Consider the following 72,089-nt stretch of genomic DNA (forward strand, 5'->3'; position numbering starts at 1 on the left):
AAAGTAATTGGTGCTGCCAGAAACAGAAGTGTCTCACTGTGGAGAAAAGTCTAAGTTCTTAAAATATTTTAAATGCCATATTCCATAGGTATTTGAAATGTTGAAGATTACATGTCTAATTGATATATATATATATATATATATATATATATATATCCTAACTAACATGACTACAAGTTTGACTATTATTATTTTTTATTGATTTTTATTGAGCTCTACATTTTTCTGTGCTCCCCTCCCTGCCTCTCTCCTACTCTCATCAACCTTTCCCCAAGGTCCCCATTCTTCCAATTTACTCAGGAGATCATGTCTTTTTCTACTTTCTACTTACCATGTAGATTAGATGTACTAAGTAAGTCTCTCTTAGTGTACTCATTGTTGTCTAAGTTCTCTGGTATTACGGTTTGTAGGCTGGTTTCTTTGCTTTATGTTTAAAAACCACCTATTAGTGAGTACATGTGATATTTGTCTTTCTGTGCCTGGGTTACCTCACTCAAAATAATGTTTTTTAGCTCCATCAATTTTCCTGCAAAATTCAAGATGTCATTATTTTTTTCAGCTGTGTAGTACTCCATTGTGTAAATGTACCACATTTTCCTTATCCATTCTTTGGTCTAGGGGAATTTGGGTTGTTTCCAGGTCCTGGATATGACAAACAAAGCTGCTATGAACATAGTTGAGCACATGTCCTTGTATGATTGAGCATCCTTTGGATATATACCCGAAGTGGTATTACTGGGTCTTGAGGAAGGTTATTTCCTAATTTTCTGAGAAATCACCACACTGACATCCAAATAGGCTGTACCAGCTTGCATTCCCACCAGCAATGCAAAAAGATGTCCCTTTACCCCACAACCTCTCCAGCATAAGTTGTCCTCAGTGTTTTTGATCTTGGCCATTCTTACAGGTGTAAGATGGAATCTCAGAGTTGTTTTGATTTACATTTCTCTGATGACTAAGGATGTTGAACATTCCCTTAAGTGTCTTTCAGTCATTTTAGATTCCTCTGTTGAAAGTTCTCTGTTTAGGTCTGTACTCTATTTTTTATTGGATTATTCGTTCTTTTGATGACCAATTTCTTGAGTTCTTTGTATATTTTGGAGATCAGACCTCTGTCTGATGTAGGGTTAATGAAGATCTTTTCCCATTCTGTAGGCTGTCATTTTGTCTTGTTGCCTGTGTCCTTTGTTTTGCAGAAGCTTTTCAGTTTCAGGAGGTCCCATTTATTAATCGTTTCTCTCAGTGTCTGTACTACTGGTATTATATTTAAGAAGTAGTCTCTTGTGCCAATGCATTCAAGTGTATTTCCCATTTTCTCTTCTATAAGGTTCAGTGTGGCTGGCTTTATGTTGAGTCTTTGATTCATTTGAACTTGAGTTTTGTGCATGGTGATAGATATGGGTCTATTTTCAGTCTTCTACATGTTGATATCTAGTTATGCCAGCACCACTTGTTAAACATGCTTTCTTTTTTCCATTTGATATTTTTTGCTTCTTTGTCAAAAATCAGTTGTTCAAAGTTGTGTGGATTGATATCTGGGTCTTCTCTTCGGTTTCATTGGTCCTCCTGTCTGTTCCTATGCCAATACCAGGCTGTTTTCAGTACTGTAGTCCTGTAGTAGAGATTCAAGTTAGGGATTGTGATGCCTCCAGAAGTTCTTTTATTGTACAGGATTGTTTTGGCTACCCTGGGATTTTTGCTTTTCCATATGAAGTTGAGTCCCATTCTTTCAAGGTCTGTGAAGAATTTTGCTGGGATTTTGATGGGCATTGTGTTGAATCTGTACGTTCGACTATTATAAATGATTACCTATTAATCTGCAGTTTTTAATTATATATTACATTTTTAAATGAGCTGCCTAAACATAATACCTTAAACAAGAGTAGAAGTATACATATAAGAGAATTGACCTTAAATTTGTATCAATAAGACAATATCTATACAAATGCAAACTATTCATCTGTATATAATATCTCCCTCCCTTTTATTTAGTTTGGGAATTTGGGTGTAGTTGTCCCAAACTGCCTCCTGCTATTTGTTGGGCAAAGTATCTTTAGGGGTTCATGGAGAACTTTTGGGGACTCTTGTTCTATCAAATCACATTAGCCTGGAAGGAATACACAGATTCTCATTCTCTGTGGAAACAAAAGCAGAACCACTTTTCCAAAGTAATATATCCTTAGACTCAATTTCTGAAGTCAAGATACCTTTAAAATATATTTGTTGGTCTAACTTAGCAGCCCAGAATCAAATGTCTCTCAGCGGTCAAAAAATTCAAAGAAAACATAATAATATGCATAATCCAGACTCTCTGTGTATTTTTTATCTTTATGTGGCTTATGTTTTTATTCCTTTAATCTATGACTGTCTCCTTAAAGACATTGCTTTTTTAAAGCTATTTCTTTTTATAACTGTCTATATTCTTTTCTTTTCTCTCCGAAGCCTATTGACATTTATCCAACACTGTGATCCATTCAAGGTCTTTTTTATCTGAATCTGTTTTTATTCGGTATCTGTATTCATTTAGGGGCACTAAATGTTAAAAGGCGTGGCTAGTACTAAGGCTGCTTTGCCTTTTGGCTCTGCCCAGTCCAACATGGTGGAGGTATGTTCACGGCCAGCTCTGCAAGCCATCTCATCGCCCCAGCTCCAGGGACGCAGCAGGTCTATGTCACCATTAAGCAATTTGTAATACACTGATCACAGGCCCCATTTAAGTGCAAGGCCTCCTGAAAGAGCCAGAAGTCATTCTGCTACATGATCCAGGAAGAAACCATTGTTTAATGGAGCTGCACCTCTGCTTGTGGCCTGCAAACAGAACCTATCAGGAAAAAAAAAGTGGCTACCAAGAAGTCATGCTTAACTCTATTTTTTTATGTCTAGAATTCCTTCCCAAGCTCTCTCAGGTTTATGCAGATATAGTTGTCACATGTTGGTCACCATTTTGTAAATGGAGACTGCTCATTCTTTTCCAGCTGCCCAACCGCGAATGATCACACAGAAACTATATTAATTACAACTCTGCTTGGTCAATGACTCAGGCATATTCCTAGCTAACTCTTGCATCCTAAATTAACCCATTTTTATTAATCTGTGTATCACCACAAAGCTGTGGCTTACTGATAAAGGTTCTGGCAGTGTCTGTCTCCCTTTTGGCAACTACATGGTATCTCTTTGACTCCACCTACTCTCACTCCACATCTCTGTTCAGATTTGCTGCCTGGTTTTACTCTGCCAAGCCATTGGCCAAAACAGCTTTATTCATTATCCAATAAAAGCAACAAATATACAGAAGGCTTTCCCACACCAAGGCTGTTTACTGACTAACCTTGTTCAGATAGTATTAATCATACTTAAGAAATCTAAATAGTGCATGTATTCTTTGCCTTTTTCTTAGTTCTCTAAATGTCTTAGTTTTCTTCCTTTGTAACTTATAGTGACCCCTTTTAGAGATAGCCAGTACCTCCTCACAGCAGCAGCTGCAGTTGGCTGCAAACAAGCTAGTTGATAAGTTTTGCTACATATCTTCAAAGAATGCCTGTGTCCATGAGATATGATCTTGTAACTTTTTATATTACTAACAAGATGTTAATAAATGGAGGTAAATATGCTTAGAAGATTGTAATGACAGAAAAAATAAGAATTTAAAATGTAGAGTAAGAAGACTGTAGAATATAGAAGAATAAGAAGGTAGAAGGTAGAGGAACAAGAATGTAGAAGAATAAAGAATGTTAGAATTGGGACAGAAAATAGAGCTAAGAAATTATAGACAATTAAGACAAGAGAATTAGAATTAAAGAGGAAATAAGAAAAATGACCCTCATATACTATGTGAAGTTATTATAGAAATCATTCAATCCCTGCTCCTGAGAAACATTCTCTGAGTTACCCTGGGTAATGGTCAGAAATCTGAACTTCCAGACTGCTAAATGTCTTAGTTAGGGTTTCTACTGCTGTGAGGAACACCATGAACAAAAAGCAAGTTGGGGAGAAAAGGATTTATTCAGCTTATACTCCATATTGCTGCTCATCATCTAAGTAATTCAGCATAGGAATTCACACAGGTCAGAAACCTGAAGGCAGGAGCTGATGCAGAGACCATGGAGGGGTGCTGCTTACTGGCTTGCTCAGCCTGCTTTCTTATAGAACCAAGGATCATCAGTCCAGGAATAGCACTAACCACAATGGGTTACTCCTTCTCCATCAATCACTAATTCAGAAAATGCCTTATAGCCAGGTATTATGGGGAAATTTTGCCGATTAAGGTCTCCTCCTTTCAGATAGCTCAAGTTCATGGGTCAAGTTGATATAAGACTAGCCAGCACAATGTCCCTTCTTGTCTAATTGGGCACTCTACATGCAACTATCACTATGATTCATGACCACACTTCATTACCACAACCACAGCAAAATTAAGAGACCATATCTGTGTGGGGTGTGTGTGTGTGTGTGTGTGTGTGTGTGTGTGTGTGTGTGTGTTAAGGAGGGCCATGAAAAAGGGAGGCAAAATCAAACTAAGAGTCAAGAGAGACCCTAGAACTGGGTCTTTATGAAATGAAGCAAGATTAATAAAAACTCAGAGACAGAAATTGGGGTTCAACCTGAAGGTCAGAAAAGCAAAACAGCCAGCCACTAGTTCTTACCTCTACCTCAGTCCAAAATGGCAATCCTGCTCCCAGGAATTTCAGAATGAGCCTGAGCCTGAGAGCTGTCTCCTCCTGTTTTATAATCCTTTCTAGTCTGGGATTAAAGGCATGTACCACTTGTGCCTGTTTTCTATGGCAAACTAGTATTGCTGCAGAAATTAAAGGTGTATGTTATTACTACCTGGTCTGTAAAGCTGGCCAGTGTGACTGTTTTACTTTTCTGATCCTCAGGAAAGTTTTGTTTATTAAAAAAACAAATGAAATGCCACGACAATGAAAGGCATCTGGAGTGAGAGTTTTGTTTTATTTTTCTTTCTGAGCTTATACAACTTCAGTTAATGCTATGTATCCTAAATCCTCTTATTTCCCTGCCGATTTTATGGTTTCATTTTTCTTTTATATCTGAACAGGATTTTATTTTAGACACACACTAGGTTTTCGTTATCCATTCACCTGTTGATGGGCAGCTACATTAGTTCTATTTCCTGTAGTGAATAGAACAGAAATGAACAGGGAGGTGCAAGTATCTCTATGGTAAAGTGTGGGATGCACCGGGCAAATGCCCAGGAGCAAAGCAGCTGGGTCATATGGCAGTTTGGGTTGTGTGTGTGTGTGTGTGTGTGTGTGTGTGAGAGAGAGAGAGAGAGAGAGAGAGAGAGAGAGAGAGAGAGAGAGAGAGATTTGTTGCTGTTGTTGATAGTTTGTTTTTGAGGAACCTCCAAAATTACTTCTATCATGTATGCATTTATATATGTAAACAAATGTACATACATGTGTGTGGTATAGCATGTAGAAAGGAGATGAAGAAAGGGAAATCTTAGATGATGAGAAAGAGCAGAATGCAGATAAAGGACACATGAGCCGCGAAAGAGGATGGAAAGCTAAATGATTTTGTTGCTTCCCTAGAAAGAAAGGAAGGTCTCCCAACAGCAGACCTAAGACAAAGAAAGTGACACAGTCTGTCTAGAATTCCCACCAGTTCTCCTGGACATGGGACACCTCCGCTAAGCCAGCTAAATCTTCATCGTTCTCCCTGTCCAGTTCTTACCACATAGGCCCAGGCTGGCCCTAAATCCTGATTTTGCGGCTGAGGTTACAAGCGTGGGTACCTGACTCAAGCTCTGTTCTCGGAACCTGTAGGTTAATAAAAGAAACTCGATTTCCAAATGTGAAAACCCAGATATCTGAAGACAGGGCCAGATCTGTGTGGTGGCACCAGGACACAGCGAAAGAGAACAATAGCCTGTGAATGTGTTTGGGGCCAGGAAAGAAGTTTCAGATATTTGGTATGAAAATAGATGGGAACTGTTTACTAGATTCTCAAGGACAGAGAATGCTAGGCAGCATCTCCAAGGGTGAATCCAATCTGTAGGGTGGCGTTCTGAGTGTTCCCTGCATCTTAGACATCACATCATGGAGTTTGGATAAATCAACACAATCTAATCTTTCATCATTGTATCTAGAGTAGACACTAACTTGTATGACATCCTATAAAACATGGTTTACTTCTTTTATAGTACTTTGCTGAATACTTTACACATGAGTATAATGTGTTTGGATCAAATTCATGCCCCTTTCCCTTCCCTCCAATTCCTCTCCTATGTCCCTACAACTTCACCCAACTCCACAAGCAGTATCTCTCTGTTTCTTTCTTACACACACACCCCACATCACACTCACAAACACCACTCACAATCATACAAACACCACACACACACAACACACTCAAGCACACACCACACTCATGCACATGCAGACATACACACACTCTAGTCCTCATTACTTCCACCAGATGTGCTTTAGGATGAAAGAAGTCCCAGGACTGAGTGGGAAACTCTCAGGGGCTGCTTGTATAATGTTCTTGGATGTGCTGAACTAGAGAAGGAAGCATCTTGCCCCTAGCATTCTCTGGACAGGTGGAAGGAGTGCCCAAAGAATTGGTATTCCATGGACCAAAACCAAGGGTCTGAGGGAGGAGAGTTCACATGTCAGGATAATGTAGGAAAGCCTATACTTTGTGCAGATTCCCTGTGAATACATTGCTTCTCAGATGTCACAAAAATATGAAGCTGAAAGACAGTTGGGAAACTTGAAATGGGAAGAAAGGAGATAACCCCTGGTGGATTTTCCTGGGTGAAATCAATATACCTCTGTGCAGGTGAGAGAATACAAATTGTGTAACTTCACACTCACCAAGTGGTCTGCCTCCTGATGGTGTAATACAGGGATAGTTTGACTCCCACAGGGTTCAGATTTCTCTTTAAGCTGATCTTCCAGAAGCTATTTAGGCAGGATCTGGATTCAAGGACACACACACTTGACAGCACCATGGCACTGGGAGGGGCCTTCAGCATCTTTATGGCACTCTGTTTGTCTTGCCTGCTCATCTTGATTGCTTGGAAGAGAACCAGTAAGGGAGGGAAGCTGCCTCCCGGCCCCACACCAATACCATTTTTGGGGAACCTGTTTCAAGTTCGCATTGATGGCATATTTCAATCCTTCCTGAAGGTGAGTGTGTCCATTGCTTATTATAGCAATGAAGTCAACAAACAGCAGAGCTGAGTTCACACCAAGCCCACGATTCCTAAACACAGACTCAGAAAGACACTTTAGTAAACTTAAATTATGGAATCCTAGAATTAAGGGGGAAGAAAGTCTTGGACTGAGTACACTAGAACGGAGCTCCCCTCTTCTCAGGACCCTGGATCACAGTCTAAGGGGTTGTGGAGTCTCATTTCTTTAAGGGCAAATTTGTTCTCAAATTGTCTTAGACTTTTATGACACTAGAAACCTAGCCTTTCAAAGAGAGAAGGTGTAGATCGCAGAGTCCAGCTCTTCCAAGTCCATTGTTTCGCAAACAAAACTAAGATGTACAAAATTTGGAACATGTACTGCCCAAGGTCACGGGAATCGGTATGATGTGTTTTTTCCTAACACCCTTCCAAGCCCAGGACTTTCCTCTAGTCCTGCCTTTCCATCCTCCTAGAATCTCTACCCTTGACTGGAGGTCTCGTCACACTCCATTTTTCTCCTTCCCTCGGTATCTTCCTTCACTCCCAGCTCCAGGAAAAATATGGGACTGTGTTCACTGTATACTTTGGTCCAAGGCCAGTGGTTATCTTATGTGGACACGAGGCTGTGAAGGAGGCCCTGGTTGACCAAGCGGATGACTTCAGTGGCCGTGGTGAAATGCCTACATTAGAGAAGAACTTCCAAGGTCATGGTAAGCGGCAGCAATAAGACAAAAACCACTGCAATGTATTTAGCGTGTTGATGGGTCTCTGGTAGATGATTCATGAATCACGTCCATCGACTCCCTCGAGAAGGGTATGAACGCCCTGCTAATCTTGGAAGTGCAAAAGCTAATGGTGAAAAAGGTAAGGTAATGTCATACAGTATGTGTGAGGGCTACTTTTGAATCCCAGTATCTGGATTCTAAAATGTTTACAGTGTCATTTTTATTCTTACTTTTAATGAATTACAGTGTGGTAACATTTGTGTACCCCATAAAGCCTTTGCAGTCAAGCTTAGTTCTATTTGCCCATACACACACAACACAGGTCCCCAGCACCTGCATTTAGGATTATTCTTGTCTAGTGTTACGTGCGCATTCGACAAATGTAGGCAGGCTCACTTCCCTCGTTTCACCTGTCTGTCTATCTTCTATCCTTCTATCAATACACATTTTCTCAGCTCTGCCCATTGTTCTATGGATCCACGGAAATGTATTCACTACCCTGTGTATGCAGACATCTTTCCATCTTATTATTCAAATTTCTGTCAGTGTTCTATGTATCCATGAATCCACCAATACTTTGATTTGTGCAGTGACCTTTAAGTCACTCACACACATATGAATCTTTCCATCCAACTGCTCTTCTATCCATCCATCCACCTTTTCTTTCAGCCTCTATCTGTTCATCTTAATCCCTCTGTCCACTAACACCTCACTCAGAGTGTTTCATCCTCATATCTGTCCAGACAGACAGACAGACAGACAGACATTCATCTACCTTCCCATATATCATTCCAGTCCAGAGCACAGGCTGCTTATCCAGGGACCTGAGTTTGGTTCCCAGCACTCACATGGGGCTCCCAACCATCCAGTTTCAGGGGGGATCTGATGCCCTCCTCTGGACTCCACCATTACACTCTTCCTGTCGTTTATCAACATATTCTAAACTGATCTTATTAAAATCCCAAGGAATTCACCAATCCACAACTCAGGTGATTTCTTCTACAGTCTTCATGATGTAAGGTAAATCCTTTTCTATAGGTGCACTGATGTACAGTGGTGAGTTTCTGTGCATACACATATATAAGTTTGAAGATTCCAACTGGCACTAAGAAGATAAAAACAGCCTTTCCATTTAAGGAATACTCTATATGTTATGCCATGCTTACCTCCTCCACTTTTCTTGGCTCTGAAACTATCCCAGCCACAGCTTGCTAGCCTAAAAGAAAACTTCCTTGCTCTCTGAGTTATTCCTAGCCTCATTCCCTTTTCCTTCACCCCTGGGCTATTTTGGAGGGAATCTTGATATCCCATTGAGCCTGGAAGGTTGACTTTCATAATTGTGTCTACTACATACTTGAGAGCACAAAGGGGAGGGGGCAGGGGCCTGACCACTGACATTCCGGCAGGTTTGGCTCTGTCCAATGGAGAACGATGGAAGGTTCTTCGGCGTTTTTCCCTGACCATTCTTCGGAACTTTGGGATGGGAAAGCGGAGCATTGAGGAGCGGATCCAGGAGGAGGCTGGTTACCTACTGGAAGAATTCCATAAGACCAAGGGTATGGAGACCACATTGGGTGACTGGGTGTTTACAGAGAGCTAAATTCATGGGGAGACTTGGTGGAAGAAAGACCTGAAATAGGAAAGGTTGGAAAACATTAAGGGTTCACAGAGATTTTCAGTGAAGTTCCGATGTTAAAAATTAACATGGAAGATTCTAAGTGACAGTTTGTCTAGAAATGCCCCTCGGTGGACCTCAGCTGTTTGTAGCTCAAGAAATCATGCAGGATTCTTGTGTTGGCTGAGCCTGCATCTTTTCCTAGAGAAAGGACCAAATGTTGCTCTGTCATACATGCTTTATTGTGATAATGAAAACAACGCAAAGCTCGCCATCTTCACCATTTTTAAGGGTAGGCACAGTTTTTCATGCTGGAGAGATGGCTCGGCTGCTAGAGCACTGGCTGCTCATCTAGGGACCTGAGTTTGATTCCAAGCACTGACATGAGAATCACAAAAGTTCAGAAATCAAGTTTCAGGGGATCCAATGCCCTCACCCAGCTTCCAACAGTACCAGGCATGCCATGCATGTAATATATATGTGTGTGTGTGTGTGTGTGTGTGTATGTGTGTGTGTGTGTGTTCAGGCAAACAATAAAAGTTCAATTAGAACAAAATTTTAAAGAGTATAGTGTAGATATATTCACATCACTGTAAACAAATGCTTAGAAATGTCTCATTTTGAGGTTCTTTTTTCCCACCCATCCCTAGTGTGTGTGGGGAGGGGTATACCCTATGCAACCAGACTGTCTTTGAACTTGCTTCAGTTAACACACACACACACTTCCTTCAGGAAAACTATTCTCTTGAGTATTTTCCTACATTAAATTTTTTTCAAAACTTACAATGTATTTATATCATATCTTCCCCTCCCAGCTCCTCCCAGATCATCCCACCTCCATACCCACTCAACTTCATGTTCTTTCTCTCAAAATAAAATAAAACAACGAAAATCAAAGCACACAAACACCCCTAACCAAGAAGCTATTTGCAATTGGTACCTGCTGGAGAGGGAAAGAACCAGTCTGTCCAATGGAGTGTGAACGGATAATAGCAACTACACTCCAGAGAAGCCCCTATGCCCAGGAGTGGGCCAACACAAATCAGGACCTGAGGGGTTTTTGTTTATGTGTGATTTGTGTTTTACTGATGTTTTTACAGTGTCTAGTTCCCAGCATATAAGAAGCTATGGCACCAATAGAGTCTAGAAAGCAAAGACAGAGATTCAGATACTTAGAAACAAATAGAAGTCCCTTGTTAGGACTCTGTAGAATAAGGAGTTCACACATGGCTTTGAACAGTCTTGTGCTTCTAGAAGTTATCTGCTATGTTGTAGAAGTTATCTGTATGTATGTATTGTAATAAATGTGTGAATAATACTGGAGAAATTGATCCCCACACCGATTACTTGACCAGGATCCCATTTTACAGATAATGTGTCTGAGACCAAGGGAAATAATTTCCCTTTTCATATGAATGAATGTTGGATGTATGCATGTGCATATTCATGTTCACATGTTCTTGTACACAAGTGTACATATGTGTAGAAGTCAGAGACTGACCTCAGAGGTCTTTCTCAGTCCCTCTTACCTCTGTTCCACTCAGGGATTTGTGGATTGTCGCTGCACACAGAGTTCTTCACTACCACAGACCCAGCTAGCCAGCTTCTGCCGAGGAATGCCTGTCTCCACTTCTCAAATGTTAAATCAGAAACAAGCTGCCACACTTTTTTAAGTTGACCAGCCTTAGCCAGGCGGTGGTGGCACATGACTTTAATCCCAGCACTTGGGAGCCATAGGCAAGTGGATCTCAGTGAGTTAAAGGTCAGCCTGGTCTACAAGAGCTAGTTCCAGGAAATATTCCAAAGTTACAGAGAAACTCTGTCTTGAAAAATCAAAAAAAAAAAAAAGGAAGGAAGGAAGGAAGGAAGGAAAAAAGGAAGGAAGGAGAAGGAAGGAAGGAAGGAAGGAAGGAAGGAAGGAAGGAAAAAAGGAAGGAAGGAAAAAAGGAAGGAAAAAAGGAAGGAAAAAAGGAAGGAAGAAAGTAAAAAAGGAAGGAAGGAAGGAAGGAAAGAAGGAAGGAAGGAAAAGAAAGAAAGGAATCGAGGCGCTCATGCATACCACTAAGCAGAGGACCTGGGACCCAGTGCCAACACTGAGAAATCTGTTGCCCTACCTCTCTTGTCACTGATTCCCACATAGTCCCTTTCTACCTGCAGGAGCACCCATAGATCCCACCTTCTACCTGAGCCGCACTGTGTCCAATGTCATCTGCTCCGTTGTCTTCGGGAAACGCTTCGACTATGAGGACAAATGTTTCCAGAACCTAATGAAGCTGATCAATGAGAGCTTTGTGGAGATGAGCAAGCCCTGGGCACAGGTATTTAGTAACCACCAGTCAACTCCCTGCCCACCCTTCATTCTCAAGCAAGCACTTTCCTATGCACCGTCTAACCCTCCTCCCTTCATTCCTGGGAGGTGCTTATCCATTTGTCTAATAGTTCAGAAAACAAAGGGTTACACCCAAATCTCAAACCCAACAGTAGACAATTTAGTGAAATAGGGTGTCTCTCTGTAGCTTAGGTTGGCCTTGAACCACCACTGATCTTTTTCTTCTCAGTGTCCCTGGTGATGGGATTAAGAGTGATCTCTGCTCTGCCCTAGCTCCAGCCACATGAGCCCAACTCTCTGACTTTAGAACTTGGCCCATCTGGTCCCTGATGCCCATGACTGACACACACCCCTTTGCCTCTGCCCACAGTTATATGACATGTTCTGGGGAATCATGCAGTATTTTCCAGGAAGTCACAACCACCTCTATAACTTGATAGAAGAACTTAAGGACTTCATTGCATCCAGGGTCAAGATCAATGAAGCATCCTTTGACCCCTCAAACCCTAGAGACTTTATCGACTGCTTTCTCATCAAGATGTACCAGGTACTTTTCCCTTACGCCATTCTTTCTGTCTTTTGAAACCTTTATCCCTGCCATGTCAAACCCATCTTGCAACTGTTAGAAGAAAAGAGAAAAAACATTATCTCGTACAGTTTACTTCTCTCCCTAGATAAAAATGGAGAAACTGTAGAAATGTGAGCCACTTGCACCTTTCAAATAAACTTCCATAAAATTAATGTAATCAGATATATTTATATTTTATATATATGTAGTCAGGATTGTCTAGAGCCATGGTTCTCAACCTTCCTAATGCTGCAATGCTTTAATACAGTTCCTCATGCTGTGGTGACCCTCCCAATCAAAAAATTCACTGCACTTTATATCTGTAATTTTGCTACTGTTATGGATTATAACGTAAATATCTGATATGCGACACCTGTGGAGGTCATGAAACACAGGGGGACAAAACTTACAGAAGTGTGTGTTTGTGTGTTCAAAATTTATTAGAACGGCTTACAGGTTGTGGTTCAGCTCGTCAACAATGGCTATCTATCAATGGAATGTCCAAAAATCCTGTAGTTTTTCAGTCCATGAGGCTGGCTGTCTCAGCTGGTTTTCAGTATCTGCAAGAACCCTGAAGAAGTTGACTCTGATGGCAGTGAAGAATGGACTTACAAACAAAGATGAGAGCAAACAGGCAAAGAGAGTCAGCTTCCTTCCTCCATGTTCTTTATATAGGTTACCAGCAGATTAAAGGTGGAACTTTCCACCTCAGAAGATCTGGATTGAAGGTGTATCTTCCCACATGAAAGATACAGATGAAACAGGTCTTCCCACTTCAAGTTGACAACTAAGAATAGCTGTCACATATTAGTTGCATGTTAGTGGGCTTTCGTGTGAAACTTCCTTAAAGAATACAGCATGCACTGGTCAACACCAACACCCTTTGTCTTTGTGAACATGGCCTACTTTCAAGTAAACGTCTCCTAGTTTCCGTCTATGACAGAGAATATGCAGTAACTGCCTCTGCGCCTGGTTTGTTTGCATAGCCTTATTCCTCCAGTTCTGTTCATTTTGCTGCAAAGAACTTGCTCTTCATGACACGATGTATATATACTATATTTTTCTAAAATATACTTCAAATCTACAAAGTTTAGCATAAAGAAACTTCTAATCTTACAGTTTTAATATTATCTATACAACAGGCTATATTATTGAAAATCAGAATATGCCTTCAGAGTCTCAGAAGTGAGAACCTTAGCAGTTCACTCTCTAAATTTGAGTTTAAGCTTTAAATTCACAAATTTAAAGTCTTTGAAGTGTAGGGACATAAGTAGTCTGAATGCCTGTGTGGTGGCCATTGGAATTCTAGGCCATAATGGTTTCATTACAGAGCCTGAGTATTTGGTAGTTGAAAGTTACATGTTCTAATGCCCCCCAAACTTTCAAATTGTGCAAAATTCTGCTTCCTCTTCCCTTATCTTCTTGCTCACTACACACACACACTGTCCTTTTCTTGCCATTCCTCTAAAACACCAGCCATGCTCCTGTCTCAGCACCTTTGCTTTCATTGTCTCTTCTGGATTTACTTAACCCATCTTTCTACCTCTCGCTAATAGACCTCCTCTACACAGAAGGGAAGGGAAGATAAACTCTCACATGGGTGATTCTGTGGCAATTCTCTTTGTTTTCAGGATAAAAGTGACCCCAACACAGAATTCAACCTCAGGAACTTGGTCCTCACCACCCTCAACCTCTTCTTTGCTGGCACAGAAACTGTGAGTTCCACCTTGCGCTACGGATTCTTGCTGATGATGAAATATCCCGAAGTAGAGGGTAAGTTTCTAATGAGCAACTAATCTGATACCTCATATACCTCCTCAGAAGGATAGCGAGCTTGAAATTGTACAGTCCCGCAGTCTTAGCCTCTCTTCCCTTGATGACTTCAGAACAGGGTCCATCACCTCTCTGCTTGTCCCTAGATTTGTTCTCTGTGGCTGTTGAGACTTAGAAGCCTGTATTTATCATCTGACCTTCCTAGTCAGGGCTTTTGCTCAGAGTGACTTCCACTAGACTGACATCAAGGAAGAAAGACAATGACATTCTCTCTGCCTTCCCAGAGACCCTTAATTGAGCTCCTGGGCTCAAACATGCATGTAGACAAAATGCAGATGTTTCCTGCATCTGCAAAGTCAGAGCAGACACTTTCTCATCTCTTTGCTTCTGTTACCTCCTTTCCTACCTCTTACCTGCCTTCTTCTCTACAATTCAAATACGTGACTACTCATGGCCATATGCATAATCTGGCTAATCTCTTCGATTCACAGAAACTTAGTGAGACCTATCAAGTCCCCTCTGACCTTATGTCATCTTCACATACATAACATTGATGTCTAGGATTTGAAGGCACACCTCTTCCCTTCCCCTTTCTCTTGGAGATGGGATCTTACTACATAGTCCAGGCTAGCATTGGTCTGATGACCACACTTCTTTAGCCTCCTGGGAAGCTGAGATGACGCGTATGTCATCATACTCAGGCAAGGCTATGTGAGGGCCATTACTCAGCTGACTACACTGTCCATATCAGACAGAATTCATGTCTAAGAAACTAGAATTTGATCTGGTTGGTGAACTCAAGTAATCAAAAGTCACTTCTTTCAAAAAAAAAAAAAAAACAAAAAAACAAACTCTAATTAGGCCTTCCTCTACCCTAGTCAAGTTCAAAATAAGAGTTGGCTTTGCGTAAAAACACCACCTATGTAGGACATTGCATGGGGACCCAGCATGCTGCACTGATCAGTATCCTTCCATGGCTTCTTGGTATTTTTAATTAAAGACCAAATTCCCACATGGCATTCAAGGATCTAAGCTATCTCCCCCCTGATGTCCAGTGACGTCTGTTGCATCACTGCAATGAAGCAAACCAAACACATGTGATCCTCCCATAAGACTCACTGTTTTCCCGGCATGTAGACAAAATCTTCATCTCAAGATCCTTTACTTAACGACATCTGCAAAACTCAGAACTTGACTTGCCCTAGCCTCTCAACACAGACATTCCCTGGCCAGACATGTGGCTCATACTTGTAAGCCAGCACATATGAGACTGAGTAGAGAGAGTGTCTGAGACCTACACAATTTGTATAGTGAGTCCCAGTCCAACATGGACCACCTAGTGAGGCCCCGTTGGCAAACAAACAAGCACACGCTCTCCCAACCACAAACACAAACAAAGACCGAGCAATGAAAACAAACGTCAGCCTTCCCTGCGGCCTTTCCTGGTATATCTTCTTCCGTGTTACAGCCAAGGTTTATGAGGAGATTAACCAGGTGATTGGAAATCACCGGGCCCCAGCAGTGGAGGACCGCGCCAAGATGCCCTACACTGATGCCGTCATCCATGAGATACAGAGACTGACAGACATTGTGCCCCTTGGTGTCCCCCATAATGTCATACGGGACACTCATTTCCGAGGCTACTTTCTGCCCAAGGTGAGGTTGTACCCCATTTTTGTCCTAACACCCTTTCCTAACCCCTTTCTCTTCCTGTTTTGTACCTCTATCCCCCATTGCCCAAAGCAGAGTTCTAAGAGCCTCTGTCTGTCTCCCAGGGCACAGACGTGTATCCCCTGATTGGCTCAGTCCTCAGAGATCCCAAATACTTCCGCTACCCAGATGCTTTTTATCCTCAACACTTCCTGGATGAACAGGGGCGCTTCAAGAAGAATGATGCCTTTGTGGTCTTTTCCTCTGGTAAGTTGTTATATCTAGATTTCCCCAGATACGCACTAGAGTAGTCTCTCCAAGGTCTGTGTTATAGAATTATAAAAAAATCCTAAAATCCCAGACCTGGGAATATTAGACTCATTCACTTGAACGATTGTGGGCATGCGGGCATGGTGCCGGTGCATGTATGCAATCTCAGTATTCAAAAGGCAGGGGTAATAAGACTTAAAGCTGAAGGCTACCATGGGATTACAGCAAGATTCTGACCTTAAAACAATTGGAAATGATGAAAAAAAAATAAAATGTTAGAGCAACAATAACAGTGAAAAGGCATTTAGTAAACTTCATCATACTATGTTAAGAATCAAATTAAAAATATTTCATGTTTTGTCAGCCACATTGTCCTTGTCTGAACCACACGTGCCTATCATGTACGATGGACAAATGTAGCCACTGATAACATTTGACTGAACGGTCACATGCGTGTGAAAATGTAAACATTCTTATTCAAGAGCAATGAAACATGAAACACATTTAATTTACACAAAATATTCTTTTTCCTCTGAATATTTTCAAACATTCTAAGAGATAAAAAGTATTAGTACTCAGTGTGCACACAGACAAAAAACAAAGCCACAGATTGGCCTCCCAGACAGAAGTTTGTCGGCCTGTGAGCAGCCGTGCCATCCTGCGATTTTAAATGGCAGTCAAGGGATGCCTGGACCCTGTGTGAATTATTGCAATTGTCAACCGTGTTCCTGGGATCAGGAAGATATCTTTAAATACAATTCTTAGCTCTTTTTTAATGTCGAGAGTATTTGATACCTAAGACATCTTAAATACCTCTGGGGAATTGAAATGAAGAGTTTTGAATATTTTTTCTGCTCTGGGGATGGAATTCACACACACTGAGTGTGTCACACACCCCAGCCTCTCTCTGGTGGAATCCAGTCCCTGCTCTGCTGTTCAGCCACACTCCAGCCCTCATGGGTCTTTTGGGACCAGTCTGTCTAATTCTAACCCAGGTAGAATCTCAGCAAACAGACAGGAAGTTGCCACCTGCCCTGTCCCTCTAGGTGGCAGCTGGTAGCTGGGCAGTACCAGTGGGACCCAGTAAGTCTTGTTAATGATCATGGAGACAGCTGTGAGTTGAGATGCCAAGGAGTCGGTAGAGGTTGCCATACCCCTCTGTCTCTTGTGTGTCTACAGGAAAGCGCATCTGCGTAGGGGAGGCCCTGGCCCGCATGGAACTCTTCCTCTACTTCACTTCCATCCTTCAGAGGTTCTCCTTGCGTTCTCTGGTGCCTCCTGCTGATATTGACATCAGTCCCAGGATCTCTGGCTTTGGCAACATCCCCCCCACTTACAAGCTCTGCTTCATGGCCCGCTGAGTGCCAGCTGCTAGGCCAGCTGAGCTGAGCTGAGCTGAGCTGAGCTGGAGTTCACCTCTGCAGGCTCTCCCTTCCTTCCTCAATCCTCTCTACACCTGGAGAAGTCATGCTCATGCTCACAGTTGTGCCGAGGTCACAGTTCTAGCTACAGTCACTGTTTGGGGCAAAGCCTGAAGGTTTAATTAAATTCACTGGATTTCTCAACCTTGGTCTCAGTCCCCTCCCCCAGACTCTTACTGCCTTTTGTCTCCCCTGCAAAGTGACCAGAATGTACTCCATAATTCTCTCCTGTTTGCTTGTATTTCTCTTTCTCCAATAAAGAACTCAAGACTGTTGGTCAGAGCAAGTTTACTGTGTATCACATTGAGAGTTCTATTGTTGCAGGAAATAACCAAGGGATTAGACACCCAACCTGAGAGCCAGGAAGCAGGGTATTGTATGCACAACGGGCCCAGGGGACTTCAATTCAAAAACTGATCTCTGAGTTCAGTTAAACAGAGCCTTTTGTTCCCCTCTGTCCCCCCATCACACACACATAGCAACCAAGAGTGACATATACTGTATTAAATTTGCCTAATGTAATATATTAAATATATTAAAACTGCCTCCCCAAACAGAAGTCTATCGTGGGTAGAATTTTATTCAGTGCAGAAGGGAGAGGGAAGAGGTTACAGGGGGACACAGTGAGCTCCCACAGGGTGCTGACCTGGTCTTACTTTCTTTAGTTTCCAGGGTGATGTGCAGAACAGACGTTGAAATGGGCTTTCTGATTGCTTGTTACTGATAGCAATTCCCTGTGCCATCAACAGTTTCCTGACTGATTTTGGTCACTTTGTAGGGCATCAAGCTGTGGCACCAAGCATCTTGCCAGTTCGGTACTTGTCCTCACTATCACTTCTCCTGCTGAACTTGCTCTCCTGGTGGCTCTTGTCTCAACTCCCAGTTCTCCACACCCTGCATTCTGTTTTGAGTATACCTCAGTTATTCACAATTACAGTGAATAAATCACCACACTGAAATACAAACTAAAAAACAAATATATATTTTAAATATTTTTTATTCAATAATTTCATACACATTGTACTGGCTGGTTTTGTGTGTCAACTTAACACAAAATAGAGTTATCAGAGAGGAAGGAGTCGAAGCTGAGAAAATCCCTCCATGAGATCAGCCTACAAGGCATTTTCTTAATTAGTCATCAATGGGAGAGAGCCCTGACCCCGTCCATTGTGGGTGGTGCTATCCCTGGGCTGGTGGTTCTGGATTCTCTAAGAAAGCAGGCTGAGCAAGACATGGGGAGCAAGGCAGTAAGCAGCACCCCTCCATGGCCTCTGCATCAGCTCCTGCCTCCGGGTTCCTGCCCTACTTGACTTCCTTCAGTGATGAACAGCAATGCTGAAGTGTAAGCCTAATAAGCCCTTTCCTCCCCAAGTTGCTTTTTGGATCTGGTGTGTTTCATCACAGCAATAGAAACCCTAACTAATACACACAGATAGAAAGTACTTTAATGATATGTACCTCCATTCCTCTTAGTTATCTCCCTCCCACTGTGTATGGAATGCTTTATCTTCCTGATACCCTAAATCTCGCCTTTCTCCTGCCTTTTTAGAAAATTAACTAGGGTTACTTACATGCACACAATTTTACTGGATAACATAAAGCGGTTACACCCCTGAGGAAAAATGGCTTCTCCTTTCCCAGTTCCCACCACTACCCAGAGGTCTTCAACTAGGAGTGGAACCTCCTATACTCCACCCCCATCTATGTTTGAAAGTCAACAGCATCCATCTTGTGCAGGTAGCCATAAAGACAGTGAGTTTGTGTGTGCCATGGCAATGCCATGTCCGAAGACAGCATTTTTCAGCATTCCTCTCCATCCTATGGTTCTTATGTTCTTACCATCCCCTCCTCCACAATGTCTCCTGAGCCTTGGGGAGGGGTGGATATAAATGTCCCACCAGGTTTGAGTACTCAATAGTCATTTATTCTCAACACTTGAACAAATTCTGAGTCTCTGCATTAACTGCTGACCACTGCAAAAAGAAGTGTATCTGACTGAGGTTGACAACAGCACCAAACTACAGCTATAAACACAAATATTTAGAAGGCAGTTTGATAACACATTCATTTAGCAAAACAACAGTAGTACATCCTCCCCTGGAGCCCATCACCTTCCTAACCTTGGGTTTTTGGTCAGGTTTACAGTACTAGCTATGAATTCCCTCCTGTAAAATGGGCTTCAAATTGAACCAAAAGTGGTTGTTATTACCATAACATGCATGCCACTACTGTCCAGTAGCTTCAATTTGCCTGGCAGATCATTATTGTAGCACACAGCGTCCACAGCAGGGTAAAACACTGATGACTTATCTACCCCAGCAGTCTGCACAGCACCTGGCAAAAACACCCAGCAGGGAGAAAACTCCAAGCCCTGTTCCAAATAGATCTCTCTATGCATCACAACAAATGCATGTGGTATCTTCGGCAACAGGGTCTTCCCATCTAGTTCTGGTGGACAACCAAGAACAAGGGCACTAACTGTGTTATTTAGAGGCTTCTGAGGTCTTCCTGACCAGCAACTCATGGGGGGTAGTCTATGCCTGAGATTTCATTTACCATCCATGGCTTATGTAAACACTATTATCCACCTGTACAGGGTACCTTCATTCAAACTCTTTTTTTCTTTTAAATTGTGATTTTAACTTATAAGATAATAGATTTCTACATGACTTTTTCATAAATCCTTTATTTTTTGATATCCCCTCATCTTTGCTCTTCCCCATCACCTCACCCCACCCTGTTCATACCTTTCCACCCCTAGTGTTCACCCTTTCTTCCTATCACATGTGTTTTACTATCCCCCAAGACCACTTCTTTATCCCTCACCTTTCATGGATCTTTTTCTTATCACTTGGCCTCCTCCTTCTCTACTTAATATACCATTTTCTAGTTCTATTCATTTGATCTGGGAGGTCCTTTAGTCTTGGTTAATGAATAAAGAAACTGCCTTGGCCTGTTGATAGGACATAGCTTAGGTGGGCAAGACAGAACGGAATGCTGGGAGAAAGAAGGGCAGAGTAAGAGAGAGATGGCATGGATCCACCACCAGAGTCAGACACAGAACCTTGCTGGTAAGCCACAACCATGTGGCGATAAACAGATTAGTAGAAACAAGTTAAATTATGATGTAAGAGTCAGCCAATAAGAAGGGCCAAGCAGTGATTTAATTAATACAGTTTTGGTGTGATTATTTCAGGTCTAAGCTAGCCAGGCAGCCAGGACAAACAACATTCATTTTCCTGCATATTTCATATTTTTGTTTTTCTTTATCACTAAATATAATCTCATTGTTGTTTTAACTTCATCACAGATGTTGTGCCTTAATCTACTATTTCAGCTAGCAATCGCAACTCCACAGTTATCTGGCTGCTTCTCTAGAAGCAGCCGAGCCAATCAGGCTGTAGCCTGGTTAGAATTCTGTTCCTGCAGGCACTAGCACTATCACTGCCACTAAAGGTAGTTTTAACTAAATCTGTCTTCTACTTATAAACAAAACTCAAGATTCAAAGGTTGGGGTGAAAACCTGTTAGCTCAGAGAGGCTGAGTCACAATTAGCTAACCTTCTCTCCTACTGGCCTCTCCAGAAAGACCCATGCTTCTGCTTTGCTGATGTGGGATTTCCCTCTGCATGCTGTGCTTACCATTAATGAATAAAGAAACTGTTTTGGACCTATAGCAGGGCAGAACTTAGGTAGGTGGGAAAGATGAAACTGAATGCTGGGAGAAAGGAGGCAGAGTCAGAGAGATGGCATGTGGCCCTACCTGAGACAGATGCCAGAACTTTAACCAGTAAATCACATCCATGTAGCCATATACAGATTAATAGAAATGGATTAAATTAATATATAAGTGTTAACCAATAAGAAGCTAGAGCTAATGGGCCAAGCAGTGATTTAATTAATACAATTTCTGTGTGATTATTTTAGGTCTAAGCTAGCCGGGAGGCTGGAAACCAACTAGCAGCCTCCTCCAAAAAATTGGTGCCCAAAATTGGCATACCAACATGGTAGACTAAATCAATGTAAAACCTGAGAGGGCTTGGAAATGAACTCTAGACACACACACAAAAAAAGTTTAGCCACATTTTTTTTTTCAGCTGGTGGCTTGCCCAAACAGCTCCTTTAAGAGAGGTTTTTCTGATTCGCAGTAGCAGCAAAAAGCTGTGTCATTTTGAAATGCTGGCTTTCTGGGCCATCCTGCCAGTGCAAACTCTGACTCTTTCAGGCAAGAGGTCTGGCTATGGAACATTTGAGTGAGGTTGGTGAGCAGACTGCTACAGCTTGCTTAATAGCGGCATGGACTAGTTGTGTGCTTGAGAATGCTGTCTGTGTGCATGACTCTCAAAGGCAGTAAACAGCTCTGCCATGCTGGACTGTGTGGAGCAAGCATTCAGTACTATATATACTATAGTAATGTCACAGCTTAAGTTTTTAAGAAGCACTTAGCATTTTAAAAAGTGTTTCTGGACAGTAAAGAATTACAGATCCACAATAGGACAGCTTCAGACATAAAAGACCTCTCTCTAAATGGGTCACAGTGTTGGATAAATGTATGTAGACTTAGGAGAGATAAGAAAAAGAGAATAGAGAGTTATAAAAAGAAGTAAATGGTTTTTAAAAAATAAAACAAAGTCTTTAAAGAGACAGAGTACAGACAGCCATAGATTAAAGAAGTAAAGGAAAATAAGTCACATAAAGATGGAAAATTCATGGAGAGTCTGGATTATGTATATTATTGTGTTTTCTTTAAATTTTTTTGACTGTGATGGCGTTAAGTAACCAACATATATACTTTAAAGGTATCCTGACTTCAGAATTTGAGTCTAAGAATATGTTGCTTTGGAAAAGAGGTTCTTCTTTTGTTTCCACAGAGGATGAGAACCTATGGAATTATTCCAGACTAATGTGGTTTGATGGACCAAGAGCTCCTGAAATGTAGTTTTGAACACCCCTCAAAAAATTACTTCACCCAATAAACAGCAAAAAGATGTTTGGGCAGACTACACCCATATTCCCAAATATTGTCTATAAGTGTTTATTTACATTTAAAGGGGGATATGCTATAGAGATTTGCATTGGTATGTATCTTGGTTTATTGATACAAACTTAAGGTCAATTTTGTTATATGTATTTCTGCTCTTGATTGAGGTATTGTATTTGTGAAATTCATTTTAAAAATATGATGTATAATTAAGAAATATAGGTTAATATATAATCAATTATAATAGTCAAGTGTGTAGTCATGTTAGGTTTTCTAGATATATAGAGATATATTTCAGTTAGATAGGTATTCTTCAACTCTTTCAGAGACCTTAAGAATATGACATTTAAAATGTTTAAGAACTTAGGATTTTTCATGACAATGAGACATGTCTGCTTCTGGCAGCAACAATTACTTTGGGAGGAAGATAGGCATCGAAGAGGCTCTTTATGGAGTAGGTTAGCCATTTTGGAAAAGAACTGCTCTTGCCTGGACTGCTTGATTGAACATGCAGGACCCACAGAGAAATGACTGATGAACTTGCCTAAAGGTGAGATGATCCTTCAGGATTTCTGCTACATAAAAGAGTCTGCCAAACATTCTGCAAGACACAAAAAATGTGATGAACAAGCTGCCAATATAGGTTGAACTGTCTTTGAAATTTCCTGTTTCATGGAAAAGTCTACTGGATACTATGGGCCTATGAGCCCCAATGGTACAGAAGAACTTTGGGTGACTATCCAGGCAGCAAGATGTCTCTGTCAATTCCAGAGTTTTGGAAGTTGCTTACAATGAACTTTCTGTTTACTTAGGTAATATTATATCCTTTTGGAGTCTTTGATGGAGTTGAAGAATTTATAGTTATAGTTTTTCTTAGTTATAACAAAAGATAAAGTATATATAAATATTGTAACTGTAATTCTTGCTTGATACCTGTCTTGTTATATGTAATTTTACTATGTTAAAATTAAAACCTTTCTTTTTTATTTAAACAGAAAAGGGACGGTGATGGGGGATTTACCTCTGTATGCTGTGCTTACCATTAATGAATAAAGAAACTGCTTTGGACCTATAGCAAGGCAGAACTTATGTAGGTAGGGAAGATGAAACAGAATGCTGGGAGAAAGGAGGCAGAGTCAGAGAGATGCCATGTGGCCCCACCAGAGACAGATGCCAGAACTTTAGCTGGTAAGCCACAGCCATGTGGCCATATATAGATTAATAGAAATGGGTTAAATTAATTTGTAAGAGTTAGCCAATAAGAAGCTAAAGCTAATAGGCCAAGCAGTGATTTAATTAATACAATTTCTGTGTGATATTTTGGGTCTAAAGTAACAGGGATGCTGGGAACCAACAAGCAGCCTTCTCCAACACTTTGTCAAATCAGAAAAACCTGTGCCATTCCAAAACCCTCCCTACTACTTCCTTATGTCTCTCTATCTCTCCCAGATGCCCTCTCATATCCTAATATTAATTTCTTCAACTAGTTGCTAACTCTACCTCCTGACTCAAGGTTAGTTGAATTTAATTAATGCAAATGCAAAGTCAGGATTCACAGTGTGATTGAATATTGTGTGTATGTACCACATTTTCATTATCACTCATAAGTTGATGGATTTGATGGATCTCAAGAGTGGTTTCCATGTTCTAGCTATTGTGAATAGAGTGAATAGCAATGAGCATGGGTGTATAGGTCTCTCTGCTGTGGGATCTGGAGTCCTTTGAGTGTATGCCCAGGACTGACACAGCTGGATCATATGAAAGCTCTGTTCTTAGTTTTTGAGGAACTCTACCCTGATTTCTAGAGTAAACTCCCACTAGTTATATTAGTGTATTGGGCAGTGAATTGCAACTCTTGGATTTTAGAGGGGACACATGCAAACAATTGCAAACTGTATACCTTGCTCATTTGTTTGCTTATTTGAAATGGCTTTACCATGTGGTTCAATTTGGAATGGAATTCCTAATCCTTCTGCCTCAGTCTCCCATGTGCCAGTATTCCAGGTGTGTGTTACAGTGTCCAGTGCCTTTTTGGCATTTTTACCTTCTTTTTATGTTGTTGATTATTTTGGTTTATAGATAAGGATGTTAGTCCTTATTGGTCTCTTTTTGTTAAAGGGTGGGACAATGAAACAGATTCACGTGTAGTCCAGGCTGGCCTCACACTCCCTATGTAGTTCCTCTTATCTCCACCTCCAAAGTGAAGGGATTAAAGCATGCACCATGACACCTAGGTTCCTTGTGAGTATTATAGGTGTGTGTGTGTGTGTGTGTGTGTTTACTAGGGATTAAACCCAGAACATCATGGGTCAGAGGCAAGGATACTACTAATGAGCTACATTCCCAGCTAAATTCAGTTTCTCTTTTTCCATCTCCAAATGCATGTCAATGTGTATTCAGAGGCCAGAAGAGAATACAGGGTTTTCATCAATGACTCTCCACCTTACTGCATCATCACAGGGCTTCCCACTGAACTGGAAGATCATCATTTCAGACAGACTTGCCGGCAAAGAAGAAAGTTCTTGGGATCAAATTGCCTCTATTACCCAATGAACATACAGTCATTCTTGGCTTTTTATATGATTGATGGGGATTCAAATTCAAAAGTTCATCATGCTTATGAGGCAAATGTTCTTGCCTACTGAACCATTCATTACCCCAGCCACCAGATTCCCTAATGTTTACCTTTCTCTCAACTTCTTAAAACATGAAAGTCTTCTCTGTACCCCAAGCTTTTCTCACTCTGACCTTCACATCTGTCTCTTCATGTTCTTGGGCTTAGCAAAGGATGATGTAAAGACAGAGAGGGACAAAACTCCTCCTAACTCCTGAATTACAGGGAGTGCCAGTTACGTTGTGTGCAGGTCCCCAAGACTTAAGGCCCTGCTCTCTAACTTGTCTTTGAATAAGGCTAGCTCAGAGTTGAAACTATGGCTTAGGATTGACTCACTAAAACTACAAATTAGGAATTGTTGATGTCTCAAATCAGGTGCAGAATCAATGAAGCCAGAAGCAGGGTCAAATTCCCTGAGAAGGTCTGAAGCCACCCTGTCCTCACAAGTCGGCATACAATTTGTTTAATGAATAAAATGAAGTGGATTTATCTTTTCCAACTGAACTTTGTATGAACCCGATTTTCCTCAAACTTGTTCTTACTCATTTGCTGTGAGATATAATGATTGAGGTCGCTAGTGTGGCAAACAGAAAGATCCAGACTCTGATGTTGACTGTGGAGTTTTCCAAGTTGATGACCTCAGCTTCTTCACTTATAAACTATAGATATTTTCACACTTTCAGAAAGGCATCAACAATAATTTTTTAAAAAAGAAAAAACCCACCAAACTTATTTTTTTGAAAGACAAACACACAATCCCACATACATGGAAAGACTTAGAAAGCTGAACTCATAGGAGAAGAAAATGGCCTGGCAGTGGCCCGAGACTGGGAGAGGAGAGTATTGGCCAAAGGATCCGAATATCAGGTTCGCCAGAGACATAAAAAGATCTATTGTACAATACGGAGGCTGTGGTTAATAACAAGGTATCATATTCTAGAAAACTACTAAGATTCGGAGTGTTCTCACATAAAATCCTTTGTGACACAATATGTATCTAATTACCCTGATTTAGCCATTCTACAACATATAATATGTCAAAACATTGTGCTGCACACCTTAAATATATCTGGTTGCTATTTGTCAATTTAAAAAGAGGTCTTACGTAGGAGAGAAAGTAAAATGCATGTTCTATGAACACAGAAGTAGGGCTCCTAGGAGGATGACCAGGGGAATGGGTTGGGGAGAGGGAAAGGCTGGGTAATGACAGAGGAGGAACTAAAACCGAGTGTCTATGAAAGTGCTGTGCAGATCCCTTTATGGTGAGGGCTAATTACATTGATTTTCAGTCTAAACATAAAAAATGTGGCAAATATCATTTTAAAAATACAAGACATCAGAAGATACCATGGTCCTACTTCAAGGGTGGGTTGGCTACAGGGAGGTGCCCACCAAGAGACCAAGTGATATGGTCTCAGCTCCCAGAGAAGACACTGATCACAGTGACAAAAAAGATGAAGAGCCTCAAGTAGTGACATATATAGATGTATGATATATATACATATTATTATACATATACATATATCATATATGTATGTAACAACAATTAATGAGAAAAGAGGACGTGAATTGAAAGAGAGCAAGGGTGCATGGGTGGGTTTGGATGGAGGAAAGGGAATGGGAGGAAGTGACACCATTATATTATCATCTCAAAAAGAAAAGAAAAAATGGGAGTGGGGGGAGGAGCGGACAGCTGAAGGACTCACAGAAATCAAAGCAGAAACAAAGGCCGCCAGAGCTGATGAAGACCCACCTGCAGGTGATGGGAATCGTGTATGGGAAACCAGCTACCCAGTCCTTGGATGAAAGCTGTTCCAGTTAAACAGCAAGTTCAAACACAAAGAAAACAGATGAAGAATGAAGTAAATGAACAGAATTCAGAACTCACGGAGCCAAATAAGGAATTGTCACCTCCTCATTTCTGACATCAAAGGTGAAAATGCAAATACTTTGGATTGGTTTTCTTTGACAGCAATGAGGTCTTTTTTAAAAAATAATAATTCCCTGTGTTTCTAAAAGTAACATTTACCTGCCATGTACAGGTTCCTTACAGGAAACCAAGAAAATGGAAAAACCCATTCATGAAATGAGACCTGTCCCCATCCACCGCTGGTCCACTGGCTGGAAGTACTAGACACGGCTGTTAGTGGTTTGTTATTTCCATGTATGGGTATGTATATATGTAAATTATATACATATATTTTTTAAAAACTTGGATTGTTAGATCAATACAAATCAATTCTTCCAGGCTGTTTCCATGCTGTGTGTTCACCAAACCATCTCTGCATGCATTCTGCCACATATCCTGTGGTTTTCCTGGCCAAGGGTGAACAACCAGACAGAAAGAGCTGGACTCTCTCCCCTGCACACGGTTTCGGCCAACACTCCCCACATTTGTCCCTAATCCTTGTCATAACCATGAAATCTGGAATGCAAACATTTTCCTTCTCTGACCACAGCCTTTTGTTCTCCAGGCTCACTCGCCACCTGGCTACCATCAGCCTGGGGGCCTCGGTGGTGGTGTGCTCTGGATGGCCAGGTCATGGTTGGTTAATGAACCAAGGAATGCAAAGGGAATAAAAGGTGAAATGTCTCTCTTATTGAGGTACACTTGTTCTTGCCTAGTTCTGGAGTTATGGGGTTTAGAATAATAGGGTATGGGTTTAAGAATCATAAGTGTTTAGGGAAAATTTCTGGTGTGTCATAAAAAAAAAACAGAAATAAAAAAATTAAACAATAAAACAAAACCTCAGACAGCAGACATGGCTACAAGAAGCACGGAACTTAGAGACACACAGGCCAGTCAGACACAACTCTCATTAGTATAAACCCCAAAGTAAACTGCCACCACCTTAGGTTTCCTTAAGATCTTCATTGGGAAATGGTTTGATATTTGATAGGAGGAGTGGTTGTATAACACGGTGAACATATTAAATGCCACTGAACTTTCCTTTAGGAACGTTTAGTTCCTATGTTATGTCATCTCAATTTAAAATAAAAGGAGAGACACTGAGGAGACAGCCCAGCTGGTAAAGGGTGCGTTGTGTAAGCATGGGATCCCTGCCCCACATCAAAAGCCAGGCATGGTGGCACACACCTGCACCCCATTCTGTTCTATTCCTCTCCCAGTGTTGGGGTTGGGAGAGATGGATCCAGGAGGGTCCCTGGACCTCATTAGCCACATGGGCTAGCCGAGTTGGTGAGCTCTGGGTTCAGCAAAAATATCTCCGGTCTTAACGTGGGGACGTGGGGAGTAATTGAAGAAGACACATTAACCTCTGTCCTCCACATGTGCACACATGCACACGTACACACTCAACAACAGCAGCAGCAGCAACAACAACAACAACAATAATAATGGAAAGGCTCATTTTGTACAGGATTATAGGTTTCAGTACATTTGAGAGGAGTTTTGTTGTTTTTTTTTTTTTTTCCTGAGAGTTTTGGGTCAGAGGGTGAGGAGCAGACAGGAAGTTAACAGATGAGATTAGAGGTGAGTAGGGGCAGGGTCGGGGAGAGGTAACCGTCAAGCATCCATTCTGTTTCACTCCTCTCATGTCTGAGACCTGGCTTGAGTGTGAAATGAGTCTACTAGAGTTTGTCTTTCCCCTTCTCCCTGGAGAGCCCATTCTCCAAGAAGCATTTCCCACAGGGCTGTCCTGGCGACCCCTTCCCAAGTCTCAGTCCTAAGTGGTCCATTATTACAAGTAATAAGAAAGAATAACAGGAACATCTAAGACCGATTTCTCTGTGTTTGCTCTGCTTCACGATCCCTGGCAGTGACTTAATCTGGTTTGTCAGGCTGTCCCAAGCTAAACCCATCATGCCCTGCCTCAAACCTGACCTTGTTCTGTGTCTTCAATTCTAAATGACGCACTCCCCGCTGTCACCCACATAGGCAGGATGTAAGGAAGTAACGGTGAATTGTCCCTCTTCCGCCTTTCTGCAGGCAGGTTCCATCCCCACGCGCACATCAGGATACCTGAAGCACACACTCCCTCACTTAACAGATTCCACTATTATCCCAGCCCAGATAACTGGAGGATCTTCCGCAACACAAATGTGACCATCTTTTTACTCTCATTGGACATCTCCTTGGCTCCCTGTTGCTTCAAGACGAACCCCTGGCTCCTCACTACGTTACCTAAAGCACCATGTGACCTGGCTTTCACGTGTGGCCCAGGCCTTGACATCAATACAACCTTGTATCTCTAATTTCACTCAGCCAAGCATGTAGGTCCCTCGTAAATGCTGCTGCTTCTGTCTCCTAACTTTGTCTACTCTCCCATAAGACATCCCAACTTCTCCTTCTGGTGGCCTTCCGTAAACACACAAGGTTGAGTTCGTTGCCACTTCTGGCTTCCTACAGACAACTATGTCTTCCCTATTCAGCTGATCCCCTGTGGCTTTCCTCCATGTCACCATCCATTCTAACCTGTCACTGGTGACCAATATGTCTTCTGGATACTTGGTCAAAAGCCTTCAGTGAGGCCGGGTCCAAGGCCTGTGAACACCCCTATATCCCCCAGCACAGAACTGACACCGTTCAGTGAACACTAGTTCAATGACTACTGAAAATGGTGACTGGCTTAAAGATGTTGGAGGTCATATTCCAGGAAGGAATCTTTGAGAGAATTTCTGAATATGTTCAGTGGGAAGTAAAGAGTCTTAGGATCTAGGACACACATGTCCCATGGGAGTGTTTCAACTCTGTCTTGATCATGGTGTCTTATCACAGCAACAGAATAGTAACTAATACACACATGTTGCAACATGCATTCCCACAGAGACCCAAAACATACTCAAAATAATTCACACAGAAAAATGTGTAAACAAAGCTTATCAGGGCAGAACCACCTGTCATAACTTACTAGTCAAAATGATCATAACATGAAGACATCCATAAACACAGAGGACTCTTAGGGATGAGGAGAGAAGACAGACATCAAGGCAAAATCCTGGGCAGGCTCCAGCTCCATCCAGAACAGTCTGAACATCTAATAATAATCTGTGCTTGCTCAAAAATTGCCCAATAGCGCACCAGCCCTCCAGGATAAACTTCCTGTTCAGAGCTTCAGGGGTGGAAGGACAGTAATATTTGACTTCAGTATAGAAGTACTGGGGAGGGAGATTTCTCAGACACCCTCCTCTGGTCCTGGAGGCACTCACAACAAGACAGGCTATTGCCATAGTTCTGCCTTTCCCCCATAACTAGATGTTAGGACCCTGTTGCTGAAGACACCACCAATTTTGGCTGCAGGACATAGAGAGATCAATCTTGAACTGACCAGGAAATTGTCTCCTTGCCAGCTAACTTTCATAGTGCTAGAAGGTGTGGGGCAGAGAATTCTGGGGGAGAACACCTGACAATGGTCTTACACTGCTGGACCCTCTATGCTACAATGAAAACCAGAAGGCTTAGAGCAACATCAATCCATCTCCTTTTTCTTATAGATTAATAAGCTGTGATAACACTTGGATAAAACAGCTAATATTTGTTGGTTTTATATATTAACTCATACATTACTACCAAGAGGTACACAAACTCAGTCCTAAAACCCCTAAAACTCATGTTGTCAATGAAGTCAGCTCTTCAAGGACACACAACAGAGAGGATTTTAGGGAGACTGGGTTGCGGGGTGGTGGAGAGTGGTGTCTGCCCAGGTCAGGGTTCCATTTTGTGCTTTACCCTTGCTCTTAATCACTCAACGAGAAAGGGTAACTGAGGCCCATCAAAGGGGATTTTCTGCATCACCACTAACACACTCTGGAAACCTGTCTTGAGGTATTGCCACTTGCTCATGTCTCTCCCAGGTGACTGAAGCACCCATCCCTTGTTCGCGTGCCCGTGTCTCTCCCATGTGACTTCAGTTTCTGCTCTAACATTCATGTGCCCACAAAAATCAATAAGAGCAAATACACCTGATCTCTCTTGAGCTCCTTAAGCTCAGTTCCCATTCTGGCCCTCCCACTCCCACCCCCTGTACAGATTATGGGAGCGTGCCTGAACACTTGGGGTCCTTCCTGGTGCCACCCTCACTGAGAAACAAATTCTCCAAATTGCTCCCTTTCTCCTATTCAAGTGGAAGCAGGGGGGAAGGAGAGGTACAGGCTTGGGCTGGTGCAGGTGCAGGCTGGTAATAAGGATAAAGGAGAGACTGCCACCTGCCAAGCCTAGGCTAATCCCATTCCCCGCCTCTTTCTCCTCCAAAATCAACAAACAGCTTTCTTCTCTGCCTTCTTCTCTGCCCTTGGTTTCTCTCCCACAGGTTTCAGAGTCCAACAGCCTAGAATGAGATGAGCAACATGCCAGACATGGGAGTTCCAGCCTCACCCACCTCCACCTGTCCAAAGCTAGGACACCACCAGAAATGGTCCATCCATCAAAGCCTGCCAGTGTCCACCGAAGTCCCTCCCAGGGTCTAGCTGAGGTCAATCTCAGCAAGTACCTTGTGTTTATGTCAGAACCTGCTGGAAGCAAATCCAGAGCCTGTATGATGCTGCTCTTATGCCTTCAATTCAGGCAATTCCAGTGACAGCTTACCTCCACTCTCAAGGTCCCTCTTAGCCTAAGAGCTGATTCTACTAAAATCCCCTTGGTGCTAAGTTCAGTGCTAACTTCTTTCTGCCCTTACTGCTTCCTGGGGACAATCTCAATGTCAACCCCATCCTCCTCCCTCCTGGGTCTGCTTGATACTGACATAGCAACTGCTGGTGTCTTTTCTTTTGTCCACTGCAGATCCCAATCTTAGCACCCACCCTGTCCCCGACTGACTCCCAGAATGAGCTGGGCCAGGCAACGAAGAGAAAAGCAAGTCGAATTACAACTCTTTTGTGATCTTGGCAATCTCGTTGAGGTTGGGGTCACCACAACTCTATAATGACTAACATTCCACAGATAGGATACATATGATCTTCCTGGGGTACACGTTTATCAAAAGGTAACTACCCTAAATATTCTATACAATTTTCAGTGTGGGAGAACTGTGGACTATTCCCTTCTCTGTGGCTACCCTTAGCATCCCAGGGTCCTCTTCTGTTTCCCATGCTGAATGCTTACCTAAGTCCCTCCTCCTGCTAATAACAAACCCTGGCAATGCAGGCATCAGTCCGCTTACCACACACTCCAGTTATTACCCGCTCCATGTGCTCCTTCCACTGGCTGGGAAAAGAAGTCTAGAAAGAGAAAGCTGAAAATGTAGGCTAAGGAAGATTTTGATGGCTTTGGCTTGCAGGCTTTTCACGTGTGTGGCCCCCATGCCACCTCTGTGTCCTAATCTCAGTGCATCCATATATAAAATAGGGAACTTTGGTAAATTACAACAGCAAAGAGCCAGTGAACCTGGTGGCCTTTCCTAAGGATCTGGATAGGAATGGGGGAGGGGTGCTTTTGTAAATTAGAACTTCTCTACTGTTTAGGTGGTTGTTATAATAATTCCTCAAGAACTAGACAGACCTTCTGATGACTGTGACCCTTAGATATTGTCTCTAGTACTGTTCAAGTTTCCTTTGAAATAGGATTCTGCTCTTCCCCACCTTTTCCAGATCCTATGTTCCTATCCTGGACTTCCCCACCTTTTCCAGATCCTATGTTCCTATCCTAGACTCAGGTATTTCCTTAATGGTTCTGGGTATCAAGAGATAGCCTAGGGTCAAAAGCAAAGTATATCCACACCTAGGTACAGGTGTTGACTCCAAGATCCTGCTGGAATTTCCATCTGCTTCTCCCTTATCCACAGCTATTCTAGCCTCGAGATCCACCACTCACAGCCCTGAAGTCTCCCTTTTCTTAAATCCAGGATTCTCTTCACTGGGCTCCCAGAGTTGGGGGTAGTGGTGCAGGCCTGTAATCCAGCACTCAGGAGGCAGAGACAGATTTCTGTGATCTACACATTGATCTTCAGGCCAGTCAGAATTACATAGTGAGAACTTGTCTCAGACAAGGAAGAAAATGAACTTTCAAATTCATAGCCATACATTCTGTTTCAAGCCAATGAGAACCCACACCCAAAGCTCAGAAGGGTCTCCAATACAAATGTCATGAAGGATTCAGTTCTGGCTTCTGTCTACTGTCCCTGTCCCTTTCCTCTGTAACACAGAGCCCCGGAGTACTTCCTCCTCAGATGTCCACTCCCTGTTAATCCCTCATGGGCCCTCCTCCTCCTCCTCGATTGTTGGCTGTGTCTCAAGCTAGATGCATGATGGGGGGTGGTAGTCTGGAGGTGAAATGAGTCAGTTGCATAATCAAGGCCAAAGGCCACCCTTCCACCTCAGGATGTATAAAAGCTATCTACTGCAGCCATCGCCATCTGTCTGTCACCCTCATCGCCACCATGCTGGCCTCGGGACTGCTCCTGGTGACTGTGCTGGCCTTCCTCATCATCCTGGTCTTCATGTCTGTCTGGAAGCAGAGGAAATTTTCAGGGAAGCTACCTCCAGGACCCACACCACTGCCCTTCATCGGGAACTACCTTCAGCTGAACACAGAGCAGATGTACAACTCCCTCATGAAGGTGCCACTGGGCAGGGCGAAGGGTAGAATGGGGGCACGGGGGATGCCCAGTTTTAATAGAGGCTTTGTGGTAGGGTATTGACATATGGAGGTGTAATTTTAGGCTGGTAGAATTGTGAAGCGTCAGCAACCAACTCCTAGGCATGAGAGACCACATCTTGGGGCATCCCATCTGATGCCGTTAGAACTCCAGAGAAATGAATCCCAGACCTGTCATCAAGGTCTGACCTCTTTCCTCTAACTTTGCTCATCCTCCTCCATCAGATCAGCGAACGCTATGGTCCCGTGTTCACCATCTACCTGGGGCCTCGCCGAATTGTGGTACTATGTGGACAGGAAGCAGTCAAGGAGGCTCTGGTGGATCAAGCTGAGGAATTCAGTGGGCGTGGCGAACACGCCACCTTTGACTGGATCTTCAAAGGCTATGGTGAGGGGGACAAGATGCAGGGGAATGTGGCAGGGAGGCATCAGTTTCCCTGCCTCCTCCATGACTCTTCCATCTGCATCGCTGCCTCCTGCTGGGTCAGTTCTAGGACCCATCGCATCCTAATCTTCCTGTCTCTCTCTGCCTGTGTCTCCTGACCCCTCCCCCACAATGCCACCCACACCTCCTCTTGCACCTTGAGATTTCTCTGTCTGAATCCTGCGCCTCTAACAGGCGTTCCCCCCACCTTACCAGATTACTCTTAGCTTCTGTGATTATCTCTCTTCTCCTCTGCTGTCTTCTTCCACTGTCAGAGCATCACAGAAATCTGTTCCCAACTCCACTATCCAAACAGCAGTCTCGCCTCTTCCCAGACTCTCTTTGTCCCTCTCTGCTTATTTCCCTCTCTTCCCTACCTCAATTATAAATCTTTCACAACTGTATCCACTCCCAAATCTCCACAGTCTCCCTTCTCTACCCTCTGCCCTGTCCCTCTGTCTCTACGCCTCTGGCATCTGTCCTCCTTCTTGCTACTGTCCTCTAACTCGCTCCTGGGGAACAGCGCATGGGTGGTCAGTAATCAGCCACATCCCTCTTCTCTGATCTCTCCCCGCCCCTCACTCTCCTTTCCAGGCGTTGCCTTCAGCAGCGGGGAGCGCGCTAAGCAGCTGCGGCGCTTCTCCATCGCCACACTGCGGGACTTCGGTGTGGGCAAGCGTGGCATCGAGGAGCGCATCCAAGAGGAGGCAGGCTTTCTCCTGGAGACATTCCGGAAGACAAATGGTAAGCAGAACTCCGCAAGTTCCCAGGACCGACCAAGGGGAAGACACCCTTGGAAAAACAGTACCAAGATCAAGGATGGGAACTAAGCTAGGGAAGAGCGTCCTGGTCCCGTTGTCCGGTTTGGGAGGAGTTGGCGGACTCTGCCAGGCAGCCAGTGCTCATTTTGAATTCTCTGATACAAATTATCTGTTGCTATTACTCGGTGGAAGCCCTTTTCCTAGATCCAATATCTCGCTCTCCGTCCTCCTCCTTACCTATAGGTGCTCTCATTGACCCTACCTTCTACCTGAGCAGAACAGTTTCCAACGTCATTAGTTCCATCGTTTTCGGGGACCGCTTTGACTATGAGGACAAAGAGTTCCTGTCATTGCTGAGGATGATGCTGGGAAGCTTCCAGTTCACAGCTACCTCCACCGGGCAGGTAACCTGTTTCACCTTGTCCTACCACCCCCAGACCACAGCTGCCAGCTCACTCCAAAAACTGCCAGCCTCCTTCCAGCAGGTACCTTCAAAGTAGCCTGGCAATTGCGCCTGAACCGATGTCAATACAGAGTCTCTACAGCTGCGCCTGAAATCAGAGCCAGCAGTACACACATTCAGGCTCGCAAATACACGGAGGGGAGGTGTGATGAGGAGAGGAGGAGAGAGGGGGAACGCTATCTCAGCAGGGCGGACATTACCATGACAATTCATTTTACTCTCTAACCAAGGTCTCTACAGGGAGCCCTGCTGAATGCACTTGCCCCCTTCAGTTCCCCAGTGCCTGATGCTGCAAAATCCAGGTCACTCAAATCATGCGCCATCTGCAAAATGTACAGAGCCAGTCCACTGAACTTTATAGATGAGTGTTTTTTACTCAGTCACGGAAATGCCTAAACCCCTGCAGCTCTAAGCAAAATTTCTGCACAGACTGTCCCTCAAACACCCCAGTTAAAGGTCCTCTAACACAGCTCACTCACACATCTAAGTGGGGTCCTCCGTGTAGCCGTTTGAGTAGCAATGCAGGTGAACACGAGAATACCCCCCACTACTTTAAGATATCTAATTTTAATTTTTTGGACAAGCATATATTGTGTCCTGAGCCTATTCACCCCATATCCCCACCTTCCCTTTCCTCACACCTCCTCCTCCTTTAGTCCTCTCTGTCCTCTGAGACAGTTTTTCTTCTCATCCCAAGTGATACACATGCACACTTGTATGCATAGCTATGTACACACACGATTTACTGTATGTATACCACAAATGAAAAATACATGAGTTCTCTCTCTGACTGCTTAAATTTGCTTAGCACAGCTATCTCCAGGTGGACCCACTTTCCTGAAAATGCCATAGCTTTGTTTTAATGGCTGAAGAACAATTCAGTTGTGTATATGGATCACACTTTCCTTCTCCATTACGCTGCTTTTGGACAGTTATGTTGATTGCATAGTTTAGCTATTGTGACTATCCAGCACTCCCTGAATGTTGGAAAGCCTGTTAGAACTCACCAATCCAAACCCCATTAGTGTATGAACAGCTGTCCCCAGCTGAAGTCACCAATCTCCTAAACATCTACATAGGTAATTCCTACCCAACCTCCTAAACATCTACATAGGTAACCCCTACCCAATAACTGGATTCCTCCCACCCCAGTCTCACCTGAACACCCCAAACCTGCATGTGTTCCCAAATCCATTTCACTTAAAACCTTGGACAATAGCCCTCAGGCTTAAGGTGTAAGAATTCTGTTGCCACACAACTCCACCTGGTGCCTAAACTCCTGGACAGGTGATGTGAGCATCTCTCATCCTAAGACAGATGCCACATTTATTGACTTTTGTCTAGTGACAGTTGCCTTGGTTTCTCATCCCCTTCCTGCCATCAGCTCTATGAGATGTTCTCTTCAGTGATGAAGCACCTGCCAGGGCCACAGCAACAGGCCTTTAAGGAACTTCAGGGGCTGGAGGACTTCATAACCAAGAAGGTGGAACAGAACCAGAGTACCCTGGATCCCAATTCCCCAAGGGACTTCATTGACTCCTTCCTCATTCGCATGCGGGAGGTAAACCCAGAAGCCAGGGAACATGATGGGAGGAACAAAGTCAAGTAGGGTGAAATCAGGAACAGGGACGAGGGAGTTGAGGACCACTCATGGATCCCCTCACTATAATCCTCATTCAATATCACTGTTCTATCCACTACCCCTTGTTCTCAGGAGGGCGTACAGGCTGAGGGAGCAGCCAGTGCACAAGGCTGCCATGTTCCGGGCATTGTTTTAAAGGCTTAGTTTTATTCATGTGTTTAGTACCCACAACTCTTGAGCAAGGTTTTGTTTTGCCTCCCATTCTACAAATGAGGAGGCTGCAGCCTGTGAATATAGGTGACCTTCTGACATCAGAGCAAGAAGGCCATGCATCCTACCTCACTGACTAGGGTCGGTGCTTTCAGCTAACACACCATTTGCCTCTGCCTGTGCTCATGGTCATTTACATCTGTGTGACCTGAGCTTTACTGGGATCTTCTTCTACCTGTTCGGAACAGATATAGAGATTTTGCCATTGTTGGTTTTGAGACAACATCTTTCTATGTAGACCTGACTGACCTGAAATTTGCTGTGTAGGCCAGGCTAGCCTCAAACCTGTGGCGGTCCTCCTGGGTCTGCTTTCTGGAGGCTGGGATTACCAGTGTGTGGTATCTGACCAAGATGAAACTTCCTGTACTCTGAAGTGCAAAGGACTGAGAGGTGGAATTCCTCTAGGGAATATTAAGGATTATAATTAAGAAATAAGATCCTGTTGCCTAAAACTCATTGTCTGAGGGCTGGAGAGATGGCTCAATGGTTATGAGTACTGACTGCTCTTCCAGATGACCTGGGTTCAATTCCCAGCACCCACATGACAGCTCACAGCTGTCTGTAACTCCAGTTACAGGGGACCCAACACTCTTGGTAAAACACCAATGCACATTAAATAAAAACTGACAACTAAATTGGTCATTAAAGATCAGATAATCTACTAAGTCCTGAATGACAGAAGAGCTCTGGATTAGGGCACTGGATCACTTCCAAAGGTCTGGAACCTGGACAGAAGCTGACATAGCCAGAATGCCCCTTTTCTCCTTAGGTCTGGGTCAAAGAGAAGTGAATTAGGGCAGGGAAAGGGGGTAAAATAGAAGAGTACGAAGAGCATACGAAGTGGGTTGGACTTGAATTCTTCCCTCCCTGCAGGAGAAGAAGAATCCCAATACAGAGTTCTATATGAAGAACTTAGTGCTGACGACACTGAACCTCTTCTTTGCTGGTACAGAGACTGTCAGCACCACCCTTCGCTATGGCTTTCTGTTGCTCATGAAGCACCCAGATGTGCAGGGTAAGGGTCAAAACATGCTTCTCTGATCTTCCACACTATTCCCAACCTCTCTCAAGAAACTAGACTCTCAGATAGCTACTCCCTTTTCTGCAGAGACAGAGAGAAGCTGGTGGGCACCAGCCTCTAGTTGTTGAATCAACTGGTGTGTTGCTTAACTGAACCTCAAAGGACCCACTTCCCTGTCCCCAAGACCCTGCCTAAATCTCCTTCCTCACAATTCTCACATAATTCTGGTATGACCCAGTTAACATGAACCTCCTCCAATAATGCCTATGACTCGCATGTACTGAAAATGATTGACAATGTCATACACTGCTTCATAGCCTCCGTCCAGTTTTACACTTTAGTGTCATCCTTAGGGTGATGTTCTTGGACTCCTAAACAAATGCCTCTTCTTCTCAGCCAAAGTCCAAGAGGAGATTGACAGGGTGATTGGCAAGAACCGGCAACCCAAATATGAGGACCGCTTGAAGATGCCCTACACAGAGGCTGTCATCCATGAGATCCAGAGATTTGGAGACATGATCCCTATGGGCCTGGCTCGCAGGGTCACAAAGGACACCAAGTTCCGGGACTTCCTCATCCCTAAGGTTCTAACTCACCCAACCTATTGTAATCTCCAGCCTTCTTCATGGCCCTGCAAGCCCTCCTCCTCATTAGAAACCACCCAGCCCTCTCTCACTCTCAGTGACAGGCTCTCTCTGCCACCACACCCTTCCAGCCTCCTACACAGAGTCTCCTATGTCTTGGGTCTCCCCCCAGAATTTCTGTACCAGAAGTTTCAACTCCATGCCTCTCAATCATCAAATCTCAAGACATAAACTCAATTCACCTAGATCTCCTGTCAGAGACAGGAGTGACATGTCTGCCATGTATCCTGTTTAGGGGTACATAAATCCAATACCCTTCAGTTCTTGACTTGAGAGACATGAAGCGCATATCCTTCAACCTCCCACCACAGACCACAGACCCCATGTCAGCCATTCATCCTGTGTCCTATAACATGAGCCCCACATCTCCTGTCTCAAGGATGATGACCTCACATTCCTCAAAGCCTCCTCAACTCCTATATATTTATGTCACCCCTATGGGCCAACAGGACACCCATCCAAATCTATCTTATCAATCAAACCTTCCTCTTCCACAGGACACTGAAGTGTTTCCTATGCTGGGCTCTGTGCTGAGGGACCCCAAGTTCTTCTCCAACCCCAAAGACTTCAACCCAAATCACTTCCTGGATGACAAGGGGCAGTTTAAGAAGAATGATGCATTTGTACCCTTTTCCATAGGTAAGAGATCACTGTCTAGTGCCAGGCCACTGCTCACACCAACAGAGATAACGCCTCTGTATCGCTCCATCTTGGAAGATTATCTTGGATCAAACCCTCAGCCAGTTGGCTGCAACTCCCATATTTTACAAGCCTATGTATCTGAACCCTGGAGAAGTGATGGTCAAGCTGTAGTGATAGATTAGGGGAAATGATGTCTCAAACTAAAACAGAGGTCTCTCTCAGGTCACACAACCAGTTCTTAGAAAAATGTGGCAGCTGCCTGTGGTGGCACTCACCTTTAATCCCAGCACTCCGGAGGCAGACAGAGGCAGAGACTAGGAGATCGTAGTGATTTCAAGGGCAGCCTTGTCTACAGAGTGAGTTCTAGGACAGCCGGAGCTGTCTCAAAATATCAAAAAGAAAAGAAAGAAGAAAAAGAAAAGAAGGAAGGGAGGGAGAAAGGAAGGAGGGAAGAAAGGAAAGATGTAGCTACATGGCAGCCATACTGGAGAGTGCCTCTGTAGGGAAGGCAACCCACATTTCTTATTATTACAGCCTGGTGAGGATCAACTCACCACAAGTACAAGGAAAACTGAGGCTCAGAGATTAGAGCCTGCTTTAAAGGTCTCAGCCCTTCCTCCCACAGAGAATACAGCCAAGGATGTGCTATGAGGGTGACATCAAGAACTGGCTTCACCCTCCCTGTCTCTTCTCTTTAGGAAAGCGGTACTGCTTCGGAGAAGGACTGGCTAGAATGGAGCTCTTTCTCTTCCTCACAAACATCCTGCAGAATTTCCGCTTCAGGTCCCCACAGGCACCCCAGGATATCGATGTGTCCCCTAGACTTGTGGGCTTTGCCACGATTCCACCAAACTACACCATGAGTTTCTTGTCCCGTTGAGCCAGCGCTGGATAAGGGTAAAGGGAAGGATGGAGACCAGGCTAGTGGGGGTTGGGACTTAGAAAAGATCGGAGGGACAGGAGAAAGAGAGGACATGGTAGACTTGCTGAAGACAGACTGCCATTTCAAAGGTAGAGCGGGAGAAAGGGGAAATTGATACTATGTTGTGAACAGTAATAACAATATAACAATAAAATTAGACATTATTTATAGAATAAGTATTTTTGTCAAGTTTATGCTCGAGAGTCTTGTGATCATAACACTCACAAATGCATGGGAAGGGGAGAGAATTCATGTCCGTTTTACTAGTGAGGCACGTTCTTTACCTTATAGTGTTTCCTTAGTCTAAGATTACTGAAGTCTCGCCAATTCCAAGAGCTCAGTAATACTTGGATGAATATTGGCCTTGGGCAGACTTTCAAATATCACCACACATCAGATAAAACAAGAGCTCAATCTGTTGCCACATCATCCTGCCCAGAGGTATTTCAGAACTTCAGATGGGCCACCAACGTGGTTTCACCATCAACTCACCCACACTTTGATCTACTTTTGAAGAAATGGTACCAGAGCATCATCACCCAAGCCTTGTTGATTAAAGTCATTGTGTTTGATTCAGAATCCACCTGGAGAACTGGAATCGGGCCTCTTAATGAGGTCCATGGTGGAGAAAGACATTTTCAGAGGTGGCCAGGAAAACTTAGGGTTAGCACACTGACATGAATCTGTGCTGATTCACGAAAGTGTGTGTAAGTGCACATTTCAGGATTTCCTCGGGATGCACACGACCACATCTTCTGCCACGAGTTAGTTTCCAAAGGCCGAGTGTTTGCTTACCAACCTGGGATCAGAGCCAGTAAAGAGTCTTAGAAGCATGTGCTCCAGTGGCACTAGTATAATTCTGATGAGTGGACAGCTGAGCAATACACAGTCTCGATGTCGGTGGATACAGCAGCTGCGCCTCTTTTCTTATTTTTAGGATGTCAGTATCAGGCAGAACCAGGAGGGAGCAAGGTATCAGGGCATCGAGACGCCATCTTTGGGAACTGCTTTGCAAGCCCTCCCTGGTGGCAAACTCCAATCCTACATGCTGCAGATGGTCCCTGGGGGACTGATGGAGAGAGGATCAGAGTGGGAAAAGATGGTTCAGTTGAAAAAGTGCTTGCCAAGCAATTACGAGGACCTGAGCTTGGATCCTCAGCACCCATCAAAAGTCAGGCCTGGTGGCACATTCTTGTCACCTTAATGCTGGGAGGGGGTTGAAGACAGCCCAGTCCAATCAGATCATAAATTCTTAGTTGAACTAGAAATCCAGTCTAAAAAAACAAAATAGAGAGAGACTGGAGAAGACAAGCAGTGTTGTCTTCTGGGCTCTACACGCATGCACACACACCCGCATGCACATACAAAAATGTGTACACACAGAGGAGAGAGGGGCTGGCTCAATTTTAACAATGAGACACAACCTTAGGGGAAGGGACAGTGGCTAGCAAGCCTTTGTCTGAAAGGGAGAGAGGAAAAAACTAATAAATCCTGTAATGTTGGGAAAAAAATGTTAGAACTCATGAAGTCATGAGCCAGCTTACAGAGACAAGGTGTACTGTGTCCAACCATGTTCTGCTCAGTAGCAGAGACTGCACGTCCTGCTAAAGCAAGCCTGGAACATTCCTTGTGATAAGCCTTCTGTTAGGGTACAGAAGCTTCAATCACTTTGTAAATATTAGGGTAACCAGAGTAGCTCTGATGAACAAGGTGAAATGTAGCCAGAAATCAATAGCAAATTTAAACCACAAAAGCCACAAGGATAAGGAAATTAAGGAATATGCTTGTTAATTTTTTCTTTCACTGAAGAATATAAATTATACATATTAGGGACTGGAGACAACTTAGTGGTTGTAATCAGAAGCTGCTCTTGCAGAAGACTTGAACTGGGTTCCCAGCACCCATGTCCAGCAGCTCAAAGCCACCTGTATCTCTAGCTCCCAGGGATCCAACATCCTTTTCTAGATAACATGGACACTGCAGGTTTATACACATTCACACACAGAGACACACACAAATAGAAAAGATTTAAAGATAAGCCTTTTAAAGATATACACATGGAGTACAATTGATGTTTTGAGATATATATCAATTATGCAATAGTTAAGTCACACCAGCAAAAACAATGCAGACTTATGTAACAGTGGTTCAAAGAAATATCATATGGTAAATCATAAAACACTTAAATAACAGAATAAAAATAAGTATGGACAAACTTACAGAATGAGCCATAGCAGACGGTATAGGTCAATTCACAGAATGGCTTTTAAAGAAAGCTCAGATTCTTTTTAAAATTTCCCATGGGTCAGAAAGATTCATCACACTGAGATTTTTTTCTTTTTTTAAATTTTAGAAATCATTTCTTTTATTTTTGAGATTATAGTATTCTAACATCATTTCCACCTTCCATTTCCTCCCTCCAAACACTCACAGCCACAACACCAAAGAAGAAGCCATAGTCCAAAAATATAGAGAGGAGATTAAAAACTTAGCAAGGTGGGGGAGAGGAGAAGCAAGGAGGTGACTCAGCAAACAAAAAGAAATTTTCCCTCCAACTTGGGTACCCAGAAGGGGGACAGGAGCTCAAAGTACCCTAGAAACTGCAGGCACCCAGCTGAGCACAGACTGTTGGCCATAACTTCAGGAGGGAGCCATAGTTCTCAGAGCCTTTAAATCCTGCATGGGAGTTTGCTCTGAAAGCAATTTTTCTTGCATAACAAGCTAGCTTTAGGGAAGAAATAAATCATTGTCTCATAGAGTAGTGTGTATTCAGGAGCTCCCTTGAGGTCTGTCATTAAGGACTAAACTACTCTGGGAGGCAGGGATGGGTAGGGACGGGGCTTAGTGACAAGTCACAATTCTGCATCCTGCAGACAGGGCTCCAAATGGTCTCAAAAGACAGTTATGAGGGAAGTGATTGGCCACAAACCTGCTAAGTGTCATAATAGGCATCATTGCCTGGGGAAAGCGGTGTGGTCAAGGGCTTCAGTTTCTGTGGGAAGTAACCATACTTGTCCCCTAAGATCAGGTATGAAGAGGGCCTGGACATGGCCACGATTCCATTCATGGGACTCCCGAGAGTTCTGGACCACAGAGCAGAGCTTCTTTACTCTGCTCTGAGCTGTTCTGAATTATCCACATCCTCATTCAGTTTGGGTCACCAAGGCCTCTCATTTGGGAAGAAAGGAGAGAGTTGGGGTTTTTTTTGTTTGTTTGTTTGTTTTTTTATTAATTAATTTATTTAATTATTAAAGATTTCTGCCTCTTCCCCGCCACCACCTCCCATTCCCTCCCCCTCCCCCAATCAAGTCTTCCTTCCTCCTCAGCCCAAAGAGCAAGCAGGTTTCTCTGCCCTGTGGGAGGTCCAAGGACCACCCACCTCCATCCAGGTCTATTAAGGTGAGCATCCAAACTACCTGGGCTCCCACAAAGCCATTACGTGCAATAGGATCAAGAACCCATTGCCATTGTTCTTCAGTTCTCAGTAGTCCTCATTGTCCATTATGTTCAGCGAGACCAGTTTTGTCCCATGCTTTTTCAGTCCCCGGCCAGCTGGCCTTGGTGAGTTCCCGATAGAACATCCCCATTGCCTCAGTGTGTGGGTGCACCCCTCGCAGTCCTGAGTTCCTTGCTCGTGCTCACTCTCCTTCTGCTCCTCCTTTGGATCGTGAGACTTCAGTCCAGTGCTCCAATGTTGGTCTCTGTCTCTGTCTTCTTTCATCGCCTGATGAAGGTTAATATTCAGGGGGATGCTTATATGTTTTTCTTTGGGTTCACCTTCTTATTTAGCTTCTCTAGAATCACGAATTATAGTCTCAATGTCCTTTATTTATGGCTAGAAACCAAATATAAGTGAGTACATCCCATGTTCTTCTTTTTGGGTCTGGCTTACCTCACTCAGGATAGTGTTTTCAATTTCCGTCCATTTGTATGCAAAATTCAAGAAGTCATTGTTTTTTACTGCTGAGTAGTACTCTAATATGTATATATTCCATACTTTCTTCATCCATTTGTTTTCTAGGGGTGGAAGGAGGAGCTCCCTTCTTATCTTCCATGACTCGTTGAAGCTAAGGGAACTTTTTTTCTCGATGGACAGACAGTAAGAGAGAAAGGAAGGTTGTATATCACACAAGTGAAGAGAGAGACTCTGGAGATGGAAGGAGACTAGAGGTGGCGAGGAGGAGGAAAGAGAAACAAGGTTAATGAGGGATAAATATGGTCAAATGCATAATATGTTTAAAATGAATAGTCTTTATAAAGCCAGAAACTATGGGTAATTAATATACACCATCTAAAAATTCAGTAGTAAGGCTGAGGAGATATTGGCAACTGATGGCTGCTGGGAAAAGAAGAGTTGATATTCATTAAAAAGATGGCAGCAGATAGCCCAAGCATTTCCTAAGGCTTAGATCTAGCTGAAAGACAAAATAATTGTCCTCAAATACAAGGCAGAGAGTTCCCTGGGGTATAAGGCTGCCTTTTCGCAAGTCTCTGGGGTCTGTGAAACTGCATGCCAGCTGTCCATGTGACCTCACTCTGGAATTCTCTCAAAGGATAAAGGCCATATTCAGCATAAGATATGAAGTCATTGCTCTGAGCAATGACACAAAGGACAGAAGCAGAAGGGGCTCAATAGGGAAGGAGGAGTTAGGACAAAAGCATAGACTATCCAAGGCAACTCATGAAGATACAATAGAGGGACCACCACAGCATGGGCCTAAGGATGAGGCCACCCATCTAGGTACTTCATCCTCTTACATAATGGCCACCAGCTGTTCACATATCTTATCAGGTCCCCGGGTCATCACATCAATAGTTACAGAGAAAATGCAGGAGGAGAGATGTCCCAGGTTCATTACAGAAAAGTGACTGTTCCTGGTACCCAGTAGTGTGTTGTCTTGCTGCCCTCCCTGCTGCCCTTCCTGTTTTGAAGCAAATGTTTCAATACTGGCTAAAGAAAGGGTGGTGAAGAATAGCTGGCCCAGAAAGCTTGGGTTCTGTGCATGTCATGACTCTCTTCTCTCTCAAACGTTTGAGCTGTGCCATATCCTCATGCACAAGCGTGCACACACACACACACACACACACACATCAAATGAGAAACATCCATCAAGAACAAGAATAAGAGGAGGGAGCAGAGGAACCAGAGTGATCAAGGATACCTAGAGAACACGGCCCACAGAATCAATTGATAGGGACTCATGGGGCTCACAGAGATCAGGGAGCCTATAGGGCTCTCACCTAGTTCCCCTGAATATACATTATGGCTGAGTAGCTTGGTGTTCTTATGAACACCTAACAGTGAGAGTAGGGGCAGTTGCTGACTCTTCTGCCTACATATGGAACCCTTTTCCTACTGGGTTGCCTTGTCCAGTCTTGATGTGATGATGTGTGCCCGGTCTTAATGGAACATATTATGCTGAGTTTGGTTAATGTCCCTGGAAGGCCTGTTCTTTTCTGAGGGGAAATAGAGGGGGCATAGATCTGAGGGAAAGGATAGAAGGGAGGTTGGCGGGGAGGGAAAGGAAGGGGAGGAAAAGGGAAGGAAGGGGAGAGGAAGGGGAGGAAAAGGGAGGGAAGGGGAGAGGAAGGGGAGGAAAAGGGAGGGAAGGGGAGAGGAAGGGAGAAGGGGAAGGGAGAGGAGGGGAGGGGAGGGGAAGGGAGGAGAGGGAAGTAGCAACTTCGTTCATGATGAAATATATAAAAGAATAAAATAATTAGACTCAGAGGTATGATGTAACCAACATACGAACCTTGCAAACTTCCTTAAGGGTCTGGGCAGTAATCCATGGAGAATCTGTAAGTTAGAAACCTTGGATATTTAGGCCCTTTATGCCACATTAGTGGCTGCTGTTACTATTTTTGAGGCCTGGCAGGTCTTTCTGACAGCTTTAGTCCTGAGGTACAATGTCCAGTTCAAGCAAAAGTCCTACTGAAACATCGCTCTAGTCTCCCACCCCTCCCAGGGCCCCACATGAGCTGTAGAGGTTCTCTGTTCCCTAGTGCCCATCCTGGACTCTCTTCCAGGCTCTTAGGAGGAAAGAGGCAAAGTGGGCAAAAACTAAGCAGATCAACAGCTAGACCCTGTGCTCGGTCTCAGGATCCGTTCCAGGGTCTTGGAATTCAGCAGTTGAGAATTATTTCTCTGGAAGAGTCCTGCTACCTTGCTTTTCATATTTCTCGTGTATCTGTGTTGCAATCCACACATTTATTGGTTTACATCTGTCTTCTGGGTCCATTTGGGAATATTCTTACAGAACGACTACCCTAAAGACTCAGTTCCCAGAACACTCATAGCAGCAGCAGCATCAAGAGCCTTGCGTGAGTCAGACAGTGGTGGCACACGCCATTAATCCTCAGGAGGCAGAGGCAGGCAGATCTCTGTAAACTTGAGGCCAGCCTGGTCTACAGAGTGAGTTCCAGGACGGCCAGGGCTACACAGAGGAACCTTGTTTTGAAAAACAAACAAAAGAGCCATGCAAAATTCATTACAGCCATGATGAATACATCATCAATGAGCACAAACCTGAAAATGAAAAAAAAACTACCGTAGAATGTGCTGTGCCACTACAAATTATTCAGGGAAAGCCGGGGAATCGTAACTCATTGAAATGAAGGAAGCGGGGACAATAGAGACATAGAAAGCAATGTTAAATAAATAAAATCAAAGAGACTGGGGAAGAACATTACGAAGAAGAAGACAATAGATCAAAAAATTAGAAATCAACAAAAAGAAAACAAAAGAAAATGACAGATTTCCTAATAATAAAAAAAAACAAAATTAGATAAAGATTTTAAAGGGAATAAAAAGTAACATACGAATATTTCTTCGGTCTGGAGAGATAGTTCAGTGGTTAAGAGCACTTGTTACTCTTGTATAGGACCTGGATTTGATTCCCAGCACCCATATGATGGAACTCTAATTCCAGGGGATCCAGCACCTTCTTCTAACCTCTGTGCACACCAGGTACACATGTGGTGGGCAGACATACATGCAGGCGAAACAACCAAACATGTAAAAAATAAGATACTTTTTAAAAAGTCTGATCTTTAAACTGAGATAAAGTCAAGATTCTAATTAGTAATAAAATAAACATATTTCTAAAAGTAATTTAAAAAAATGGCGATCTCAGTGGTCAAAATAAAAAGAAGTTGGGGTATATGAGCAACTCCTTCCTGGGCCTTGAAAGGCTGAGTCTACCAGTTATGTACATGTGGGGGAGGGACAGTCAAACTTATGGATCCTTCTCTGTTCTTCTCCTATATCCCTCCCCCACATCCCTACCTCTCATCCTCCATCCCACCCCTTCCCTTAGCCTGCAAAGACCTCACCTTGGTAGCTTGCTTTCTGGAATAGCAGGTGGCCACTTTTAGCCTTGCAGTCTGCAAACAGGGCAAGCTCCCTTCCTCCTGAGACAGCTAACTCCTGGTGACTGAGGTTATCTAGAAAGTATGTTCCAGTGCACTGGGAGCATGGAAAGCAATCCCAGCTCTGAGATTAGTCATGGTAGAGGACCTACAGTTCTACTTTCAAGACCTCCTAAGTATCAGTCACCCTGCCTCTAGCTTCTTAGTGGGTATAAAGCACACCCCTGGAACTTCAGAGTTCCCAGGCTCTCTAGCATTCTCAAATGACATGTACATAGCTCCAGAGGTCAGTCCAATAGCTGGCCTCAGCTCTCAAACTCAAGGATTTTTCTCAGAGGGTTGGGAGAACCACTCCCCATGAACTTTCCTGCCTGAGCCAGGCCTCCTGCTAACTTCACCCTTCAGCTTGTTGGTCTCTGGTCCTACTGCCTTCTACAGCCGCCTTCTTCGGGCTCCTTTCACCAGGGGATATGGAAGGTGAACTAAAGCTCCATGATTGTGGCTATTCCTTTATCTCAAGTCCCCAGGATAGGTCGGTGTATGTGTGTGTGTGTGTGTGTGTGTGTGTGTGTGAGAGAGAGAGAGAGAGAGAGAGAGAGAGAGAGAGAGAGAGAGAGAGAGAGAGAGAGAGATTTTGTCCTCTCTTAAACATTGCAAACACCTCCATGCAAAGGTGACAAGGAAGGGAGGGAGGGAGGGAGGGAGGGAGGGAGGGAGGGAGGGAGGGAGGGATCCAACCAATAAACTAATTTCAGATGCTAAACCCCAACACAGAAAGAAAAACATGAAAACACAAGCCCTCAAAACAGTTTCTCCAAAAACTATCAATTCCATCATAATGCCCTCCAATGACAGTAACTTAGAAGACTTTTCAAAGAATTTTCAAAGATAATTATAAGTGCACTCAAAGAAGACATGAATGTACTCCAAGAGAACAACAAGAAGCTGACATGAAGAAGCCAGTGCAAGTTAAGGAAACAGAACTCAGTCAGAGTCACTGAAGAAGGAAACTGACATAATGTTTGAAATGAAAACTCAGTCGGTTCAGTGGTAAGCATCAACAGCAGGGCAGATAGGGTGAAGGGTTAGATGTCAAAGCTTAGAGACAATGTGCAGAAATTAGATCATTCTGATTAAGAGACGATGGGAATGGAAACTGGGAAGGCTTTGGAACATCAGGGAAAAAAACAACTCTAGAAAATGTAAGCATACAAGAAGAATTTCATGCTTCAGGCACAGGAGGTATGAGTAAGAAAACCATGGAAGAAAATCTTCACATCTGGAGGCAGTCACAACCATTGAGCAACAAAATCATAGAAAATAATCTTCACATCTGGAAACTGTCATGACCATTGAGTAACAAAATCATAGAAGATAATCTTCATATCTGGAAACTGTCATGACCATTGAGTAACAAAATTATAGAAGAAAATCATATCTGGAGGCGGTCACAACCATTGACCACCAAAATCATAGAAGAAAATCTTCACATATGGAGACGGTCACACCCATTGAGCTACAAGAGGCAGACAGAACACCAGATAGACAGGGCCTTCATATCACATACTCAAAAACACAGACACCTACAACAGAGGGCACTGAAAACTGCAGGAGAGAAGAGCCACATCTTACATGGAAGCAGGCCAATCAGGATAGCATTATTCAATAGAAAACTTTAAGGCCAGAAGACTTGGGGAAGATTTAGTCCAAGTTCTGAAAGGTTACATCTGCCACGCACTATGACACTCAGTAAACTATCTATCACACTGAAGAGCAAGAAAAACAGACTGAAAGATTTATGGCCACTAAGCCAACTCTACAGAAGATAATAGAAGGAACACTTTGGACTGAAAAAAAGATTAAACACACCCAAGAGACCACAGGGAGGAAGTAAACAATATTGTGATTGTTAATAAAAAAAGGTTCTAGGAAAATGACCTGGACTAGAAGGTCACTCTTTGATGTCTGGATCCTAAGAGGAAGGGTCAGGAAATAAGAAGATAAAGAGGATTAAAAAAAAAAATCTGGGGTCAGGAGATGTTGCACAAACTATGTCTTATGGCAGAGAAGCTTTTTAAGAAGTACAGAATCTTATATACAGTCTTTCCTGACAGGGAAAATGTGATGAAGCCAACAAAAAAAATGTTATATAATGAGACAGAGTCATAAAAAGCTAATCAAGCACTGTTACACAGGGAACACAGACAACCTCAAAGACATCAGAGACAGAGCACCTTGGGACTCTGAAAACCGTAGCCCATGTGTTTTCTGAAGTTGGAAGTACCCAACTTTTACTTATATATGTTTATAATTTCAACATCTGTTTTCTTGGTCTCTATGGAGTGGCTCTGATTAGGTCAGGTTTGAAGTCTGTATGTCAGCTATTAGAATAGCCGTGCCTGCTGATTTCCTAATTCCAATTGCTTGGAGCACCTTTCTTGCAGCCTGTCAATCTAAGATGCCCTCTGATGGAGGAGTTACTTTTATTTAATAAAAAAACTGCCTTGGCCCATTTATAGGCCAGTCCTTAGGTGGGTGGAGTAAACAGACAGAATGCTGGGAGAAAGAAGCCGAGTGAGTGAGTCGCCATGATTTTCCCACTCCAGACAGATACAGGTTAAGATCTTCCCTGGTAAGCCAACTCGTTGTGCTACACAGAATATTAGAAATGGGTTAGATCAATATGTAAGAGCTAGCCATTAAGAGGCTAAAACTAATGGGCCAGGCAGTGATTAAAATAATACAGTTTCCGTATAATTATTTTGGTGCATAAGCTCGCCATGTGGGCGGCCGGGTGCTGGGGACACAGCCCTGCCGCTCCTATTACAACAGCCCTCTGTTTTTGATAGTGCTGTGTTTCTTATAGGCAGCATAATTACAGGCCCTTTTGCATAATTCACTCGTGTCTGTTACTTTGGATTGGGGAATCGAGACCATTACATTGAGAGTTGTTATTGAAAGTTGTATCCTAATTCTTGTCCTTTTTTTGCTTTTATGTTGTTCTCTGTTGAGGGCTAGGTCAATCCGAAGCTTTCCCTGAGGCCTTGATGTATAGAGAAGAAACACAGTTCCTTTTCTAAATCAGGAACACATTTGACAGAGCCAGTGATGGCCCCAGGGCCAGGTCCTCACAGGGGAACAGTGTCTTTGAATACTGATAGTCAAACTCTTCACTGTAGATAGATTTTTTTTGAAGAGGGGAGGGCTGCCCGCTTACAAATAATGACACAGAGACTTATTATTAATTATGAAAGTGTGACCTTAGCTTAGGTTTTTTCTAACTAGTTCTTATAACTTAAATCAACCCATATTTTATCTGTGGCTCAATACCTCATCTCTCCATATTGCGCATCCTGCTTTCTCCTCATTTGCTGGCCCTCCACTTTTTCTCTTCCCAGAGATCCTTCTCTGCCTGGAAGTCCTGCCTATTTCTCCTACCTAGCTATTGGCCATTCAGCTTTTTATTACACCAATCACATCAATACATCTTTACACAGTGTACAAATATCCCACAACACATAGCCACAGATATGAACCCCAACACAGTAATGGTAGGTGACTTCCAAACCCCATTCTCACTAGCGTAAAGAACATGCAGAAAAGAATTAGACATATCATAGTTAAATAGCATCATAGGCCAGACATCACAGAACATTCTACCCAAACATTACAGATTATATATTCCTCTTAGCAGCTCACAGAACATTCTTTAAACTAGACATCTTGACACAGAAATCAAGTCCCAACAAATACAGTGAGTGGGATGATATAACTATTGACCACAATAAAATAGAGATAGAAATCAACAACGAAAGGATCTACAGAAAATAAAAAGCCCAACAAAGTTTAACAATACAGCACTGAATAATGGGACGGACACTTGGAGATCTATTGAAGGAAAGGAAACTTTTAATTCCTAAGATTAAGTGATATGAAAAGAGAACATATCAGAACCTACGGGTTATGAATGATAAAGGAAAAACTAGGAGGAAATTTACATCTCTAAATGTCTGCATTAAAAAAATCCGATTCTAGGACTAGAGAGGTGGCTCATAGGATGGAGTGTTTGCTGCTCTTCCAGAAGACCCTGCTGGGTGGCTCACAACTACATGTTGCTCCAGCACCATGGAATTCAACATTCTCTTCTAGTCTCGCTGATACCTGCACACATATTGCATACACAAATAGAGATGCATGCATGCACGTGTGCATGCATGTGCATACACATGCATTTTTTTTAAAATGTCTTTTTAAAATATCAGGTGCCATGAGAATTTCACTCCACTGGTAGACATCATTCATCTTCCTGCTCTTGCTGAGGACCTGCATTGAGCCTGCTCACTCCTCAGGTTGCCCTTGACAACCAGGAGATAGAATCAGCATCAATTATCGTCAGTTTAAAAAATGGATGACGAACATTGGAACATTTGCACAATGCAATTCTATTAGCACTGAAAGAAAAGTGAAGCTGTGGGATTTGCAGGAAAATAAATGAAACTAGAAAATTTACACTGAGTGAGGTAACACAGGCTCAAGATGACAAACACTGTGTGGTCTCTCCAATATATGAGTCCCAGATTTAAAGCTTTGAATTTCTGAAATTCCACAATGTGTCCCAAAGCCTGTTAGCTCGTTTTCTACATGTCCTGTGTCCTCTGCATCTGGCTCTCGACTCCTGAGACTCCTCCCTTCTCCTTCCCAGCATCCTCCTAGTCTGGCTCTCCTGACCAATCTCTTCCTGATCGGCTATGGGCCAGTCAGCTCTTTATTAACCAATGAGAGTAACACATACTTACGGTATACAAAGATTGCTCCACAACAGCTGCCCACTGGTGCTAGGCACTAATACCCTGTAACTGAAGACAGCACACTTGGGTTGCAAGTCTTGGAGAAATCAATCTTGAACTGTCCAGGAAATTCTCTATTTTATGTCTAGTTTTCATAATGCCAGAAGGAGCTATACCAGGGGGAAAAGTCATTAATGGTCTCATCCCGTGCTGACCCCTATGTGCTACAACCCCAGCTTGCCAGGCAGTGTGCCATTGTGGCACCACAGTTATGGGAGTAACCAGTCACTTTCTGATCATGCTTGAGGCTTGCTGCACAAGAGGGATTCTAAACCCAGTACTGTAAACCTGGACAAAAGACAAAGTCAAGGGAGCTTAAAGGCTGGGAGTGCGGAGCTGCTGCTATTTTGCTAAACGTTCATGTTGTCATGCTGCCTTCTACACAGTTCTATTTATATTCATAGACTTGTGCTGCTCTGAACCTTCAGAGGACCTTCCTTTTTGTAGGGGGCAGTGGTTAATGCAGAGATTAAAACCTGGTAAAGTGCTGAGAGTAAGTGCCTATCGGGTGTTCAGCATAGATGGGTCACATGCATCAGCCTCCTCATACACAAGGTCCAGGGAATATGGCAGAAGTGGGGCTGGAAAGGGCTGCAAAGCATATTAGAGCCAAAGATGGGAAAGAGAGAGTGGAATCCTATGTTCTGGACACGATATAGTCATTGCACACATGAACACACAGCAGCTGTGGCTACCTGTGCAAACCCAGCCCAAGATGGATTCCATCAACATCCCAGCATGCATTAGGGAGGAGCTACTCGGGCCCCAACCTTAGCTGACAGCTATAGGGAGCTGATGGCTGCTGAGGGAGAGAGAGTCACCTTTTACGGGTGGGGATGGGTGCTGTCCATGCCCCAGGAGAGGATACCTGAGCACATGAGAAACGTTAAATTGAATTCAGTGAGTTATTAATTTTTTTAAACCACATAAAATTGAGAGGAAGATGTGCTGAGGTTCCCAGAGGGGAGGTAGTAGGAGGTAGAAAATATCAATACACACTACATAGATGTATACATTTTTCAAAGAATAAATTTAAATTATTATTTTAGGAATACTTATGTGGGGGATGGAGAGATGGTTCAGTGGTTAAGACCACACATTGTTCTTGCAAAGTATCCGAGTTCAGTTCCCAGGCGGCACACAACTGCTTGAAACTTCAGCCTCAGGGAGCTGACAACACTGTCACCTCCTTGGACACATGCACAGACGCACATAGGTGCACATAAATAAATAATAAAAATTTAAAGGAAACTACATAGTAAAAGTCATGTGAGTTAAAATACATATTCAAGTTAGAACAGCAAGACTGAAACCCTGAGGCCTAACTAAAAAGAAAGACAGACGTCTAAAAACCTGAAAAACTAGGAGGGGGAAATGCTGGTCTGGGCAGGACGGATTCCAGGTGCCTCCCTGGAAGACTTTACAATTAACTAATATTTTTAAATATTGGATTTATTTATTTTATGTGCATGAGTGATTGCCTGCGTGTATTTACAAGCAAATGTGCATGCCTAGTGCCTACAGCAATTACAGGGCCACTTCTATTTGATCAAGCAGTCACTTTGGTCCCCCGGAACTAGAGCTACGGATGGTTCCTTGTAGGTGCTGGCAACGGAACCCCAGACCTCCACAAGAGAGCAAGTGTTCTTAGCCACTGCTCCATCTCTCCAGCCCCTATTTTTTTTTTTTTACTTTTAGCCCAACATATGAAAAATCAGTCCACCTTTTCTATGAATACTAGCTATCCTCCTAAAAATCTACTACAAAATAATTTAATCGGAATGAGCCAAATGTCCCCAAAAACATTTGAAATGTTTCAGGGATAAATCTTACTGCCTTTCTATTAGTGCTACATTCACTGGATGCTTGCTGATCTAGACAGCGTTGGGTATTGTCATCCAGCACTGTCCCTGTTTGTTGACAGTATCACTTCTTCCGCCCAAGCTGTGTCTCTGCCTTTTGGTCCATGTCTTGACTTCACTCTGGCACATCTTTTATGATCAGGTATCAATAGACATGGTGACAACTGTGCTACAATACAGCAAGGTAAAGATAGCAAAGTACCTACACATGAACTATTTAAGAGCCAAATGTAGTATAAAGAATGTTAATTTTTCGTGTGCGGTTGATGCTTGTTAAGAGCAAACTCTGGGAGAAAGGTAGGTTCCCTTGTCTCAGACTGGAATGTGTTTATCTCAAGTGTTCTCTGAGTCTCCTTGTCCTGCAACAGGCTGACACCCAGCGCTGTGACAAGGACAAAGGACAGCAGTGAACAATCCAAGAATATTTAAGATCCTGAGCCCTTTAGAGCACTTCAAATGAGGTTACTATTTGTTCATTCTGTGGTATTAATAAAAAAATAATGCCTGTGATTTGGGGAAAGAGGGTAAGTGAACAGATGACTCAGCGATTAAAAACACTGGTTGTTCTTCCAGATGACTGGGGTTCAAGTCCCAGCACCCACAGTGTGGCTCACAGCCATCTATAACTACAGTTTCAGGGGATCTGATGCCCTTTTCTGGCCTCTGTGAGTATTGCGGACATGTTGTACATATGCAGATAAAACATGGAAACATGGAGACTCTACCTGAGAGGAGATCATCTTTACTGGGACTCTGGCTGGACTGGTGTAGTTGGGTTCACTCCTCCAGTTGTTTCTGAGGGATGTTCTGATGTTGTGTTATATTTATTTGCACTTTGCTGTTTGTTCTTTGACTTTTGTTTGCTACAGATGTAATAAACTTCAACCCAAAGCTACTGTCAATCATTCTGTGAGTAGAGTCCCTTACCCATGCCCATCCTCACTAAGGATTGCTTAAAAACTCCCACACCAGGAGGGGTTCCCAAGCCCCTGCCCCTTTAGCTGAAGAGTTATTGGAAGTTGTTAACTGCTGGGGGAAGGGAGAGTCATTTCCCTTTAACAGTATGGCCACTGGTAGGTTCTCCATGCCCAAGTGGATGATACCACATTCTTGTGCATTTGGACAGTGCTAAGGGACTCGGTGGCTAAATGAATAAGTAAATAAATTTTGTAAAAGGAATATTTGGTGCTGAAAGGGAGAAGTAAAGAAGCTACTGGGGCAGTTGAAAGAGAAGTGAGGGGTAGATGTGATCAAGACACATTGCATACCTTCATAAAATTTTCAAAGAATGAATGAATTTTTTTTCTCAAGACAGGGTTTCTCTGTATAGCTCTGTCTATTCTGGAACTCACTCTGTAGACCAGGTTGGCCTCAAACTCAGAGATTTCCCTGCCTCTGTTTCCTGAGTACTGGAATTAAAGGCATGCATCACCACCACCCAGTAAAAATAATTTTTAAATGCCCAATGCAGGAAAGTAAGAAGTACATAGAGAGGTGTCCCATACCCATTATTATGTACACTCTCTCATCCCAAGAAAATCCAAAATATTGAATCTATTTATATCTATAACACCAGTCTTCAACATTCCAACTTGATCTAAAAATCAAAGTTCAGGTACTTATCCATGAAACTCATCTGTATTAGTCAATCATGACTAGCCGTTGTTGGTAGAGACTGCTTGTTCATTCTCGCAGCTGCCCAGACCCAAAATATTCACACAGAAACTATATTAATTAAATCACTGCTTCACCTATCAGCTAGAGCCTATATTTCTAGATAGCTCTTATATCTTAAATTAACCCATTTCTATTAATCTGTGTATCACCACAAGGTCATAGCCTACTCGCAAAATTCCGGTGGCCTCTGGTGGTCATCTTTCTCCCTCCACGGTTACATGGCATCTCTGACTCCACCTTCTTTCTCCCAACATTCAGTTTAGTTTTCCCTGCCTAGCTCTGTTCTGCCCTGTCATAGGCCCAAGAAGCCTCTTTATCCATTAGCCAATAAAAGCAACACATATACAGAAGGGAATTCCATATCACCTCCCCTTTGCTGTCTAAATAAAGAGGAAGGTTTTAACTTTAACATAGTAAAATTACATGTAACAAAATAGGTATCAAGCAAGAATTACAGTTACAATATTTATATCTATTTTATCTTTTATCATAACTAAGGAAGCTATAATTATAACCATCTATTCTTCAACTCTATCAAAGACTCCAGAAAGATATAATATTACTTAACAAGAAGTGCATTGTAAGCAACTTCCAAAACTCTAGAATTGACAGAGACATCTCACCTTCTGGATAGTTACCCAAAGTTCTTTGTATGATTGGGGCATCCATCATCAGCCTATAGGCCCATAGTATCCAAAGACAGTTACCAAAAGTTCTTCTGTAACATTGGGGTATCCAATCTTCAGTCTACAGGCCCAAAAGTCTGGCAGACTTTTCCGTGAAGCAGCAAATTTTAAAGACAGTTTCGTTTATATGGGTAGCTTGTCAGTAACTTTCTTCTGTGTACTGCAAAATGTTTGACAAACCCTTTAATGAAGCAGGAACCCTGAAGGACTGTCTCACCTTCTTTAGGCAACTTCAGCAGTCATTTTTCTTGTGGGTCCTGCACGTCCAGTTCATACAACATACCATCAAGCAGTTCAGGCAAGAGCAATTTCTTGCCCAAATGGCTAACCAACTCCATAAGGAGCCTCTTTAATGTCCATCATCCTCTTCAAGTAGAGGAGTGCTGCCAGGAGCAGATGTGTCTCATTGTCATGAAAAGTCCTAAGTTTTTAAAACATTTTAAATTCCATATTTTGTTAGTCTTTGAAAAATTTGAGGAATATCTATCCATCTGAAATACATCTCTGTACATTTATAAAACCTAACTAACTACAAGCTTGACTATTATAGATGACTATTAACCTGTATTTCTTAATTATATATCATATTTTTAAATGAGCTGAACACAGTACTGTAATCAAGAGCAGAAATATACATATAACAAAATTGACCTTTAATTTGTATCAATAAACCAAAGTCCATACTATATATTCATCTCTATATATCATATCCCCCTTTAAATGTAAACAATCATTTACAAGCATTGTTTAGGGAATTTGGTCGTTGATCTCTAGACTACTTCCTGCTGATTGGGGACACTGTTAATCATATCTTTCATGGGAAATGCTATATGATAAGTCCATTGCCTGAAGCTGTCATAGATGTTGGACCATCTGGACCATTGCTTCAGGGAGTCTTGTTTGATTAAACAACATTAGCCTAGAAGGAATCCACAGGTTCTCGTCTTCTGTAGAAATAAAAGTAGAGCCTCTTTTCCAAAGCAACATATCCTTAGACCAAAATTTTGAAGTCAAGATACCTTTAAAGTATAAATGTTGGTTTAGCTTAGCAGCCCATACAATGAAATGTCTCTCTGTACTTAGCTCATTCACAGTCAAAAATTTCAAAGAAAACACAATAATATACACAATCCAGACTCTCTGCATGTATTCCATCTTTATGTGGCTTATTTTTCTTTACTCCTTTAATCTATGACTGTCTGTACAATGTTTCTTTAAAGACTTTATTTTTAAAAACCATGTACCTTCTTTCTCCCGGCATTCAGCTTAGCTTTCCCACCTAGCTCTGTTCTGCCCTGTGATAGGCACAAGCAGTTTCTTTATTTATTAACCAATAAAAGCAACACATATACAGAAGGGAATCCCTTATCAAGCTATCAACCATCAATATGTTAAATACCGGAGTTTATCTCCTAACTAGTACATTTAAAGTCCTCGATACTTTGTCTCCCAATGTTGTGGCCTTCTACTAGAGCCTGTGTGCCTGTGGAGCAACCCACAATAGTCCTCCTCCTTCCAAGTTGTGCAATGTAGTCACAGTGTGTATTAGGAGATGAAACTGGGAGGTGTGGTGAAGCAATTACATGATTAGGACCAAAGGCCATCCCTCTATCCCAGGGAATATAAAGGCAAACATTTCAGTCATCAGTGTCTTCCTGCCACCCTCACTGCCACCACAGTGTAGTCAGGGCTTCTTTCGGTGCCTATGTGGGCCCACCCAAGAGTCATGATCTTTATTATCTATTTAGAAACAGAAGGAATACTGAGGAATGATGCCTCCAGGATCCTCTTTGCCTTCAATTGTCAATTAGATGCAGTTGGACACTGAGAAACTATACAGCTCCCTTACAAAGGTACCACTGGGCAGGAAGGTGGATGAAATGAGATGGGTGTGGGAGTCTGCCTGTTTTATCTGAGGATTTGTATGAGAGAATTGATCGGGATGGAACTGCCAAGGCTATGGTGAGGACAACAGCATGTGGGGAGTGTGAGCAGGTACACGGTGGCCTTGGATTCCAGAGCATTGGTACACAATGGTCTTGGATTCCAGAGAATTGACTGACTCTTGGCTGACCTGTATGATAACAATTGTGCAGAACATTGAGTCCTTTGATCTCCTACATGCCAGCTCATTTCTTCCTTGCCTCACTTCTTGTCTCTAGCCTGTTTTAGGTGTGTGTGTGTGTGTGTGTGTGTGTGTGCCTGCTTTCTCCTGATCTTTCCATATTAGAGTGCATGCTGTCTCCCATTGTATGTCTTCTTCTTTACAAATTAATTTATCTTATGTGTTTTATCTATGTTCTGTTTGCACATACATCTGCACCTCAGAAGAGGGCATTAGATCCCATAGACATCTGTGAGTTACCATACAGGTGCTGGGAATTGAACTCAGGACCTCTGTAAGAGCAGCCAGTGCTCTTAACTATTGAGCCATCCCTCCAGCCCTGTATGTCTTTTCATTCTGGTGCCTAGCCATCTCTCAGAAACCCTTGAAATTCCACTACAGGAACCCCAATTCCCTAACTTTGGTGTTTTCTTTCTTTATGTCATCTGATTCTGTGCTTTCCTTATGCTTTTTCTTTTTACTCCTCACTCCTTTTTTCTGTGCTGTCTTCTTTTTATTCCAATTTGACATAAGCTAGAGTAATCTGGGAAGAATGAAATCTCAACTGATTTCCTCCATCAGACTGGATTATAAGCAAATCCGTGGGTCATTTTCTTGATTGATGATTAACAACCCATGTGGGCAGTGCCAACCATAGACAGGTAGTTCTGAACTCTATCCAAAAACTGAGCAAGCAAGCCATGAGTGGCAAGCCAGTGAGCAGTGCTTCTCCCTTCTCCATCATCTCTGCCTCCAGGTTCCTGCCCAGACCTTACTTGAAAATAATTTTTTGGAGTGAGATATAAGCCAAATAATCCCTTTCATTCTCAAATTAATTTTGGTATTTTATCACAGCAATTGGAACACAACTAAAACATCTTCATCTCTCAAAATTTTCCCATGATGTCTTCCTCAATATGCCCATGACTCTATCGAACCAAGCTGACTGTCCTTTACTGACTGGGTGTCTCATTCTGAAGATTTCTGAAAGTGGCTCTGAGTTTGTATGTCTACCCCTCTCTAGGTCTAGCCTGAATCTATTTTTCTCTCATCCCTGTAAAAGAAAGTATCTATCCTGCCTAGTCCCACTGCCATTCAGTCCCAAAGAAATACACAAAGACTGATATTAACTATAAACTGTTTGGCCTATCAGTTCAGGTTTATTATTAACTAGATCTTACAACTTGTATTAGTCCATAATTCTTACCTATGTTTAGCTGCGTGGCTTGGTACCTTTTCTCAGTCGGGCATTCTCATTTTGCTTCTTCTGCATTTGACTTGTGACTGCATCTCTGCCTTCCCTCTTTCCAGAATTCTTCTAGTCTGGTTGCCCCACCTATACTTCCTAATTGGCTACTACCCAGTCAGCATTTATTAAACCAATATGAGTGGCAAAACTTTACAGTGTACAGGAGCATTCTCTCACAGCATATCCTTTTTTATTATTCAAAGCAAGAACCCTGAATCTAATTTCTTTGTTTAGCTTTTTTCCTAACCATTATCCATAACAACTTGTAACCAACCCTCTAAACAAAGACAAACATCCATAATCCATTTTTTGAAATGTGGTCTTAGTTTTTTAAGATACTTGCTGATTGGGGGCACTGGTAATCTTTGAGGGACCCTGAAAAAAATTAGGATTATGGTCAAGTCCTGACTGAAATATTCTGTGAGACTGGATCATCTCAGGCAGCAGACTTGAAGCTGTACTGAAGAACTCAAAGAACTACAACAGTGGTGCTCTGAAACATTGATCATCTGGGCCATTGGTTCCCATTAGAGATTTTTCAGGGGATCTTACTTGATCAAACCTATTTCTAATTCATTCAGAATGAGTCCAGAGCCTCTTGTTTCCTATGGAAACAAAAGCAAAATCTTTTGTCTAAAGTAATATATCTTTTGACTTAAATTTTAAAGTCAAGGCATCTTCAAAATATATAGATTGGCAATTCCACTCTTGGGAATATACCCAAGAGATGCCCTATCATATTACAAAAACATTTGTTCAACTATGTTCATAGCCGCATTATTCGTAATAGCCAAAACCCGGAAACAACCTAGATGCCCTTCAATGGAAGAATGGATGAAGAACGTGTAGAATATATACACATTAGAGTACTACTCAGCAGTAAAAAACAATGACTTCTTGAATTTTGCATGCAAATGGATGGAAATAAAAAACACTATCCTGAGTGAAGTGTCCCAGACCCAAAAAGATGAACATGGGATGTACTCACTCATAATTGGTTTCTAGCCATAAATAAAGGACATTGAGTCTATAATTTGTGATCCTAATGAAGCTAAATAAGAAGGTGAACCCAAAGAAAAACGTATAGTTATCCTCCTGGATATGGGAAGTAGACAAGATTGCTGGGCAAAAAATTGGGATCTTGGGGTTGGGGTGGGATAGGGGTAAGGGGAGATGGGGAGAGAAAAGTGAGAAGGGGAGGATGGGAGGAACTTGGGGAATTGGGATGATAGGGATAAAGGAAGGATGGATATGGGAGCAGGGAAGCATATATCTTAATTAAGGGAGCCATCTTAGGGTTGGCAAGAGACTTGAACCTAGAGGGGCTCCCAGGTACCCAGGGGGATGTCCCCAGTTAGTTCCTTGGGCACCTGAGGATAGAGAACCTGAAATGGCCCTATCCTATAGCCATACTGATGAATATCTTGCATATCACCATAGAACCTTCATCTGGCGATGGATGAAGATAGAGACAGAGACCCACATTGGAGCACTGGAATGAGATCCCAAGGTCCCAATGAGGAGCAGAAGGAGGGAGAACATGAGCAAGGAAGTCAGGACCGTGAGGGGTGCACCCACCCACTGAGACAGAGGAACTGATCTATTGGGAGCTCACCAAGGCCAGCTGGACTGGAACTGAAAAAGCATGGGATAAAACCGGACTCTCTGAACACGGCAGACAATGAGGGCTGATGAGAAGCCAAGGACAATGGCACTGGGTTTTGATCCTACTTCATGTTCTGGCTTTGTGGGAGCCTAGCCAGTTTGGATGCTCACCTTCCTAGACCTAGATGGAGGGGGGAACACCTTGGACTTTCCACAGTGCAGGGAACCCTGACTGCTCTTCGGACTGGAGAGAGAGGGGGAAAGGAGTGGGGGGAGGGGGAGAGGAGTGGGAGGAGGGGGGGAAATGGGAGGCTGGGAGGAGGCGGAATTTTGTTTTTCAATAAAAAATAAAAAAAAGAAAAAATATATATAGATAAATTGGATCAATCCAGCAACATTTATAATCAAATGTCTTTTAGCAGCTGTTGCTCCTTCCTTAGTAGTCAAACAACTCAAAGACAACACAATAACATACAGCATTCAGATTCTCTATGTATTTTCCATCTTTATGTGACTTTTTTCTCTATTTCTTTTATTTTTAATTTTTGGGTTTTTGAGACATGGTTTCTCTGTATATCTTTGCCTGTCCTGGATATCACTCTGTGGATCAGATTGGCCTCAAACTCACAGAGATCCCCCTGCCTCTGCCTCCCAAGTACTGGGTTAAAGGCATGTGCCACCATGCCCAGCTACTCTATTTCTTTTTTGAAGGAATTTCTCTGTATCCTTCTTTTCTTTCTCAAGACTATGTATATTTTTAAATACACTGTAAACTTTCTGTCTAAATCTGTCTTTACTGTATATCTCTATTTTTTATAACTGCATGAGTCTTTATTCTGCTTAATGGAATGACTAGAATTAAAGCTGTGAGTTTGGCAGTTGGCTCCACACCATTCCTTAGCTTTCTAAGAGTCTAGCTTCATGGTGGAGGTACTGGCAGGAGCCACATTTATTGTCACAACTATGTGGAATTTCTAGGTCCATGCCACCACCAAGAAGCAAGCTGATGGCTGCTCATAAGTACCATTTAAGTGTTTGGTGGCAGGGCCTATTAAAAGAGCTGCAAGGTTATTGCTGTTAACACTGAGTCGGGAAGCCTCTTTTAAAGGAGACCTGCCTCTGCTTGCCTCTAGCAAACAGAGCCTACCAGAATAAAGATGGTTACCAAGAAGTTGCACTTGATTCTATTCTTGACTGTCTAGAATCCTTTATTTTAAAGCATTCTCAGGCTTTATGTGGAAAATCTTGCCAAATATTGGGTGCCATATGTCCCACCTGGTCCCACAACCATTCAGTTCCAAAGAAACACACAGAGACTTATATTAATTATAAGCTGTTTGGCCTATTAGCTCAGGCTTATTCTCTTAAAACTTAAATTAACCCATAATTCTTATCTATGTTTAGTCACATGGCTTGGTACCCTTTCTCAGTAAGGCATTCTCATCTTGCTTCCTCTGCACCTGGCTGGTCACTGCATCTCTGATACCTTTCCTCTTCCCAGAATTCTCTTAGTCTGGTCACCCTACCTATACTTATGAGAGAGCTGGGGAGGGGCAAGCAGTTCAGAGCCAAGACAGGGTTTCCTAGTAGCCTGACAGAGACCAGGCCTTAGTGTCAGTTTACTCAAATGGGACAGAGCTAAACAGACAGTCCTCAGGAAAACAAACAAAACAAAACAAAAAAAAACACAACTCAGGAACAACCAATCAGCAGTCGCCCCACAGACTTTTGCTAGCTCAGCAGGTGCCCTATGGCCTCTTCTATTGGTTTAGCAGCCCTCCAAAGCCCCTTTGTGGACTCAGCATGTGCCCCCCAGTCTCTTGATAAAGATAGCTTTCCCTACCCTGTTGCTGGAAGGTCCCTAACCACTAGAACCTCCCACCAATCAGCCCCTAAACTAATCTTTTCCCTACCAATCAGTCCCAGATTAATCCCTACTCCTTGGAATTCCCCTAACTCTGCTTAAAAGGAGCCTGCAAACTTCTTGGAGGAGATGCCATGTGCAACTCCCAACATTGAAATTAATAAAGCGTTCTTGTTACTGTATATGTGGCTATTAGTCTTTCACTGGGGGCTTCTCTCAGACCCTAACACTTCCTGCCTGGTCAATCAGCACTTTATTAAACCAATACAAGTGAAAAATCTTTACAGTGTACAAGAGCATTATCCCACAACACATTATTTCTCTCAGTATGAACCATGAGTCAATCACTAATTAAGAAAACACCCTACAGGCTTGCCCACAAGCCTGATATTATGGAGAAATTTCCTCAACTGAGGCTCTTTCTCCTCTGATGACTCTTGTTGATGTCAAATTAACATAAACCTAGCCAGTACAAGTATCACATGCTGCAAAGGAAAGTAAAATACATATACAAAATAGAATTACATGCTGATGTGGGAGTCCCCTCTGTATGCTGTGATTACCATTAATAAATAAAGAAACTTCCTTGGCCTGTTGATAGGTCTGAAGTTAGGTAGGCGGGGAGGACTGGACTGAATGCTGGGAGAGAGAAGGGCAGAGTCAGGGGAAGCCACGGATTCACTGCTGGAAACAGACCTGCTGAAACTTTGCTGGTAGGCCACCACCTTGTGGTGATATACAGATTAATAGAAATGGGTTAAATTAAGATGTAAGAGTTAGCCAATAAGAAGCTAGAGCTAATGGACTTGCAGTGATTTAATTAACACAATCTCTGTGTGATTCTTTTGGTTCTGGGCAGCAGGAACCAACAAGCGGCCCCTCCTCCAACAGATTGGCACCCACATGGCCAACTAAATCCATGTAAAACTTGAGAGGGCTTGAAAAGTAATTCTAGAAAAAAATAATTTAACACAGCTTCTTGATGTTTGCTGGTGACATGCCACAGCTCCTTTAAGAGAGGTTTTCCTGACTCAGCCATAGCAAAAGAAAAAGAGCTGCGCCATTTTAAAATGCTGGCTTTCTGGGTCATGCTGCCAGCATGACCTCTGACTCTTTCTGGAGACAGAGCATTTTAATGAGGTTTGTGATCAGATTGCTGCAGCTTGCTTGATGGCAGCATGGACTGGCTGTGTGCCTAGAGATGGGGCACTGTGCATGTCTCTCAGAGGTGGCAAGCAGCTCCACCATGCTGGAATGCACAGAGTGAGCAGACATTTTAAAAACCACTCCTGGAGAGTAAAGAATTACAGATATGCAATAAAGAAAATTCAGATGAGTCATAGGGCTGGATACATGTACATAGGCTTAGAAGAGGGAAGAAAAAAAGTATAGATAGTCATAAAATAAAGTTAATGCTTTAAAAGGGGGGGTAAAGTCTTTAAAGAGACAGAGTACAGACAATCATAGATTAAAAGGAGTAAAGAAAAATAAGCCACATAAAGATGGAATTACACAGAGAATCCAGATTATGATATTATTGTGTTTTCTTTGAATGTTTTGACTGTGAAGGAGCTAAGTACAGAGAGATATTTCATTGTATGGGCTGTTAAGGTAAACCAGCATGTATATTATAAAGATATTTTGACTTCAGAATTTGGGTCTAAGGATATGTTGCTTTGAAAAAGAGGTTCTTCTTTTGTCTCCACAGAGGATGAGAACCTGGGGATTCATTCTAGGCTAATATGGTATGATGGACCAAGACCCCCTGAAAGGTCACCATGAATACCCCACAAAGAAAATACTTCACCCAATAAATACCAGGAAGCATTTTGGAGAGAAAAAACTACACCCATATTCCCAAATATTGTTTATAATTGTTTGTTTACATTTAAAGGGGGATATGCTATAGAGATGAATAATTTGCTTTGGTATCGATTTTGGTTTATTAATACAAATTTAAAGTAAATTTTGATATACTGTATATGTATATTCCTGCCCTTGATTAAGATATTGTTTTGTGTAGTTCATTTAAAAATGTAATGTATAATTAAGAAATATAGGTTAATAGGTAGTCATTTATAATAGTCAAGTTGTAGTCATGTTAGTTAGGTTTTCTAGATATATTTCAGTTAGTTAGATATTCTTCAAATATTTCAGAGACCTTCAGAATATGACATTTAAATGTTTTAAAAATTTAGGACTTTTAATGATAGTGAGACACGTCTGCTCCTGGCAGCACCAAGCTACTTCAAGAGGAGGATGGGCATCAAAGAGGCTCCTTATGGAGACTGTTAGGTGAACTGGACATGCAGGATACACAGAGAAATGACTGCTGAACTGCCTAAAGGTCGGGCAATCTTTTGGGGTTTCTGCTTCATGACAGAGTCTGCGAAATACAGAAGAAAGTGACTGGCAAACTGCCAATATAGGCAGACCTGTCTTTGAAATGTCCTGCTACGTGAAAAAGTTTGCTGGATACTATGGACCTGAGGGCCAAAGATGGATGCCCCAATGTTACAGAAGAACTTTGGGTGACTGTCCAGGCAGTGAGATGTCTCTGTCATTTCTAGAGTTTTGGAAGTTGCTTACAATGCACTTCCTGTTTATTTAGTTAATATTATATCCTTCTGAAGTCTTTGATGGAGTTGAAGAATTTATGGTTATAGTTTCCCTTAGTTATGATAAAAGATAAAGTAGATATAAATATTGTAACTGTAATTCTTGCTTGATACCTGTTTTGTTATATGTAATTTTACTATGTTAAAGTTAAGACCATCCTTTTCATTTAAACTGAAAAGGAGAGGTGATGTGGAAGTCCCCTCTGTGTGCTGTGATTACCATTAATGAATAAAGAAACTGCCTTGGCCTGTTGATAGGGCAAAAGTTAGGTAGGTGGGGAAGACTGGACTAAATGCTGGGAGAGAGAAGGGCAGAGTCAAGGGGATGCCATGGATTTGGGGCCAGAGATAGACCTGCTGAAACTTTGGTGGTAAGCCACAACCTTGTGCTGATATACAGATTAATAGAATTGGGTTAAATTAAGATGCAAGAGTTAGCCAATAAGAAGCTAGAACTAACGGGTCAAGCAGTGATTTAATTAATACAGTTTCTGTGTGATTATTTTATTTCTGGGTGGCCAGGACCAACAAGCACCTCTCTTCCAACAATATGCAGCTCAGTCCAGCCTCCTTCATCTACTCCTACCAGGAACACCACACCCACAGCTCCTCCTTGTCCTATGACCATCCAATCCACAGCTTTTGAATGATTCCTGGGTCCTTAGTAATATTTCCCTCCTAATAAAAAGGTTCAAATATCTGGGATTCGAGAGATGACTCGGGTGTTAAAAGCACTTGTTGCTCTTGAAGGGGACCCTGTTTTCACCTACACAGTGACTCACAACCAGGTGGAACTCCATTTCCAAGGAATCCATCTATATCTTCTGACATCCCTGGACACTCTGTGCATGAGTTGCACAGGCACACATGCAAAGAAAAACATTCAGATACATACAATTTTAACAAGATTTCGCCTTAAAAGAAATAAAACAAATCTTTTTTAAGATTCGGTATCTGCAGCCAGGCTTCCTGTATCATCACAGTGAAATCCAAAAATTTGAATTCTACCACAAAGCACAGCATTCACATTTATGGGGCCTTTTTCATGTGCTCAGCCATATAAATATAGGTTTTTAGTTCTTGATTTGATCACCTGGACCAAAGAGAGAGAGCCCCCAGGTAATCCCTCTTTAGTGTTTTGTATCAAGCCTGACAATCAGAGGTCTCCCTCCACATTCCTTGTTGCGGGTGTTGCAACACAAACCAGTCACTGTTAGGAGATAAGATCATGAGATAAAAAGGCTGGACTACATAAAAAAGGACAAAGGTCCACCTTTACTCTCACAGTATAAAGGCAGAGCACCTCAGCCTTGGCCACCAGCCTGTCATCCTCACTGGCCATCATGCTGGACTCGGGGCTGTTCTTAATGGCCATACTGGCCTGCCTGAGTGTCATGGTCTTGGTGTCTGTCTGGAAGCAGAAAGTCGGGGGGAAACTCCCTCCAGGACCCACTCCTTTGCCTTACATTGGGAATTACCTGCAGCTGAATACAAAAGACTTATACAGCTCCATCACAGAGGTATCACCCGATGAGGGGATGGATGGGACGCCGGAGTATGGGAGTCTGTGTGATTTTGCATGGTTTTTGTGACAGATGATTCATAGGGTGAGGCACAGTCCTATGATGGGGGAATTGGGAAGGCTTGGAGCTCCTCCAGGTCTTTGGTATTTTTTTCCAGTCATTTGACTGATGATTCCAAGTAGGATGACATCACAGTATCTAACCCTTGTGCACTGGTCCAGTTAGGTGAACAACTCACCTAACAGCTCCCATCTACTCCACATCAGCTCAGTAAGCGCTATGGTCCTGTATTCACCATCCACCTTGGACCTCGCCCGGTTGTGGTGCTCTATGGATACGATGCAGTCAAGGAGGCTTTGGTGGACCAAGCCGAGGAATTCAGTGGACGAGGCGAACAAGCCACCTATAATACGCTCTTCAAAGGCTATGGTGAGGGGAATGCCACACTGGGAAACATGACTAGGGACACTTGTGGGCCTCATTTAAGTAGCTTGTCCCCCTAATTCATCGCCCGTTTCAAGGCTGTGGGTCCTCTGCTCTTCTCTCCACATCCCTGTTGAACGTCGCCTCTCACTGTGTCCCTCCCCATCCTGTCTAATCTGTGACCCTTGCTCCTGGCTGCTCTCTACCCTGTCTGCCTCCTCTCCCTCACTAAATGTCTGCCTTAGGTGCATCTATCTTTAAGAACCTTTGGACATCCTCCTAGATTGAGGATGACATCCTCCTCGATTAATTTACCTGATATTTTTATCTTAAAACATTTTAGAACTATTTACTTAATTTTTCTGTGTACGAGTGTTTGCTTGTGTGACTGTACATGCACCATGTGTGCCCCTGGTGCCCGTGGAGAAAACCAGAGAGGTCATCACTCTTCATAGAGTGGGGGTCACAGCCGCTTGAGAGGACAGGAACCTGGGTCCCCTGCTAGACAACAAGTGTCTTTATCCACTGAGCCTCCTCTCCAGACACTGATGTTTTTCCATTTTGCTGCCTTCACCTTCCACATTCCGTCATAACTCCTTCTCTTTCCCTCCCTTTCTTCCTCTGATTTGAGAATGACCAATGTCATTTCCTTTCCTGGAAACCTGTGGGCAACTGCCTCCCTCTGCTTTCCTTGCCTCCCAGTGCTTATGTTTCTAGAGCAACTCGGAATCATTCACAAACATTGTTTCCAATGACCCCTCTAAGTGCTCAGCAGCTGCCTGCAGTTTTAAATGCTGTGTTACGTACTTCAGAGGTTTTCTCGAGGATGAGTCTAACTCTCATGGAACGTTATAGTCCAGGAAGTGCTGGCCAAGGCTGAAAACCTTCACACTGGCCTTGAGCAGCAAAACGTTTATTATAGGCAAGAAAAGGCAAAATACAGAGAAAGCACAAAGCACACCTATCTTTATACCATGAACTCTGTGGTGACTGTCTAACAAACAGGAGGTGTCTGTTTCCTTGAAGAACTGAGAGAGACACAAATGCCTACCACTATCTAGTGTCAAAATGCAGAAGTGACCACAGCCCAGGGCACAAAAACAAAGGCAGAACCAGGGACAAGGGCATGTTTGTGTGTAGCCAGTCCCTGCTTTACTGGAGATTTCAGCAAATGCTGTCTGGCCATGGGATTCTTGGTGTTTTCGCCATTTCAGAGACCCAGAACAGCTAACCAGTATCTAGGAGCATGATGGAGCTGGTCCAGCTATGAAGTCTCCCTGTCCTCTGAGTCTCTGCTTTTGCCTGGTTGCTGCTGTTTCTCTTTGTCTGGCTGAATTGTTCCAACTGTCTTATTCAGTTGGGTGTTCATGATACAGGGACTGTGTTTGTAATTCCTGTGTTCTCTCTGTCTCTATCCATCTATGTCTCCTTCCTTTGCTCTTGGGCCCCCTCTTCAGTGTGGGAGTTGTTCTTCTCCGCCTCCATGTTCTCACCTTTACAGGTGTGACGTTCAGTAGCGGGGAACGAGCCAAACAACTCAGGCGCTTCGCCATCACAACACTGAGAGATTTTGGTGTGGGCAAGCGTGGTGTGGAAGAGCGTATTCAGGAGGAGGCGGCCTATTTGGTCAAGATGTTACAGGGCACCGGTGGTAAGCAAGAGACCCTTAGGTGTTTGGGCAAGAGAGGGAACAGCCCCAACAGCCTGTGGGTTGTGGGGGAAAAGGGTGGGGAAGAACATCTAGAAAATGGCCCCTGGATTCTGATGCCAAGAGTGTGGTCCCTCGTGCCAAAGCCCACATCATCTGCTTGACTCTTGTCTCCCTCATAACCCCTATGTCTTCCCAACCACGCCTTGCCTCTCAGGAAAGCCCATTGACCCTACCTACTACCTGAGCAAATCAGTCTCCAACATCATTAACTCTATTGTCTTTGGGGACCGCTTTGACTATGAGGATGAAGAGTTCCTGTCGCTGCTGAGCATGATGGGGCAGATAAACAGGTTTGCAGCTTCCCCCACAGGACAGGTAAGCAACCAGCTCTCCCTCTCACCTTTCTAGTGTCCCACAGCATCTGTCCCCACACAGGGCATGGGCTACCCCAATTCTCATCCCCACAAACATAAGCTGCCCCCAAGACCAGCCCTTACCCTCAGACAACTGATCTTTACTTCAGAACCCATAGGAGCTATCTGCTATGCAGAATCTAAGGACACCTGGATATCTCAGAGGTTTCCCTAACGACAACCTGGGAGGGTTTCCCCAGCTTTCCTTAATCTCTAACAAATCCTCTGTGTAATCCTTCTGAACATCCAAACCCCTGCTCAGGGGAGACACATAGCTCCCTTAAGTCCCTCCTTCATCTGCCAAAGCAAAGCCAGTAGAATTATTCGGCCCCTATACCACTGTCCCAAATATCCTACTGGAACAACCGGGGCAAGAGACATCTGCTTGTCCCACATAAATTCAGAAATGAGTAGATAGGCAAATCAAAGAAGACATCTAAGCACAACTCTCTGGATAGCTGTTTTCCCAAACACCCAAATGAGTGTCTTTGGGTCCCATACAGGCCACATCAAAAAAAAAAAAATCTGACAGGTGTGCCCCATGCCTTATAACCTGAACCATCCCAAGCTGAAGACCTGACTATCTAGAAAACAGATGCTAATCTCAGACAACTATCTAGACAGCTAAACAGCCCACCTGGATGCCTAAACGTCTGGGTTCCCCCATTGCACTAGGGGGCTGAATGTCTACTAGTGTGCCCCTTTGATCCACCTCATGTAATGTAGTATGACGGGTGGCAGACCGCTTCCCACCTTCCAGCTCCTGGCCACCGCTAGCTTTACCCGAAATAATTACACAGAAACTTTATTCTTTTAAACACTGTTTGGCCCATTAGTTTTAGCCTCTTACTGGCTAACTCTCTAATGCTTTAACCCATTTCTAATAATGTGTGTAGCACCACGAGGTGGCTTATCAGGGAAGATCTTAACCTGCGTCTGTGTCAGGTGGGAGAATCATGGCGACTGCCTGACTCGGCTTCTTTCTCCCAGCATTCTGTTCTATCTACTCCGCCTACCTAATTTTCTGTCCTATTAAAGGGCCAAGGAAGTCTCTTTATTTAACCAATGAAATTAACACAAAAGAGAAGACTCTCCCCCATCAATGTAAATTGTTGGACAATGGACATCTGCTTAACCCACCTATGAAACTGCTGTCTGTGGGGCTGCAGCAACAGCTCAGTGGTTAGGAGCATGCACTGCTCAACTCCTAGAAGACCTGCGGTCAGTTCCCAGCATCCATGCTGGGTATCTGACAACCGCCTTGTCTTAGTTAGGGTTTATTATTGCTGAGAGGAGACACAATGACCACAGCAACTCTTACAAAGAAAACATTTCACTGAGGGGGCTCACTTACAGTCCAGAGGTTTAGTCCATCACAGCGGGGAGCAAGGTGGCATGTAGGCAGGCATGGTGCTAGAGAAATCACCTAACGACTTACATCTTGCAGACAACAGGAAGTGGAATGACATATTGGGTGGTATCCTGAGTACAGGAAATCTCAAAGCCTGTCCCCACAGCGACACATTTCCTCCAATGAGGCCATACGCACTTCAACAAAGCCACGCCTCTAAAGAGTACCACCTCCTATGAGATGATTATGGGATTATGAGAGCCAATTGCATTCAAACTACCACACACATGTAACTCCAACTCTAGGGGATCTCAGCTCTAGGGGATCTGACTTTGGACACCTGTACTCACACATGTATGCAAAATTAAAAGTAAAAAAATAACAAAATGAATACAAAGAGTTCTTTCTAAAATAAAGCAGAGTTGTTGTGTGTGCAATCTAGCCTCCTATAAACACATTAGTAC

General features: G+C 43.0%; 3 protein-coding genes across 3 annotated transcripts in view; all 3 read left to right on the forward strand.

Moving 5' to 3' along the window:
• The first annotated feature begins 6,974 nt into the window (after window positions 1-6,974).
• LOC130869732 (cytochrome P450 2G1) lies at window positions 6,975-17,450 on the forward strand. The gene is made up of 9 exons (XM_057762138.1): window positions 6,975-7,154; window positions 7,707-7,869; window positions 9,291-9,440; window positions 11,657-11,817; window positions 12,199-12,375; window positions 14,028-14,169; window positions 15,638-15,825; window positions 15,945-16,086; window positions 17,269-17,450. Exons 1-9 carry the CDS (start codon window positions 6,975-6,977, stop codon window positions 17,448-17,450), a joined length of 1,485 nt encoding a protein of 494 aa, XP_057618121.1.
• Window positions 17,451-33,427: 15,977 nt separating this feature from the next.
• Window positions 33,428-40,494, forward strand: LOC130869330 (cytochrome P450 2A3). Its single transcript, XM_057761320.1, has 9 exons — window positions 33,428-33,617; window positions 33,881-34,043; window positions 34,674-34,823; window positions 35,084-35,244; window positions 36,688-36,864; window positions 38,029-38,170; window positions 38,573-38,760; window positions 39,318-39,459; window positions 40,161-40,494. The coding sequence occupies exons 1-9, from the start codon at window positions 33,438-33,440 to the stop codon at window positions 40,340-40,342; spliced, it is 1,485 nt and encodes a 494-aa protein (XP_057617303.1). The 5' UTR covers window positions 33,428-33,437; the 3' UTR covers window positions 40,343-40,494.
• Window positions 40,495-67,599: 27,105 nt separating this feature from the next.
• The window catches only part of LOC130869530 (cytochrome P450 2A9), an 8,458-nt gene continuing 3,968 nt past the window's right edge, over window positions 67,600-72,089 (forward strand). The window contains exons 1-4 of the mRNA XM_057761772.1: window positions 67,600-67,784; window positions 68,054-68,216; window positions 69,712-69,861; window positions 70,076-70,236. Of these exons, the coding sequence (XP_057617755.1) occupies window positions 67,608-67,784; window positions 68,054-68,216; window positions 69,712-69,861; window positions 70,076-70,236 (651 nt within the window). The 5' untranslated portion in view covers window positions 67,600-67,607. The remainder of the gene's footprint in view (window positions 67,785-68,053; window positions 68,217-69,711; window positions 69,862-70,075; window positions 70,237-72,089) is intronic.

This window comes from Chionomys nivalis, chromosome 2 (assembly GCF_950005125.1).
Source record: "Chionomys nivalis chromosome 2, mChiNiv1.1, whole genome shotgun sequence".
Classification (NCBI taxonomy): Eukaryota; Metazoa; Chordata; class Mammalia; order Rodentia; family Cricetidae; genus Chionomys; species Chionomys nivalis.

Bases quoted from the DNA above. Each gene is read 5' to 3' on its own strand.
- LOC130869732 (XM_057762138.1), top strand. From the start codon at position 6,975: ATGGCACTGGGAGGGGCCTTCAGCATCTTTATGGCACTCTGTTTGTCT. The intron at 7,870-9,290 runs GTAAGCGGCAGC...ACATTCCGGCAG, and splicing joins GAAGAACTTCCAAGGTCATG to GTTTGGCTCTGTCCAATGGA. The intron at 12,376-14,027 runs GTACTTTTCCCT...CTTTGTTTTCAG, and splicing joins TTCTCATCAAGATGTACCAG to GATAAAAGTGACCCCAACAC.
- LOC130869330 (XM_057761320.1), top strand. From the start codon at position 33,438: ATGCTGGCCTCGGGACTGCTCCTGGTGACTGTGCTGGCCTTCCTCATC. The intron at 34,044-34,673 runs GTGAGGGGGACA...TCTCCTTTCCAG, and splicing joins CTGGATCTTCAAAGGCTATG to GCGTTGCCTTCAGCAGCGGG. The intron at 39,460-40,160 runs GTAAGAGATCAC...TCTTCTCTTTAG, and splicing joins ATTTGTACCCTTTTCCATAG to GAAAGCGGTACTGCTTCGGA.